Source organism: Borostomias antarcticus (genome assembly GCF_949987555.1).
Source record: "Borostomias antarcticus genome assembly, chromosome: 1".
Taxonomy (NCBI): Eukaryota; Metazoa; Chordata; class Actinopteri; order Stomiiformes; family Stomiidae; genus Borostomias; species Borostomias antarcticus.
In genome coordinates, this window is record NC_140234.1 from 17,306,530 (window position 1) to 17,373,132 (window position 66,603).

At 47.3% G+C, this 66,603-nt stretch overlaps 2 protein-coding genes across 2 annotated transcripts; both read right to left on the reverse strand.

The window, feature by feature from the left end:
- Positions 1-32,568: 32,568 nt before the first annotated feature.
- On the reverse strand, positions 32,569-42,876 carry ano7 (anoctamin 7; the record flags this gene model as incomplete). The annotated part of the gene is made up of 23 exons (XM_084443295.1): positions 32,569-32,730; positions 33,015-33,134; positions 33,290-33,380; positions 33,470-33,609; positions 33,814-34,019; positions 36,010-36,164; positions 36,314-36,411; positions 36,505-36,559; positions 36,690-36,801; positions 36,899-37,001; positions 37,102-37,200; positions 37,287-37,424; positions 37,557-37,700; positions 37,814-37,907; positions 37,986-38,076; positions 38,721-38,886; positions 39,144-39,254; positions 39,482-39,539; positions 40,106-40,242; positions 40,672-40,779; positions 41,084-41,232; positions 42,402-42,459; positions 42,784-42,876. The coding sequence occupies 23 exons, from the start codon at positions 42,874-42,876 to the stop codon at positions 32,569-32,571; spliced, it is 2,688 nt and encodes an 895-aa protein (XP_084299421.1).
- A 5,046-nt stretch (positions 42,877-47,922) lies between these two features.
- ece2b (endothelin converting enzyme 2b) lies at positions 47,923-60,218 on the reverse strand (the record flags this gene model as incomplete). Its single annotated transcript, XM_084446311.1, has 18 exons — positions 47,923-48,497; positions 48,641-48,736; positions 48,825-49,015; positions 49,145-49,212; positions 49,331-49,441; positions 49,614-49,717; positions 50,024-50,101; positions 50,233-50,331; positions 50,572-50,682; positions 50,980-51,094; positions 51,539-51,681; positions 53,299-53,487; positions 53,658-53,723; positions 53,814-53,960; positions 54,856-54,980; positions 58,992-59,207; positions 59,290-59,434; positions 60,132-60,218. 18 exons carry the CDS (start codon positions 60,216-60,218, stop codon positions 48,321-48,323), a joined length of 2,268 nt encoding a protein of 755 aa, XP_084302437.1. The 3' UTR covers positions 47,923-48,320.
- Between the last annotated feature and the right edge of the window lie 6,385 nt (positions 60,219-66,603).

Here is a 66,603-nt window from a genome sequence, read left to right on the forward strand (position 1 = left end):
CAAAAGCCAGGACCAAGAAACAAGGAGAGGCAGCTTTTAGTTTCTATGCCCCCAACCTCTGGAACACCCTACCGGAGTGCCTAAGAAGGGCCGAAACAACGGAGGTCTTCAAGCGAGACCTCAAGACGTACCTTTTTGACCTAGCCTACAATCACTAGCTAGGACCTTGAGACACAGAAAGGCAGCCTCAAACCAAGCCCCCAGGATTCAAAATCTAAAGTGAAGGCCTATTGAACCGCGCCATCTTGGCTAGATTTGTAGTCACTTGGCTATTTCCGGTTACTTTTGACTTGCGCAGTTGAGCTTCTCTGGCCGACGCGCGTCCACGCGCGTTCCCGGCTCTCCCCGCTTTGATTTAGCAATGAAAACCGGCTTGCATATTAACCTGTTTTTGTCAAATATATCAATTGGAGAAATTATTTTTTGATCCTGGCATCTTAGTTTTAACAGGTTAAATATAATTGAACATGTTTTGTTTGCTAGTAGATGGTATTCATTCCGTTCGCGATAACGTTATTGCAGCCAGGCTAAATTCCTCCAGGGAGCCAGTGACCGGCGAGTTGAAGAGCTTCACTCCCCGCCAGCAGGAGCTCTGGCCGCGGCTACCGCATCTCGGAAAACCCGCTGAGTTCATGGCTGCTATTTCACACTCGCCCTTGATCAATCCCAATACCGATCCATGGTAATAATGAATCAATCGTTCAGATCAGATCGGCAGTGCTGCATGCATGTTACAACATCATTGTTAGCTTTATTAACATAACCATAGCCTACATTTATCTCTCTAACGTTAGGCTATCCATCTTACACCAGTCGGCCATTCGATAGCTGGAAGCGGTCAACGCCAACGTTGACTGAAAACACCCAAACTCAGTGTATCGTTTCATCTTCATGCTACACATCAACTCCTTTACATTGTATGTGAATAAATTCCTGTTATTCTAAAAATATCCCATTTCTGTCCATTCCTGGAAAAGGCTAATAATTGCTGTCAAATGATCACTCCAGTTTATCACCGTATCCCACTACCATTTCAACTATGCACAGGAGGTTGTCTTGTGGTCATTTTCATTAAAAAATGATTAGCCTGATCAGTTTGTTGTATGTATTAAGCCCTTTTTGAGCGGTATGCTTGTATTAATAGCTTATAGCTTGCCATACTCACCAACCTTGGGACCTCAGAAATAGGGAGCATTTCCAAACCAAATTGCCAAATAACCAAATTTATTCACATACAATGTAAAGGAGTTGATGTGTAGCATGAAGATGAAACGATACACTGAGTTTGGGTGTTTTCAGTCAACGTTGGCGTTCACCGCTTCCATTTATCGAATGGCCGACTGGTGTAAGATGGATAGCCTAACGTTAGAGAGATAAATGTAGGCTATGGTTATGTTAATAAAGCTAACAATGATGTTGTAACATGCATGCAGCACTTCCGATCTGATCTGAACGATTGATTCATTGTTACCATGGATCGGTATTGGGATTGATCAAGGGCGAATGTGAAATAGCAGCCAGGAACTCAGCGGGTTATCCAAGATGCGGTAGCCGCGGCCAATGCTCCTGCTGGCGGGGAGTGAAGCTCTTCAACTCGCCTGTCACTGACTCCCTGGAGGAATTTAGCCTGGCTGCAATAACGTTATCGCGAACGGAATGAATACCATCTACTAGCAAACAAAACATGTTCAATTATATTTAACCTGTTAAAACTAAGATGCCAGGATCAAAAAATAATTTCTCCAATTGATATATTTGACAAAAACAGGTTAATATGCAAGCCGGTTTTCATTGCTAAATCAAAGCGGGGAGAGCCGGGAACGCGCGTCTACATTTCAGAGAAATGTGAACTTTTTCGTGGACGCGCGTCGGCCAGAGAAGCTCAACTGCGCAAGTCAAAAGTAACCGGAAGGCCAGAAAAGCACAACTGCGCAAGTCAAAAGTAACCGGAAATAGTCAAATGACTACAAATTTTGCCAAGATGGCGCGGTTCAATAGGGCTTCATTGTTGATAGCGGCCAGTGAATGGAGTGGCTGTATCCAGTTTATATAATACATCCATGCCTCAAACCTACCTGTGTATCCTCTGTATACATTGGTATTTATCCTGCTATGCAATGTATGTATATCAAATAGTGTACAGAAGCTGGTTATCCTGAAACAGGCTTGTTCTGTTCTGACAGCTGTGTTGCTTCAACGACTCAATGTGCTACTAACCGTTTTCTGCCTCCCCTAGTGCCTCTCTCTCTCCCTCCTATCCTCTAACCAGGTCCAGTGTCAGCTGTGGAGCTGTGGATATCGTAGTATTTAGTACACACACACACACGTACACACAGACACACATCAGTCCACATCCGGCTTAGGCCTGGACCTGATGCTCTTAGCCTTTCCTGCTCTGAAAATTAAATTTAATGTATTGTTCTTTAAATGTTCTTAGCCATTAGACAAATATATTCCAGGAGCTTGCCCCAGGTTGCCTATTTCAATATCTGTGTGGTCTGTATGGCTCTATGTGCTACTAACCTTGTTCTGCCTTCCCTCTCCCTAGTGCCTCTCTCTTTCCCTCCTATCTTCTAACCAGGTCCAGTGGATGCCCCACTGTCACCAGCAGACCTCCCGGAGTCCAATAGATACCCCCGTGTCTGCTGTGGATGTCGTAGCATGTCCGTAGAATGTTCTCTCTCCTATGATTAGCCTCTCTTACTCTGAAATGTAATTTAATGTAATGTATTGCTTTATAAATGTTCTTAGCCGGTAGACAAACATACTCCTGGAGCTTGCTCGATCGCCTTGTTGAGAGGGGTCAGGGAAGAATTTTTACAGCTCACTTATCTGGCCCCCGGGTGATTACTGTTTTTTTGCTTCCCTCTGGAATATGTAGAGAGTGGGTTGTATGCCCACCTCCCTTGTTCTCTGTAAAGCGCATTGTGTTGCCTCTGGGTATGAAATGCGCTTTACAAATAAAGCTTTGATTGATTGATTGATTCATGACCATAGGTGAGGATGGGGACGAAGATAGATCGGTAGATCGAGAGCTTTGCCTTTTGGCTCAGCTCTCTTTTCGTCACAACAGTGTGGTAAAGCGACTGCAGAACTGCACAAGCTTCTCCGATTCTCCGGCCAAACTCCCTCTCCATGGTTCCCTCACTCGTGAACAAGACCCCCAGATACTTGAACTCCTTCACTTGGGGTAAGGACTCATTTCCTACACGGAGCGGACAGACCACCGGTTTCCTGCTGAGAGCCATGGCCTCAGACTTAGAAGTGCTGATTCTCATCCCAGCCGCTTCACACTCAGTTGCGAACCTATTCAGAGAGTGCTGGAGGTAGCAGGCAGATGATGCCATCAGGACCACATCATCTGCAAATATCAGCGACGCGATCCCCAGCTCACCGAACTGCAAACCCACCTCCGCATGACTACGCCTCGATATCCTGTCCATGAAAATCACAAACAGGATTGGTGACAAAGTGTAGCCCTGGCTAGGACAACCCCCATCGGAAAGGAAGACGACTTACTGCCGAGGACACGGACACAGCTCTCTCTCTGGGTGTACAGGGATTGGATGGCCCTAAGTAATCCCGCATAACCCTCCACAAGACCTCTTGAGGGACCCTGTTGTAAGCCTTCTACAAGTCCACAAAACACATGTAGACAGGTTGGGCAAACTCCCAAGCCCCCTCCAAGATTCTTGCGAGAGTGAAGAGCTGGTCGGTGGTTCCACGTCGGTCGGTGGTTCGACTATCGGCCGGACCCTGCTTTCCAGCACCTTGGAGTACACTTTACCTGGGAGGTTGAGTAATGTGATGCCTCTATAATTGGCACACACCCTCTGGTCCCCTTTTTTGAATATTGGGACCACCACCCCAGTCTGCCACTCCTTTGGCACTGACCCGGACTTCCACGCAATTTTATAGAGGCGTGTCAACCAAGACAGCCCCATTAACACCCAGCGCCTTCAGCATTTCTAGACGGATCTCATCAGTTACAGTACAGTTACAGTATTATAGTGCAGCAAACATTACTTTCAACAGTTAGATGGTCAAACGTAACTATTGTTGTAAATACATTTAAGTTTGTTGAATTAAAACAACTATTTCCGAGACAGATTCATTCAGTGTACAGGTCACTCCAAAACATTATTTACATGTTATAAAAATCCAGTAGAAATTTGAGAATTTCCCTGGACAGTGTCAACTATCACTATGTTTTGAAGATGTACAGTAGACCTACTATACAACACCAGCAGCAGTGTTTATAAATTGCTTTCCTTCATTCAAAGTAAATCCGGTGAGAGCCAGCTACAAACCATGGCTGGTCATTAGCTGGTCTTGCTGGATTTACCAGGTCTGTCTCGTCAGTCTCACCCTGTCAGTCTTAAAGCTACATGAGATAACTTGGCACTTTGGCAGCCCCTCTGGTCGTGATAAAATCGGCACTGCGTTTTAAGAACCACACTTCCCACAATCCCCCACTCACTCACTAATGATGGGGGGAAAAATGATAAACATGCGTGCGCAGACTGGATTGGAAGATTGTAGCTACTTTCTGGAAGGATGGCTTCAATGCAGATAAATACCAGTCTTCTTTCTTGTATGTATATTTTGTCTACATATGTAGATACCTACCCATCTACCTACCTACCCATCTACCTACCCATCTACCTACCTACAATACCCATCTACCTACCTACCTACCTATCTACCTACCTACACATCTACCTACCTACCTATCTACCTACCTACCTACCGCTCTACCTACCTACTTACCAACCTACCCTCCTACCTACGCACCTACCTAACCACCTACCTACCTACCTCTCTACCTAACTATCTATCTACTTACCCACCTACCCACCTAACTACCTACCTACCCACCCACCTAGCTACTCACCTACATACCTACCCACCGACCTACCTACCTACCTACCTACCTATCTACCTACCTACCTACCTGTAGCTACCTACCTAACTATTACCTACCCACCTAACCTAGTCTACACCTACCTCCGTACGGCCGAGGACATATTGTGGATGGAACACATGAACATTGTTGACCTCTACATTGGTCTACCACTGATGAACACAAAGATACATCGGTGGAGACTAAGCATAGCTGACCATATCGAACGCCCTGACCTCACCACTTCAAACCTTGTCCTCTGGGAACCCAAGCATGGTAAAGCCACACGTGGTGCTCTGAAGACAACATACGTGGATATGATGAAGAAGGTCATGGAGAGTGGTGGTTTGTCAGATGGAGCTGTGTGAGGATGTTAGGGCTAGCGGAGGAGGACCCAAAAGCAGACTCAAAAGGCTTGGAGGTGAAGCCCGGAGGCGTGTTTATTTTATACGGGTCAGGCAGGATCAGGTCGGAGAGGCAATCGGGGGTCAGGCAGGGACATGGTAGTCAGACAGGCGTGGGTCGGGCAGGAGCGTGGTAGTCAGACAGACGTGGGTCAGGCAGGTTAACTAGGATAAATGAAAACAAAGAACTGTGAGACAGGCTCGAGTAAGGAGTAGGGATTTAGCTGGAGTCGTGTTACCCACTGGGTGGGTCAACACAGCAGACTGCTGTGTGGAGCGGCTTCTTAACCTTGTGCTGATTGGCTGATAAGCTGCAGGTGTGGGGCCGCTCGGTGGCAGATTCGGAAGAGGCGCAATCACCGGGATGAACTGCAGGTGCTGGTCGGGGGTGTGCCGTTGCTGATGGGCACGCAGTTCCCACTGCGCCCTCTGGGAGGTGCTAGGGGTCTCATCTTCTGCGCCAAGGTCAGGCTCACACGCAGGGGCAGGGTCAGAGGCAGACACTGGTCCAGAAGCAGGTTCAGAGACAGAGACAGAGACAGAGTCGGGGGAAACGGACCGGCGAGGCAGGCGCGGTGGAGCCGTGACAGAGGAAGTGGCCATTCCTACAAACACTCCTTCCCAGTGATTGCAAAATTCCCTCCGACGGAGAACCTGCTCCCAGCCGGCTTTAGGTGACTGTGGTGGTTTGACAGATGGAGGAACGTCCGGCTCAGATTGTCCCTTTAGCGCCACCCCACTAGACACCATGGGGGTGGATAAGGCGCTAGCGGGGCTGTCTCCTCTACTGGTCCTGGTGATCGCGAGTGTTGGACTGACAGATGGAGCGTTGATAGAAGGGACTGGGTCAGATGGACCTGTGACAGACAGGGCTGTGTCAGGTGTCCTCTTCATAAGAGAGTCCAAGGTGGAAGTGGTTGCCCCTTGACAGACTCCCTCCCACTTCTTACGAATGAGCCTCTGACGCTGAGAGAGCTCCGGATCTCGTCTCCAGTGGGGCTCGGGTGATCGTGGAACTTTTGACTCAGATTGTCCCTTTACCAGCACACCAGTAGACGCCATGGGGTTGGATAAGGCGCTAGCGGTGCTGTCTCCTCTACTGGTCCTGGTCATGGAGAGTGGTGGGATGACAGAGGGAACTGTGACAGAAGGGACTGGGTCAGATAGAGCCGTGACAGAGGAAGTGGCCGTTCCTACAAACACTCCTTCCCAGTGATTGCAAAATTCCCTCCGACGGAGAACCTGCTCCCAGCCGGCTTTAGGTGACTGTGGTGGTTTGACAGATGGAGGAACGTCCGGCTCAGATTGTCCCTTTAGCGCCACCCCACTAGACCCCATGGGGGTGGATAAGGCGCTAGCGGGGCTGTCTCCTCTACTGGTCCTGGTCATGGAGAGTGGTGGGGTGACAGAGGGAACTGTGACAGAAGGGACTGGATCAGATGGGGCTTTGTCAGGTACCCTATTCATTAGAGAGTCGGAGGTGGAAGTAGGCGCTCTTTGATAGGCTCCTTCCAACTTCTCGCGAAAGAGCTTATGATGCAGAGCGAGCTCAGGACCTCGTCTCCAGTGGACCTTGGGCGATCGTGGAGTGTCTGGCTCAGATTGTCCCTTTGCCAGCACACCACTAGACGCCATGGGGGTGGATAAGGCATGAGCGGGGCTGTCTCCTCTACTGGTCCTGGTCATGGAGAATGGAGGTCTGACCGATGGACCGCTGACAGGCGGAACTGTGTCAAATGGACCGGTGACAGATGGGGCTGTGTCAAATGAACCGGTGACAGACGGGGCTGTGTCAGATGGAGCTGTGACAGACGGGGCTGTGTTAAATGAACCGGTGACAGACAGTGCCCAGGGCACAGATGGAGCTGTGACAGACGGGGCTGTGTTAAATGAACCGGTGACAGACGGGGCTGTGTCAAATGGACCGGAGCACTTGCAACAGAGCCTCTGACAGCGAGGCAGCACCAGACGCTTCCAGTCAGCCTTGGCTGAGAGAGGAACGTTCAGCTCAGATTTGCCCTTTGAACTTTTGCCCTTGTGTTTCGGGAAGGGCTCGGCGACGACGGCAGGTGGCACGGGGGCGGAGCCTCTACTCATCTCAGACACCGGGTCTTGTCCACAGCCCCCCGGATCATAGGAGTCAGAACATGAATCTTCTTGTCCTGGACAACCCGAATGGCTCTCAAGCTTCTCCACTAGCGCTTCCAAAGGGGCAGGGAAGCTGTCACCCCGGACTGTCACACCGTCCAGCTTGGCCCTTTTGAGATACAATAAAATAAAATAAAATGACTTTTGATGATTTCAGTACACTTGTACAATCAAAATGCATCATACCACACATTTTACACATAAACACACATCTCACATATGCATGCACACGTGCACGCACAAACAAACACATACACACACACACATACACACACACACACACACACATGGTTGAATACACTGAAAAAAACATTATGAACTTACCTATAAATGACTTCAAGGTCTTCATCCTAATTTATAAAGGAAATACAAGATGGATGTTGAGGTCATTAAGGCTTCACAAAGACAGAGCAGCTTCTGTATTTGTTTGAATTGTATGATTAAAGTACAATGAAACTTTGATTACCAACCTTAATGATTCGTTGGCGATTTCTCCATTGATATAATAGCCAAAACACATTCAGGATCACAGCGAGAGCAATCAAAACTCCCGAGTCTGTCACCTCAAGTTCCAGGATCGGGGTCTGAAAGGGCGTCGCCGCAGGACCTTGTCCATACGGCGCCCTCTCTCGGGTTCTAAAAATATGATTTATTGCACTAGCGAACATATTGGCAAAGTAGCATCTTTAGCAACATGTTCTTTCCATGGCAAACACCACACTGAAGCTTGTCCACTTGTTACAGCAGGATATATACCTTGCCGCTGTGACGTGTACATGTTACGCCGTAGTGCCCGTGATGTCACAGACCGGATAGAACACTGTGATTGGACGGCTAGTCCAGATATGTACCTTGCCGCTGTGACGTGTACATGTTACGCCGTAGTGCCCGTGATGTCACAGACCGGATAGGACACCGTGACTTGACGGCTAGTCCAGGCGGCCAACTAATTGAAATAAATGTATGGCTAGATTTAAATAGATTTAAGCTATTTTCTTTTTGCTTAAGACCCAACGATACCCCTTATTTAATACACTCCGACATTTAGAATTAAATAGGAGCGCTAAAAGGCTGGTCGGATAACAACCGATAGTGTCACTCAGCGCTGCAGTCGTTAATTGTCCACGTTTTCGATAGAGATGGATAGGCATTATTGGCGATATGAAATAAGGGTAATCGCTCTCTATGAATCATTCATATTCAAGGGCGTGTTGTTATTTTGAAGACTACTCGTATTAGGATTTGAAAGGAGCCCACGACAGAGGCGCGCTGCGCTCCTGACCCCGAGTGCACAGCCCATGATCCGATGAGAGAGAGCGGTGTCGTGTGGCCGATTAAAGCCCCCCGGGTCTTGTTATTCTATTCATAAAGTAGCCTACTTTGAGACACAACCTCAAAGTGCTGACGAAACGGCTACTTGTCTTGCTCCGTTAACATTAGGCCTACCTCAGTCCCTGAATAGCCGCGAACCCAACCAAAACATAGTTTTGATGAAGACCGTTTGGAGACCAGTGCTATGGATGTAGGAGCAACCTACTGTATACTATTGGAAATTACCCATTTCTCATTCATGTGATCATCGTTGACAATGTATGAATTCATTGTTCAGTCATGACAGCCAACAGCTGCAGGAGCAGCCTAGTCTGACCATATCATTCATCATAACACAGATGGGCGCACTTATAACAGAATTACTACATTTATTCAACATCACGAAGTTGCATTTGAATCAAACTTAGTTTATTTCTCTCTCCCCACCCATCTCCCCCTCCAGTAGTACGAGTAGTAGTATGTTTACTACAGTACCTATCTACATTAAATGCAATTATTGTAATAAGTCACTTTGGATAAAAGTGTCTGCTAAATGACTGTAATGCAATGCAACACATACTGAATATACTGTAACACACAACACATACTGTATCACACAACTATACCTATACCACACAACACACTGTATAGAACACACAACTATACCACACAACACACACTGTATATAACACACTATACCTATACCACACATAACACACTGTATATAACACACAACTATACTTATATCACACATAACACACACTGTATATAACACACAACTATACCTATATCACACACAACACACACTGTATATAACACACAACTATACCTATATCACATATAACACACACTGTATATAACACACAACTATACCTATATCACACACAACACACACTGTATATAACACTGAACTATACCTATACCACACACAACACACACTGTATATTACACACAACTATACCTATATCACATATAACCCACACTGTATATATCACACAACCATACCTATACCACACACAACCCACACTGTATATAACACATAATTATACCTATACCACACATAACACATACTGTATAAAACACATAATTATACCTATACCACACACAGCACATACTGTATATAACACATAATTATACCTATATCACACATAACACACTGTATATAACACACAACTATACCTATATCACACACAACACATACTGTACTGTATAATAACACACAACCCATGCTGTATCACACTAGCCAGTGGACATTGTATTCAAGCCAGATATTTCAAATGAGTAACCTAGCCTACGTGTTATGTTGTTGTAGTGACCGGATATGCCCACTTGGGGGCAGCTCTGGGCGGGTTCAACTTCACAGCGGTGTACTGCACATCCTCTTCCTGTTTCTTGGGCCCCAGTTATTGGATGATGGAGTAGAGGGGGACATCCTCCTGGGTCTTGGAGCGAGGGAAGTGGGTTCTGGCATGGTGGACGCCTTCCTGCTGGACTGTGTGTGTGTCTGAGTGTGTGTGTCTGTACTGAAGCCAGATATGTACATACATGAGTAAGACAGCTGTCAACGGACCGTAACGTGGACTGTTTTTTCATGAGGACTGTAGGGGGAGACGGAGCACTACCAAAACGCTAAACACGGATGAAAATTAAGCGATATGGCAGAATACAGAATACAAGACGCATTTAAGTCCAAAACAGTCTGAAAGTTGATTTTCGTGCCCTCTTTCACTGAAAGAAGAAGTTTTATTTGGACTTGTATGAGTAAGCCATGCTTACCCTGGCTTATAGGAGCAATCGCCACTGATTTCTGACCACCGTCGGAAGGGCTAGCGCTCTGCTAATTCCCCTCCTGCCCAAGGGATTGTGACACATTCAAACAGGGCAGTACGGCCACAGCGGACGTGGGTGCACACCAAGGCTCCGAACCGGTTCAAGGAACGGAAACGAAAACCGAAAACGAACGGTATTTTACGAGGAACAGAAACAGGAACGAAAACGAAATGGTCTTTAATTGTTCCAGAACAGAAACGTTAATTTGAAATCTTTAAAACCGGTTAATAACGTTATTTTTTCGTTCTTTGTAGTAGGCCTATATAACTTAAAAATAATTGTAAAAAAGAATGAAGCTGATCGAGCCTTTTATGGCCGAATAGGCTAAATTAAATTAATTAAATTTGTAGCCTACATCTTGTCCTGTTTCTGTAATGTAGCCTAGGCCCCTAAATCTGTTATTTCACAGTCAGGATCTTAAATGCTTGCTTAGCGAAATGAAGAGATTTAGATATTACAACAACACACCATAGCCTAGTTCAGACTAGGGATGTGCGCAGCGACTATTTTCACTGATGACTAGACGGTGGTTTTGTAACCGATTACATGACTAGTCTAAAAACAGGATTCCCAAGTGTAGTGTATTTTTATACGGTATTACATCAATACATCTGTATTACTCTCATGTAGTAATCATTTTATTAAGAATAATGAATAAACTCCAATTCAGTAGGAACTTGGTTAACTTAATTAGTTTAACATGTAGATGACAACACATGTCCTTTCCTGAGTCAACATTCCTTTGCCCCTGATGAACAATAGAGATGGCACCTCTGAAGAAGAAGTCAGGAAGCCTACAGGTGATCAAAGCAGGACCGGAAAAACCCCAAGACTGCCCCCATGTCCGGAGGGGGGGGCAGAGCTCAGTGACACCTATTGACCAATTGCAAGACTAGTTGTAAATGTACCTCCCTCGTATGCAAAATTGTTTTGTCATGTGATTCCTGGCTTGAAGCCAGTTTAAAAACTGAAGACACGAGACTGAGAATTCAGTACCGCTGAAATTTGACCGAATGGCGTGCTCAATAAATTTGGTTTAAACTGCATTTTTCTCCAGAAGATTCTTTCCAAGTCAAGACAAAAAGATACGACATATTGGCGATGGTGATTGGGATGGCGATTCTAAGCCCGATTTCCAAGACCCTTGAAAGACAGCGAGATCAACTAAACTTTTTGTGAACCTAACGGCCAAGGAGGACAAGAGGGAACGACCTCGCGAGTCTTGATCGAGGTAAACCGTCTTGCAAATCATTTTATGCTTACGCCATAAAGAACTTCCAATAAATAAGGAGAAATAGATTAAATTGTGTACGCATTGTTGTGCTGACTCGGTATGGGCATTGTCTTAGAAAGACGCATACGAGTGCGCAGAGGTTAGAGAAAGACGGGAGCTCCAGAGTGGGGTTCCAGGTCTCTAAAAAAACCGGTTAAATTAAATGCATAGGATTGCATATTTTTGTTAAATGTGTGAGGTACCAGTATGTAAAAGCAGGCTAAACCGGAGTCCTGTATTGTCTCGTTTTAAAGTACGTTTTTAGCAGTCTGCTATTTGGTCCTGTTTCTTGTAATTGTGTAATGTAGATATTCTTACTTTCTTGAATGAATGATTGAGGAAGGAACTTTCTTTGTTCTCTCCTCCACGTGGGACTGGATATTGTAGGCCTGTGTGTGTGTGTGTGTGCCTGCGTCCACAGCCTTTGTGTGAGGAGACGGGCTGTGTGAGGTGTGAAAGTTGAGGTGTGAACGAGAGAGTGAAAGGAGAGCGTGCGTTGTGGGTTTTGTGCTTTAAAGTTTAAAAGTTGAGATTGTGTGTTTGTTGGTTTTATACATTGTAAGGTTTGAAAGTTGAGTTAATGTAAATATTGGCTGATATTTCTTGTTTAATTGTCTTTTGTGGGTGAGGCTGCTCCCCGTACTCTTGAGTTGTAAAAATTCCTAGCCCTCATTAAAACCACAGCTGGCTGTGGGGGGAGGGGGGTCAGTGATACGCGGTCACTAGACAATAGGTTTTTTTCAGTCTTAAGGTGATGCGGGCAGAGACAACACTTTCTCTATTTCTTTCTTGGTCTATCTTTCTTTCACTCTTATTTCTCTCTCTTTCCTGTCTTTAGAAATTAGGGACAGATAATTCATCCAGTGGGTCGTGCGGTGTATGGGACGACTGGATTAGATAAGAATAAGTTCATTTTTAAATCCACTAGTCAATTATAACTTTTATTAATGAAACCTTTCTTCAATCTTCATAAATTGAGAATGGCGTAGCTTTAGCCAGATTTTAGGGATATTAAGAAATCTTTCATCCTTCTCACCTCTGTTGTCCTATGCCTCCATCTAGTGGTCATTTATAGGTTGCAGTGCACGCTGGGTTTGGTTGTGTTGATTCTTTAATTTTGCTGTCCTATGCTGCCATCGCGTGGCCATTGTTAGATATGACCGCTTTCTATATTTGTTTGATTATTCGTGTGTTTTATGACAGTTTGACTTTAGAATAATGGATTGTTAATAACACATTTATTTTTAATTATCAGTGCTTGGTGATTAATTGGTTTTTCCCCTTTTGAGTCAATCTGTTTACAGTTATATCCGGAAAAGCTTTTGTCCAAACCAGCCATCCATCCATCCACCCATCCATCACCTGCTTGAAAAGTAAGCCTGAATTGCTGATTAATGCTCATTAATTGAACTAGACTGATCACCTGATTTAATTGTTTTGAGTGGTTGACCTGCATTTAGGGCTTGGTATTTTATGATAAGGTGATTGATTGGTTTGGTTACTTGATTTGATAATAAGGATACATGGTTAGTTCATTAATTGATTAATTCTTCAATATTTTATTGATTACTTGATTAATTATTTATAGTTATTCAACGTTTTGTTATTATAAATATTATATATATAATAATTCTACTTGATACTGGATATAAGTGGTTTTGAGGGTGTTTAATTGTTAAATGGATGTAGATGGTTTGGTGATGAGCTTTGGTTCTTGAGTGATTGGTGGTCTGTTGGATATCTGGTTTAAAGGTGTCTTGGTTTTTGATAGAATAAACATCAGTTTAAGCGTTGCTTTAGTAGAGTGATATAGACATACATACATATATTACGCTTTGCATATTGTGTGTATGGAGTGAAAGGACTGAGTGAACGGACAGTAGGACTCAACTTGCTGACAGGCAAAGTGGTGTGTACATTTCGATGTATACGTCAAAACCTTTTTTATTTTAATTTATTATTTTCTGGCATACAGCGATTAATGAGGGGATTGTCCTCTGGTGCACAATACCCTAAGCTTGCGTCAAACCAGGCTTTGTGGTTTTTAATTTGTAGCAATTAAAAGTGCTTAAATGGGACCGATCGCTCCCTGTGCTGAAGACTAGGGTTGAGATTGAGCAAGATTATATCTGGTTAGGCAGTTTTAGTCAGAGCAAGAGGTGTCCTATGTCCGTGAGTGATTGAGTGTTCATTTCTTTATTAATTACATAATTGATAAAGCTTCATTTTATAGTGTTAGATTCTTAAGAGGCTTATAATAGTCTCGAGTCTTTATCGGTCTATCGATCTTCGTGGACTTCAACATGTCTTCCGACTTAGACGTTTATGTGTCCATGCTTACACCGGTGGAACAACTCAAACGCGATTATCCAATACTGAAGGGCATCGATGATATATCTAAAAGCTGGGCACGGAGATGGTCTGACGTGCCACAGCCTTGGCCGTCTTCAGGAAGCTTTGACGAAGGACTCATTCAAAACATGCGCGTTCTGGTTGAGGCACACAAAGCTCACCAGAAGACGGGGAGACGAGGTAAGGCTCGAAAAGAAAAAAGAGATACCGAACTCGCAGTCTTGACACTGTTCGGTAAAGCAGGGCGGAGAAGGAAAGCAGCTGTGGAGGCGGCAGCTACCGCAGCTCGAACTGAAATGGAGGAGGCCAGTGACAAGACGGACATACTGCTGAGTGACATTGATGCGCCGTTCTCCCATACGGCCCCAGTCTTGACCCCGCCTCCTTATGAAGCTCAGACGGAAGCTACTAAGGCTTATCCACAGCTATCCGTGCTAAATTCTGAGGGAAGATATGTAATCAGAGATGATAATAATGATATTATGCAGAAGGGAAATGCCAGGACGACCGTTGTAACTCATCTTGATGTGAAGCGCAAAACCAAGAAATTAGATAAGCATCCGACACCAGCTGAAAAGAAGAAGAAGAAGAAAAGCAAAAAGGGCAGACATAACAGTGATAGTGGCTCTTCTGAAGAGGAAGGAGCGGATATTGGAGGATATAGTGAGCGCGTTAGACAGATTATGGCACGCGCTGAGAGGAGAGGGAGAAAGGGCCTAGAAACAGACTCTAGTAGCAGTAGTGAAGAAGAGAGCGAGGAGTCTGACTCAGATGATGGTGCGAAGGCCAAGGAACAGGTGAATAAGGAGCTGAGAGATATGGAAAAGGAGTTGGATTCCATTAATGCATCAAAGACTGAACTTGAATCTGAACTGTATGCAGCTAAAAAGGGTGATGATGTGACTCACTTGGAAGATGCATTGAAGGATCTTGCTGTAGTTCAGTCAGAGATGCAGACACAAACACGTCAGATGCAAAAGGAGTTGGAAAAACATGACCTTCGTCCAAGACCGAGTAAACCTGAGGAGAAAAGTGAATCAGAAGGAAAACGTAAATCAAGAAAGAAGAACAGGAAGAAGACTAAAGGTGACGGGAAGATGTTTCCGGTGGTGGTTAGTGGTGCTCATATGAACTACAAGCCCTGGCAGGCTAGTGACATGTCTGCAATCTTGGATAAACTGCCAATTCTCCAAGATGGCGCTTATCCCTGGACGACAAAGATTGATCAGCTATCACAAGGCATCTCACTCGCCATGGGTGACATTAAGAGGATCTTGTCATCAGTACTAGGAGTACCGCCAATGGAAGAAATTCTAGAAAAGGCTGGAATAGGAAGATGTGCTCATACAGCGATTTATGATGCTGAACTTTTCGCTGCCAATAGAGGGCGTTTGTGGAGAACCCTGAAGGAGATGTTCCCTACCAATGTACACCCAGACGATATCATTTTCAACGCCTTAGGTGACACAGAGAATCCCAGAGCATATGCGGCACGAGTTTACCAACAGTGGAGAGAGCTCATGGGAAACGACCCTGAGGAGCACAAGTTGGAACGCGCTATGCTGCGACTGAGGCTCCAAGAAGGCTTGCCTCAGTCCGTGAGGAGTAAAGTGGGGGAAGTGGTTGGTCTTGGGTCTATGGTAAAGAACATCTACATTGATCATATTGCTCATCTAGTGGAGCATCACAGGAAGAAGGAACGGGCCCTGAAGGAACAAGATGCTGAGCTGAAGAGGAAACAGCTCTTGAATGGGAAATGGATAGAAGAGGAGTAGAAACAAGCTGTTGTTTTGCAGAACAACAACGACACCAATCCAATGATGTAATCTTCACTCCCGTTCCCTGTTTTCCAACAGCCTCAGACAGGGGGAGATTATTAATTCTGAAGTATTCAAAAAAAAAAAAAAAAAAAAGGGGGGGTGAATAGGAAGTTGAACATGTCATTGGCTAGATGTCATCAGCAATTTACAATACAATAAGTATTTCTTACATTTTTAGAATCAATTTTTTAGGAGAATGATAGCGGTGATAACCTACGTTGTCACCTCTGAGCCTGAGTTCATTATTAAAGTTGAAGTGATGAGGAATATTTTTATTACATCTGTGACATTTTGGAGAAACACTTGTCTCCAGAAGATTATTATAGAAGCAAACTAGTTGAATATGGACTCCAGAGTATGAACCATCTTTTTGTTCAGAAAAACAAAAACCAAAAGTCATGTGTGTTGAATGGTTATCAATGATTTGATGCTAAGTTCAGTTTATTACAGGAATTTCATAATAGTAGGAGTATTCAGTTATGGTTTCATATAACATCAGTTTAGATAATTGGTTTACAAAGCTGTTTAGTCAATTCAAATAGGTTATGTTTCTCACTTTGATTTAGGAGTTTGTGTTTCAATAGTCAATGAATGGCCATAAGCTGTTCGTTTATGCATTCTATTGAGGAGTTGGCTTTAGGCCTCCCCCTCTGTCATTAACCTCGGTTTGTGTTAAGTGTTGTTTTACAGGTACCGCGGATCCTGGGGGCCGGGCCCTAGCCATGCCTAATGTATGCCATCCTGGGGGCTGACGGTCATCTGTTGTTTGTATATTGTTTGTCTTTTCTATCTTTTTCTGATATGTATTGGAACATGAGGTTACTTGATGTTTAGCATTATATGTCATTTCTGTTTAGGGTTTCTTGTTTAATCAGACAGCAGGGGGTCGTCTACATTTCACCTGTGTTTTTGATTCAGGTGTGTGTACACGTCTCCTTGGTTAGATTGTTCTGTTTTGAAGTAATTTAGGTTTGGTCTATGTCTATAGGATGTTCTGTGTTTTGTGTAGTTCTGTGTTGATGTTTTCAGACTATCCTGGAGTGCATTTAGTGGGCTACCAAGGCGTGGTTGCCCCTCACCAGCATGAAGCTCTGAACTGTGTGGAGTCACGGATGACTTGAGGGTCATTGAGGGATGACTTGAGGGTCATTCTTGGACACTTCTGGAGCGTTCTCCCTGTTTCGGACGGGGTGAGCTTGCCATCTTGCTACGGACGTTGTTCTCTGGGTGTCAGAGAGGATTGCGACACCTGGGGGTTTGGTGTCTGAAGATTGCTCCAGCGTGGGACGTGGAGATGAGACAGCGCTGAGGGCTGTTCTCCTTCGGAGGGGCTAAGTGCTAGTAACCTCTGGCCCCCGATTTGCTTTGTTGTTGTGTGATGATTTGGTTATTTGTATGTGTTTTGGGGTATTGTTTGTTTATGTTTAATGTTGTTTTGTGTCGAGGCGTTAGGACGCCTCGAAGGGGGGATATGTAGTGTATTTTTATACGGTATTACATCAATACATCTGTATTACTCTCATGTAGTAATCATTTTATTAAGAATAATGAATAAACTCCAATTCAGTAGGAACTTGGTTAACTTAATTAGTTTAACATGTAGATGACAACACATGTCCTTTCCTGAGTCAACATTCCTTTGCCCCTGATGAACAATAGAGATGGCACCTCTGAAGAAGAAGTCAGGAAGCCTACAGGTGATCAAAGCAGGACCGGAAAAACCCCAAGACTGCCCCCATGTCCGGAGGGGGGGGCAGAGCTCAGTGACACCTATTGACCAATTGCAAGACTAGTTGTAAATGTACCTCCCTCGTATGCAAAATTGTTTTGTCATGTGATTCCTGGCTTGAAGCCAGTTTAAAAACTGAAGACACGAGACTGAGAATTCAGTACCGCTGAAATTTGACCGAATGGCGTGCTCAATAAATTTGGTTTAAACTGCATTTTTCTCCAGAAGATTCTTTCCAAGTCAAGACAAAAAGATACGACACAAGTTTCTACAACAAGTGCTATTTAGAAAAATTGAGGATGTTTCTCAAACTCTGCAAGTTGAGATGCATGACTATTCTTGATGTTTCCCAACCACTCAGCGGCAGCCAATTTGCACGCGTTGCGCAGGGCTGTCACACACTCGCCTTTGTTTGCCAGTGCAAAACAGTAGTTGAGCCTGTCCTTACAGCTTAGTACTTAGCAAAGATATCAATGTGATTTATTTTAATGTTTAATTGAAGAAGAGTAGGCTAGCCTATAGCCTGTAATGTTTCAGTAGGCTAAAACTAGATTTCACATAAAGACCGCGGATGTCAGAGAGGGCAATAAAGTTCGAAGGCAAATTTATTCCAACATTGGTCCACAAAGAATGATGCAAATAATAAAGTGAAAGAAATAATAGCCTACTGTGCAAATATAATGTTTTATATGGAGCTGCGTGTCTGCAATAAAGTTCCTCTATCTTTATAACCAACATTCAGCGGAAGCCAATTTTCACTCGTTGCGCATCTCGCTCCAAGTATGGTTTGGCTATTTAAAACACGGAGTACAGTTGCTTGGATGTATACTAGTATGCATAAACCTGTTTTGCGAATTTAATGGTCTGCCTCCTTCAGAGTTCAACTCGGCAATTAGGCTGTGAAAGCGAGCGCGCCTCTTGGAATCTAGTCATAGCGTATTGTTGCACAGATTTCTGTCACGTCTTGACTTTCACAAACCAAATGATTAGGCTACATTAATTAATATGAGCACACTTTAGTGACAATTTGCCGTGCAACCCTGATTATTGAATAGCATAAGTTAAATTACTATAATATTAAAGACCGCGGATGTCAGACGATAGGCTACGTATTACGCGTATAGGCGCCAAATCCGGAGCTGCCATACAAAAGGAACGCAGCATAAACAATAGGGATTGTGCAGATGAATGAATGAGGTGACTTATTATTTATAAATAACATAAAACATTACAAAACGAAATAAAAACAAACAATAGGCCTACAGGCGCAGAATTAAATAGCTTGCAGCAACAGTACAAGAAAATATTTGTACAAGAAATACTGTAGGCCTATAGAGTCTTAATAGGCTAACACCCCCGGAACGGTGAACGGAACGTTATTTTTCGTTCTTAACCGGTTCAGGAACGCTATGATGGTGGCGGAACACGAGAACGGAAACGTTAAATATTCTGGTTCTGCTCGGAGCGAACCGATTGAAAAATAATTTCGTTTTTAAGCCCTGGTGCACACATCCCTTTATCAACCTCAGAAGAGAGACCGACTGGTGTCACGTCTGCAAAAAGGCAGGGGAAGACACCGCGGCTCGAAATTGCAGGTGCGTTAGAACATCACTGGCGAGACTATGGTCCTCACGGCTGCTGTTACAGCAGGGGAAGACTCTGTGTTTCGAACCGGACACATCAAAGTTTTCCGATGGGACCGGAACCCTGGCCAGTTCGGTCCTGTGACTCCCGTCGTATTCACTAACGGACGCGCTAGTACATTACCGGCGAGACCTGCAGTCGTCACGTCTGTTGTTTCCACAGGGGAAGACTCTGCGGCTCAACCTGGACCCATCACAGTTTTCCAATGGGACCGGAGCCCTGGCTGGCTTGGTCACGTCGTACTAGTCTGGGGCCTTTCTCGTTCGGTGTTGTTTCCCCGGTCTAGAGCAGAATCACGATGACGCATCGCATATTCAGCCGGTCTGGACCGGAAGACGAACAGTTGTTGTAATGTTTTTACTGTAGGCTGCACATGGTGAAGTTTCGAGTAGATAACATTTGCGATGGCATCACCAGGCATAACACCGACGAAAATTGAAAAAGAAGATGCGAGGAGAACTACCGGTTAAGGAAAAATAAAGCAAGCGGATGTTGGAGGCGGGCTCTACAGGCTCGAGCCGGATGATGGGGCGGGCTTAAGGCGGTGAAGTAAATAGATACCAGGCTCTTCTCCCCGAGGAGAGACTGGTGACGTGATGCTACGTCGTACTCACTAATGGACAAGTTAGTATCACAACATCCTCCCCCCTCCTCCGTGCAAAGGAGCTACAACACGGCTCTGCCGCTGGTAGCTCGACTAGGCACCCATGAGATACAGACTGTACAATCAAAAATTAATTATCGCCTTAATGGAAACGTCCCCCCCGCGCTCTTTTAAGAGCGGCAAAGACAGTCACACATCTCGACGGGATCTCCTGCAGCAATGCAGAGATCTTGACATCAGCGAGGCAGGATTGGCGGACTACACCTGGCGTGCGGAGTGGGAGGCAAACACCTCCAGACTCCGTGATTTCATCCTGGCCACCATAAATCCAAATACTTAAACAAAAAAACTATTTTTAATGCCGCTCCCAGGCCAGTGCGGAGATGTAGTCCCGCCACCTAGTCCTGGGTCTACCCCGCGGCCTCCTCCCAGCCGGACACGCCTGGAACACCTCCCTAGGGAGGCGCCCAGGAGGCATCCTCACTAGATGCCCAAACCACGTCAACTGGCTCCTTTCGACACAAAGGAGCAGCGGCTCTACTCCGAGTCTCCCGGATGACTGAACTTCTCACCCGATCTCTCAGGGAGACCCCAGCCACCCTCCGGAGAAAACTCATTTCGGCCGCTTGTATCCGTGATCTCATTCTTTCGGTCATGACCCATCCTTCATACCCATCCTGACTTACCAGTCAACTCTAGAATAGACTTTAAATTACTATTACTAGTCTATAAATCTCTCCATAGTCACTCACCAGAATATATTTCAGACATGCTTGTTAAGTACATGCCCAACAGACCACTCAGATCCTCAGGTACTGAACTTTTAACAGTTCCAAAAGCCAGGACCAAGAAACAAGGAGAGGCAGCTTTTAGTTTCTATGCCCCCAAACTCTGGAACACCCTACCGGAGTGCCTAAGAAGGGCCAAAACAACGGAGGTCTTCAAGCGAGACCTCAAGACGTACCTTTTCGACCTAGCCTACAATCACTAGCTAGGACCTTGAGACACAGAAAGGCAGCCTCAAACCTACCTGTGTATCCTCTGTATACATTGGTATTTATCCTGCTATGCAATGTATGTATATCAAATAGTGTACAGAAGCTGGTTATCCTGAAACAGGCTTGTTCTGTTCTGACAGCTGTGTTGCTTCAACGACTCAATGTGCTACTAACCGTTTTCTGCCTCCCCTAGTGCCTCTCTCTCTCCCTCCTATCCTCTAACCAGGTCCAGTGTCAGCTGTGGAGCTGTGGATATCGTAGTATTTAGTACACACACACACACGTACACACAGACACACATCAGTCCACATCCGGCTTAGGCCTGGACCTGATGCTCTTAGCCTTTCCTGCTCTGAAAATTAAATTTAATGTATTGTTCTTTAAATGTTCTTAGCCATTAGACAAATATATTCCAGGAGCTTGCCCCAGGTTGCCTATTTCAATATCTGTGTGGTCTGTATGGCTCTATGTGCTACTAACCTTGTTCTGCCTTCCCTCTCCCTAGTGCCTCTCTCTTTCCCTCCTATCTTCTAACCAGGTCCAGTGGATGCCCCACTGTCACCAGCAGACCTCCCGGAGTCCAATAGATACCCCCGTGTCTGCTGTGGATGTCGTAGCATGTCCGTAGAATGTTCTCTCTCCTATGATTAGCCTCTCTTACTCTGAAATGTAATTTAATGTAATGTATTGCTTTATAAATGTTCTTAGCCGGTAGACAAACATACTCCTGGAGCTTGCTCGATCGCCTTGTTGAGAGGGGTCAGGGAAGAATTTTTACAGCTCACTTATCTGGCCCCCGGGTGATTACTGTTTTTTTGCTTCCCTCTGGAATATGTAGAGAGTGGGTTGTATGCCCACCTCCCTTGTTCTCTGTAAAGCGCATTGTGTTGCCTCTGGGTATGAAATGCGCTTTACAAATAAAGCTTTGATTGATTGATTGATTCATGACCATAGGTGAGGATGGGGACGAAGATAGATCGGTAGATCGAGAGCTTTGCCTTTTGGCTCAGCTCTCTTTTCGTCACAACAGTGTGGTAAAGCGACTGCAGAACTGCACAAGCTTCTCCGATTCTCCGGCCAAACTCCCTCTCCATGGTTCCCTCACTCGTGAACAAGACCCCCAGATACTTGAACTCCTTCACTTGGGGTAAGGACTCATTTCCTACACGGAGCGGACAGACCACCGGTTTCCTGCTGAGAGCCATGGCCTCAGACTTAGAAGTGCTGATTCTCATCCCAGCCGCTTCACACTCAGTTGCGAACCTATTCAGAGAGTGCTGGAGGTAGCAGGCAGATGATGCCATCAGGACCACATCATCTGCAAATATCAGCGACGCGATCCCCAGCTCACCGAACTGCAAACCCACCTCCGCATGACTATGCCTCGATATCCTGTCCATGAAAATCACAAACAGGATTGGTGACAAAGTGTAGCCCTGGCTAGGACAACCCCCATCGGAAAGGAAGACGACTTACTGCCGAGGACACGGACACAGCTCTCTCTCTGGGTGTACAGGGATTGGATGGCCCTAAGTAATCCCGCATAACCCTCCACAAGACCTCTTGAGGGACCCTGTTGTAAGCCTTCTACAAGTCCACAAAACACATGTAGACAGGTTGGGCAAACTCCCAAGCCCCCTCCAAGATTCTTGCGAGAGTGAAGAGCTGGTCGGTGGTTCCACGTCGGTCGGTGGTTCGACTATCGGCCGGACCCTGCTTTCCAGCACCTTGGAGTACACTTTACCTGGGAGGTTGAGTAATGTGATGCCTCTATAATTGGCACACACCCTCTGGTCCCCTTTTTTGAATATTGGGACCACCACCCCAGTCTGCCACTCCTTTGGCACTGACCCGGACTTCCACGCAATTTTATAGAGGCGTGTCAACCAAGACAGCCCCATTAACACCCAGCGCCTTCAGCATTTCTAGACGGATCTCATCAGTTACAGTACAGTTACAGTATTATAGTGCAGCAAACATTACTTTCAACAGTTAGATGGTCAAACGTAACTATTGTTGTAAATACATTTAAGTTTGTTGAATTAAAACAACTATTTCCGAGACAGATTCATTCAGTGTACAGGTCACTCCAAAACATTATTTACATGTTATAAAAATCCAGTAGAAATTTGAGAATTTCCCTGGACAGTGTCAACTATCACTATGTTTTGAAGATGTACAGTAGACCTACTATACAACACCAGCAGCAGTGTTTATAAATTGCTTTCCTTCATTCAAAGTAAATCCGGTGAGAGCCAGCTACAAACCATGGCTGGTCATTAGCTGGTCTTGCTGGATTTACCAGGTCTGTCTCGTCAGTCTCACCCTGTCAGTCTTAAAGCTACATGAGATAACTCGGCACTTTGGCAGCCCCTCTGGTCGTGATAAAATCGGCACTGCGTTTTAAGAACCACACTTCCCACAATCCCCCACTCACTCACTAATGATGGGGGGAAAAATGATAAACATGCGTGTGCAGACTGGATTGGAAGATTGTAGCTACTTTCTGGAAGGATGGCTTCAATGCAGATAAATACCAGTCTTCTTTCTTGTATGTAGATTTTGTTTCACTGGGTGAAGTGTTTGTTGTCTTCCTGATGTTGTGACACGCAAAACGTGTCACTTCCGTTTCCACCACAAGATTTCCCGCCAGTGTACTAACCAGTATACTGAAATAATAAAATAATAAATTCACAGGGTCTCATGCAGTCTCATGTCACGAAAATGATTTTTGGGGTCTTGCTAAGGCCAATTCATAAACTAATAGCAAGTAAAAGTGAATATTGAACCTTAAAAAAAGTTATCTCATTGAGCTTTAAGGGGGCGTAACCGTAGGACCTCGTCTCATTGTTGCTTGCGGCTTTAATTGTTTTTTTATTACACATTTTATTGCACAGTCTCTTAGTCCACAGGCAGAGAATGTTCAGAGACTTTATTCTCAAATGAAATCAGTACAAGCACAAGACATAATAAGTAACCCCAAACTGAACAAACCTAATTGTGAGGCCAATGGGGTAGATGGTGATGGTCTAGATGACACTCTGGTCCAGCATACCAGAGTTTAGTTCATCAGCACTGTAGCCAGGGTCCTTCCTCAGCATGTCCACGTATGTTATCTTTCGAGCACCACGTGTGTCTTCACCATGCTTGTGTTCCCAGAGGACAAGGTTTGAAGTGATGAGGTCAGGAGAACGTTTCCTATGGCTGGCTATCCTCAGTCTCCGCTGACGTATCTTTGTGGTCAGGAGAGGTAGATCAATGTAGAGGTCAACTTTGTTCATGTGTTGCATCCACCAGACGTCCTTGACCTGAAGAGGTAGGCATAGACCCTACCCACTTACTCACCCACCTACCTACCTACCTACCCATCTACCTACCCATCTACCTACCTACCTATCTACCTACATATCTACCTACCTACCCACCTATCTAGTCAACTACCTACCTACCTAGACACCTACCTACCTAGTCACCTAACTACCTACCCATCTACCTACCCATCTACCTACCTACAGTACCCATCTACCTACCTACCTACCTATCTACCTACCTATCTACCTACCTATCTACCTACCTATCTACCTACCTATCTACTAGGGATGGGCACGAGTACTCGAGTACTCGTTGTTGACGTCAGTACTCGAGTAACCATGGCGAGTAATTGTTTCACTATGAAAAAAAAAAGCTTCGTTATTCATGCACCTGCGCACTGTGCTTTTGGCTACCTGCGTCAGGCTACTCACATCAGTCGCAACATGTCTGCTGCTTGTAAAAGTACATTCTGGAAATACTTATGGAAACTTGCTCATCATAAGCAAACCAGCTCAAAGCAAACCAGCTCAACCACATGCGGTTAAAGCACAACGAAACAATGAATTAGACGACTGGACAACAACCCCGAATCACATCATTTGCTAACCCGGCTAGCTCACGACGATGCGACGCCAAGCGAACAGAAAAGATAAGTTAAAGAACACAGTATGTCCACTGTGACGTTTGTTCTTTAATAAATGCAATTGGATTGAATGGCTTAAATTGTTGGTTGTTTATTCATATGCAAATTCGCTATAATGAAATACGTCGGGATAATTTCGAAACAGTCGGGCACGTTTACTTAATCGGGCACATAGCCTACTGATTTATTTTTACGGTAGGCTACAGAACAGCGAGTACTCGAGTACTCGTTCATTATGAATATAGAGTACTCGAGTATTACAATAATTGAAAATGCCCATCCCTACTACCTACCTACCTACCTACCTACCTACCTACCTACCCATTTAAATACACACCTACCTATCTACCTACCTACCCATCTACCTACCTATCTACCTACTTACCTACCTACCCATCTACCTACCTATCTACCTACTTACCTACCTATCTACCTACCTACCCACCCATCTACCTACCTATCTACCTAATTACCTACCTACCTACCCATCTACCTACCTACTTACCTACCTACCTATCTACCTACCTACCCACCCATCTACCTACCTATCTACCTACCTACCTACCTACATATCTACCTACCTACCCATCTACCTACCCATCTACCTACCTACAATACCCATCTACCTACCTACCTATCTACCTACCTACCTACCTACACATCTACCTACCTACCTATCTACCTACCTACCGCTCTACCTACCTACTTACCAACCTACCCTCCTACCTACGCACCTACCTAACCACCTACCTACCTACCTCTCTACCTAACTATCTACCTACTTACCCACCTAACTACCTACCTACCCACCCACCTAGCTACTCACCTACATACCTACCCACCGACCTACCTATCTACCTACATATCTACCTACCTACCTACCTGTAGCTACCTACCTAACTATTACCTACCCACCTAACCTAGTCTACACCTACCTCCGTACGGCCGAGGACATATTGTGGATGGAACACATGAACATTGTTGACCTCTACATTGGTCTACCACTGATGAACACAAAGATACATCGGTGGAGACTAAGGATAGCTGACCATATCGAACGCCCTGACCTCATCACTTCAAACCTTGTCCTCTGGGAACCCAAGCATGGTAAAGCCACACGTGGTGCTCTGAAGACAACATACGTGGATATGATGAAGAAGGTCATGGAGAGTGGTGGTTTGTCAGATGGAGCTGTGTGAGGATGTTAGGGCTAGCGGAGGAGGACCCAAAAGCAGACTCAAAAGGCTTGGAGGTGAAGCCCGGAGGCGTGTTTATTTTATACGGGTCAGGCAGGATCAGGTCGGAGAGGCAAGCGGGGGTCAGGCAGGGACATGGTAGTCAGACAGGCGTGGGTCGGGCAGGAGCGTGGTAGTCAGACAGACGTGGGTCAGGCAGGTTCGTGGTCCTCAGACAGGCGTGGGTCAGGCAGGAGCATGGTAGTCAGACAGGCATGGGTCAGGCAGGTTAACTAGGATAAATGAAAACAAAGAACTGTGAGACAGGCTCAAGTAAGGAGTAGGGATTTAGCTGGAGTCATGTTACCCACTGGGTGGGTCAACGATCTGGCGCAGACTGCTGTGTGGAGCGGCTTCTTAACCTTGTGCTGATTGGCTGATTAGCTGCAGGTGTGGGGCCGCTCTGTGGCAGATTCGGAAGAGGCGCAATCACCGGGATGAACTGCAGGTGCTGGTCGGGGGTGTGCCGTTGCTGATGGGCACGCAGTTCCCACTGCGCCCTCTGGGAGGTGCTAGGGGTCTCATCTTCTGCGCCAAGGTCAGGCTCACACGCAGGGGCAGGGTCAGAGGCAGACACTGGTCCAGAAGCAGGTTCAGAGACAGAGACAGAGTCGGGGGAAACGGACCGGCGAGGCAGGCGCGGTGGAGCCGTGACAGAGGAAGTGGCCGTTCCTACAAACACTCCTTCCCAGTGATTGCAAAATTCCCTCCGACGGAGAACCTGCTCCCAGCCGGCTTTAGGTGACTGTGGTGGTTTGACAGATGGAGGAACGTCCGGCTCAGATTGTCCCTTTAGCGCCACCCCACTAGACACCATGGGGGTGGATAAGGCGCTAGTGGGGCTGTCTCCTCTACTGGTCCTGGTGATCGCGAATGGTGGTCTGACAGATGGAGCTGTTATAGAAGGGACTGGGTCAGATGGACCTGTGACAGACAGGGCTGTGTCAGGTGTCCTCTTCATCAGAGAGTCCAAGGTGGAAGTGGTTGCCCCTTGACAGACTTCTTCCCACTTCTTACGAATGAGCCTCTGACGCTGAGAGAGCTCCGGATCTTGTCTCCAGTGGGGCTCGGGTGATCGTGGAACTTTTGACTCAGATTGTCCCTTTACCAGCACACCAGTAGATGCCATGGGGGTGGATAAGGCGCTAGCGGGGCTGTCTCCTCTACTGGTCCTGGTCATGGAGAGTGGTGGGGTGACAGAGGGAACTGTGACAGAAGGGACTGGGTCAGATGGAGCCGTGACAGAGGAAGTGGCCGTTCCTACAAACACTCCTTCCCAGTGATTGCAAAATTCCCTCCGACGGAGAACCTGCTCCCAGCCGGCTTTAGGTGACTGTGGTGGTTTGACAGATGGAGGAACGTCCGGCTCAGATTGTCCCTTTAGCGCCACCCCACTAGACACCATGGGGGTGGATAAGGCGCTAGCGGGGCTGTCTCCTCTACTGGTCCTGGTGATCGCGAATGGTGATCTGACAGATGGAGCGTTGATAGAAGGGACTGGGTCAGATGGACCTGTGACAGACAGGGCTGTGTCAGGTGTCCTCTTCATAAGAGAGTCTAAGGTGGAAGTGGTTGCCCCTTGATAGACTCCCTCCCACTTCTTGCGAAAGAGCCTCCGACGCCGAGAGAGCTCCAGATCTCGTCTCCAGTGAGCCTCGGGCAATCGTGGAGTGTCTGGCTCAGATTGTCCCTTTGCCAGCACACCACTAGACGCCATGGGGGTGGATAAGGCATGAGCGGGGGCTGTCTCCTCTACTGGTCCTGGTCATGGAGAATGGAGGTCTGACCGATGGACCGCTGACAGGCGGAACTGTGTCAAATGGACCGGTGACAGATGGGGCTGTGTCAAATGAACCGGTGACAGACGGGGCTGTGTCAGATGGAGCTGTGACAGACGGGGCTGTGTTAAATGAACCGGTGACAGACAGTGCCCAGGGCACAGATGGAGCTGTGACAGACGGGGCTGTGTTAAATGAACCGGTGACAGACGGGGCTGTGTCAAATGGACCGGAGCACTTGCAACAGAGCCTCTGACAGCGAGGCAGCACCAGACGCTTCCAGTCAGCCTTGGCTGAGAGAGGAACGTTCAGCTCAGATTTGCCCTTTGAATTTTTGCCCTTGTGTTTCGGGAAGGGCTCGGCGACGACGGCAGGTGGCACGGGGGCGGAGCCTCTACTCATCTCAGACACCGGGTCTTGTCCACAGCCCCCCGGATCATAGGAGTCAGAACATGAATCTTCTTGTCCTGGACAACCCGAATGGCTCTCAAGCTTCTCCACTAGCGCTTCCAAAAGGGGCAGGGAAGCTGTCACCCCGGACTGTCACACCGTCCAGCTTGGCCCTTTTGAGATACATTAAAATAAAATAAAATGACTTTTGATGATTTCAGTACACTTGTACAATCAAAATGCATCATACCACACATTTTACACATAAACACACATCTCACATATGCATGCACACGTGCACGCACAAACAAACACATACACACACACACATACACACACAAACACACACACATGGTTGAATACACTGAAAAAAACATTATGAACTTACCAATAAATGACTTCAAGGTCTTCATCCTAATTTATAAAGGAAATACAAGATGGATGTTGAGGTCATTAAGGCTTCACAAAGACAGAGCAGCTTCTGTATTTGTTTGAATTGTATGATTAAAGTACAATGAAACTTTGATTACCAACCTTAATGATTCGTTGGCGATTTCTCCATTGATATAATAGCCAAAACACAATCAGGATCACAGAGAGAGCAATCAAAACTCCCGAGTCTGTCACCTCAAGTTCCAGGATCGGGGTCTGAAAGGGCGTCGCCGCAGGACCTTGTCCACACGGCACCCTCTCTCGGGTTCTAAAAATATGATTTATTGCACTAGCGAACATATTGGCAAAGTAGCATCTTTAGCAACATGTTCTTTTCATCGCAAACACCGCACTGAAGCTTGTCCACTTGTTACAGCAGGATATGTACCTTGCCGCTGTGACGTGTACATGTTACGCCGTAGTGCCCGTGATGTCACAGACCGGATAGAACACTGTGATTGGACGGCTAGTCCAGATATGTACCTTGCCGCTGTGACGTGTACATGTTACGCCGTAGTGCCCGTGATGTCACAGACCGGACACCGTGACTTGACGGCTAGTCCAGGCGGCCAACTAATTGAAATAAATGTATGGCTAGATTTAAATAGATTTAAGCTATTTTCTTTTTGCTTAAGACCCAACGATACACCTTATTTAATACACTCCGACATTCAGAATTAAATCGGCGTGCTCTGGAGAGGGTTGACTCTATTAGATTCTTGGGGGTTCAGTTTGATCCGGGATGACATGGAGGAGTCACGTTACTTTTTTGGTAGATAAGTGCAAGAAAGTTTTGAATGTGATGAGGTGCCTTGTAGGTTTGTATTGGGGAGCCGATGTGGCCTCCTTGAAATATATTTATGTTGCTCTGATTAGGTCACGGCTGGATTATGGGAGTGTGGTATATGGCTCTGCGGCGAGAACAGTGTTAGGGAGGTTGGATGTGATCCAGGCCCGGGCTCTCAGATTGTGTATAGGGGCAGCAAGGACTTCTCCTGTGTGTGCCATACAAGTCGAGGCAGGCGAGATGCCGCTGGAGTTACGGAGAAAGCAGCTCAAAGTCAACTACTGGGTGAATCTGAGGGGGCATGGAGACAAGCATCCCACCAAATCGGTGTTACAGGCCTGCTGGGAAAGGGGGGGCACTGGTAAGGCTAGTTTTGGCTGGACGGGAGATGCAGCAGCGAGGGACCTGGGGGTGTATGGGCTGGAGTTCTGCCCGACGGTGGTGTGGCCAGCGACCCCTGTGTGGGTTCTGGAACCAATGGAGGTGGACTTCACATTGTTGCGGGTTAAAGCAAGGCATGCCAATGCAGATTTGGTGTCTTGAGTTTTATAGGTATACTGATATACTGAGTAAATATGCTGAGTGTGTGCAGGTGTTTACGGATGGTTCCAAAGACCCGCTGTCTGGACGCACTGGTTCTGCAGTTGTAGTCCCTAGTCAGGAGGTTTCTATAGGTCAACGGACGTCTATGTTCTTGAGTGTTTTTACGGTTGAGTTGTATGCCATTTGGCTGGCGTTGGAGTGGGTTGAGCGGGCCCGGCCTCCTAGGGCTCTGATCTGCAGTGACTCTGCTGCAGGGTTATGCAGCCTTCAGTTAGGTACGTCCAGTACTCGCCAGGACCTGCTGTCGGAAATTATGGAGGGGCATTCCTGAGTGCGGAAATTGGGTACGGTGGTTTCCTTCCTGTGGGTTCCTGCGCATGTGGGCATTCTGGGGAATGACAGAGTGGACAAGCTGGCCAAACTTGCAGTTCAGAGGGAACACATTGACACAGCTATTGAGCTATCTAAGGCTGAGGGGAAGAGTGTTGTGTGGAGGAAGGTCAATGAGGAGTGGCAGCAGCTGTGGGATCGGGAGACGAGGGGGAGGCACCTCTATGCCATACAACGTAGAGTGGGTGGTGAGAGATGTAGAGGGGGGAACCGGAGAGAGGAAGTGGTGCTGACCAGGCTGCGTATTGGCCACAGTAATTTGAATGGGACTCTGCACGTTATTGGGAAACATCCTACTGGAAACTGTGAGGTGTGTCTGGTTCCAGAAACGGTGGGTCATGTACTCGTGCACTGTGTGAAATATGTATCTGAGAGGACGGTTATGATGGAGGGAATGGGTAGGACTGGGCTGGTGGGCTCAGGGGTACAGGGAATACTGGAGTGTGGTAGTGGTGGGCGAGGCAGGAAGTATTTGGTGGGGTTTCTTAAAGAAACCGGCCTGATGTGGAGAGTCTGAGGGACCGGATTCTGTAGAGGTTTTTAGCTCCAGTAGATTGCGGTAATGCAACTTTTAGGATGCCAACCGCCGTTAAGCCCCACAGAAGAAGAAGAAGTAGAAACCACTATACTATAAGACATGCACCATATTTGATTTAGATGTTTGCATACCAAATCCAGGTGTATACCTATTCCATAATATTGCACATCAACACCATAACACCAATCAAATCTTGTGGTAATCTTGTTTTGTCAAAAGATGACATTCTAACCCATTTTGAATGGAGAAAATACTTATTTTTAAAATGTATTTTAACATTTGTTTATTTGCTTTCTCTCTCTCTCTCTCTCACACACACACACGCACGTACGCACGCACGCACGCACACACACACACACACACACACACACACACACACACACACACACACACACCACTAACACACTAACAATTAAAATATCCACCACTGAATGCAATGTCAATATAGTTAGTACTATGTATAATATATTGACAGTATATATATATATATATATAAAATAACCATACTCATTAAATACAGAAGTTGATTCTGGGTAAAATACAGTGAGTGAATGTGGTGGTTGAAAATGTAGTGTCAACATGAGAACCAGCAGGTGGAGCTCTGAGACCGAGTACTCATACCCCTTCACTTTTTCTATTAATACATCCATGCTTTTTCCACATTTTGTTATGTTACAGCCTTATTCCAAAATTGATTATTTATTTATTTTCCCCCAAATCTACACACAACACCCCATAATGACAAAGTTAAAAAAAGGGAAATATAACATGTAGGCTACATAAGTATTCACTCCCTTTGCTATGACACTCAAAATTGAGCTCAGGTGCATCCTGTTTCCACTCATTAGAGTGGAATGTAGATTTGGAAAAAAAAGAGAATTTAATCAATTTCTGAATAAGGCTGTAACATAACAAAATGTGGGAAAGGTGAAGGGGTAGGAGTACTTTCCAGATGCACTGTGTGCTTCTCTCAGAGGTTTACAGCACAGATCCAACATGTTTCCTCTTTTCGTCCTTCAGAGACACTGCTTTTTCTGATGTTTTTCATCTCATTGTTCCTCACCTGCTCACTTGAGTGCCTTGATCAATGTACTTGTGTATCGTGGGAGTAATCAAAGTATAAAACAAACGTAGGATGTGAGACAAAATGCTTAATAGAAAAGTGATCATTCTTGGAACAAAAGGAGAGTTGAATGACCAGATATTTGCTTCTGTTACAACCAAACACTGGGCCATAAGGGCTTACTTACAAACAAAATGAAGAGTGATTTATCTCTTAACCTCAAGAGTGAGAAACTGCTGTCAATTCTGCTTAGTGCAGTGCCTCTCACAGCCTCAGTGCAGTCAATGTAATGGTACTGAGTGGAGGTTAGTCCTGGTAGTACTAATGTCTTCTCATAGTAGCTCTGTGTCTATGTTGCTGGAAGACATGCAGCTCCTTGAGAAGGGAATCTCATCACACCCCTGTGTGACCTTCAGCCGTGACCCCTGCAGAGGTCAGAGGTCAGACATCTGGCCTGTCCAGATCCTCTGGGATGGGGTTCAGTAAGGGCGGGGGCGAATCGCTCTTCCGGGGTGGAGCTGCAGACGGGGTGGGCGTGGCTCTGCGGCGCAGGTCAGTTTGGGCTCGTTCCTCGTCCTCTTGGACAACGGTCTTAATCAACGACTGCGCAGGACATGACAGATGATGGAAAGAAATCAAGAGACGAGTTGGCTTTATGTTTTCCTCACACCTGATCGTTAGGGTTAGAAAAATGGTCCCTATATGGTTATTAGAGGGCAAATACATTTAGTCTAATCTGTAATGATACCTGAATGAATGACTACATGATTAATGGTTCAAAGCCACAACCCATTCTAGGATGATATTATGAGGATGTCCACAACCAATTGGACGGTCGATACCCCCGGGATCACTCCCTAGAACTGGCCCACTCTAACATGTCTGACCTGGTTCTCGGCCAGGGCCTCCTTGGCCATGTAGTACTCCCTCTTCATCTTGATCTCCACCTCCTCAGGGATGTCTGGAACTGTGATGTCAATCATACGGCCAATGAAGAAGACGACATGCTGAGAGAAGACAGAGGGCATATACAGATAAAGGTCAAGCATCAGAATCCGTTCAACTGTGTGCATTGTTAAATTGTACCACTGCTTTGCGTTGTATATGCAAAAGTTTTGCATATGCAGTAGAGCATAGTCGCTGGCAACCCTGTGACACTTGCCTCAAAAATAATGACAAAGCCCAGACGGATGGCCAGGAGATGGAAGTAGTCTGGTAGCAAGCGGCCATCAGGACCCCTATATCCTCGATACCTAGAACATGGAGAAGACAGCAACACTCAAGGCAGTTGTAAAAACGAGAAGTAATTTACTTTATCTGATGAAAAAGTGTGTTTATATACCTGCATTCCATTTGGCCAGCGGTGGAGTTGCTTGGGAAGGTAGATAGGGTAGAGTTGATGAAGCCTTGTAGGCTTCCATTGTGGGTGTAGAGGTAGTACATGCGTGGGATGAAGTCAGAGGTGAAAGCGAGAAGGAATGCCTGGCAGAAGGAAGGGCAGGGATCTGGGTTGTTACACAAGGCCCACAATGTGTGCATGCATACGCTTTCTGTCTCTGTATCTATCTCTCTCCCACACACATGTAAATGGTACACACACACACACACACACACACCGAGTTCAGAAGGGCTCTTACACACACACACACACACACACACACCCACCAAGTTCAGAAGGGATCTTACGTTAGATATTACAGCTATCTGTGTGATGACCTGTAAGATGTTTAGCCAGATCCCAATGTCCTGCGCTCGCTCGGCAACAGGCCGCCTGTATTCACAGACAAACTTCTGGGCATCCAGACGGATTTCCACCCAGTTATTGATCAGGGCAAAGAGAGGGGCGAGGGGACACGCCGCCACAAAGATGGTGATGAATCCAAACTGAATCACTGCAGGGTGAAGAGAGGACGCAGCAGAAAACATGTCAGGCTAACTCAATTTCAAACCATGTCTCTGTAGTTCCACAATAGAGGTAGGTAGGCCATTCAGATAATTGATCATCTCCGAAGGAAGTGAATGAATGTACAGTGCATCTGGAAAGTACACATACCCCTTCACTTTTTCCACATTTTGTTGTTACAGCTTTATTCCAAAATGGATTAAATTATTTTTTCTCACATCAATCTACACACAATACCGCATAATGAGAAGTGAAAAAGTTTTTTTTGTGATTTGTTTTGCAAATGTATTAAAAATGAAAAAACTGAAACATCACATGTGTATTCATACCCTTTAAATCAGTACTTTGTTGAGGAATCTTTGGCAGCGATTACAGCCTTCTTGGGTATGACACTGCAATCTGTAGCACACCTGTATTTGGGGTATTTCTCCCATTCTTCTCTGCAGATCCTCAAGTTCTGTCAGGTTAGATGGGGAGCGTTGCTGCACAGTTATTTTCAGGTCTTTCCAGAAAATTTCAAACAGGTTTTAGTCTGGGCTCTGGCTGGACCACTCAAGGACATTCACAGACTTGTCCTGAAGCCACTCGTTCGCTGTCTTGGCTGTGTGCTTACGGTCGTTGTCCTGTTGGAAGGTAAACCTTCGCCCCAGGCTGAGGTCCTGAGCGCTCTGGTGCAGGTTTTCATTAAGGATATCTCTGTACTTTGCTATATTCCTCTTTCACTCTATCCTGACTAGTCTCCTAGTACCTGCCCAACATCCCCACAGCATGATACTACCACCACCATACCTCACCGTAAGGATGGTATTAGCCAGGTGAAAAGAGTTCAATCTTTGACATTCAGTGCATGTCAGAGCTGTAACAAAGAGTTCAATCTTGATTTTATCAGACCAGAGAATCTTGTTTCTCATTGTCTGAGAGTCCTTTAGTTTCCTTTTGGCAAACTCCAAGCAGGCTGTCATGTGCCTTCTACTGAGGAAAGACTTCCGTCTGGCCACTCTACCATGAAGGCCTGCAAAGATGGTTGTCCTTCTGGAATGTTCTCCCACCCCCACCTCCCTGACCAAGGCCATTCTCCCCCGATTACTCAGTTTGGCCAAACTTCTTCCATTTACGAATGATGGAGACCACTGTGCTCTTCAGGACTTTCAATGCTGCAGATTTATTTTACCCTTCCCCAGATTTGTGCCTCTATACAATCCTGTCTCGGAGGTCTACAGACAATTCCTTTGACTTTGTTTCCGCTCTGACATGCACTGTCAACTGTGGAACCTTACTGTACATAGACAGGTGTGGGCTTTTTCATATCATGTCCAATCAATTGAATTTACCACAGGTGGACTCCAATCAAGTTGCAGAAACATCTCAACGATGATGAGTGGAAACAGGATGCACTTGAGCTCAATTTTGAGTGTCATAGCAAAGGGAGTCAATATTTATGTAGATATGATATTTTAGTTTTTTATGTTTAACACATTTGAAAAAAATGTCTAAAAAAGCTTTTTTTGTCATTAAGAGGTATTGTGTGTACATTTTTGAGGGGAAACAAATGAATTGAATCCATTTTGGAATAAAGCTGTAACATAACAAAATGCGGAAAAAGTGAAGGGGAATGAGTACTTTCCAGATGCACTGTACATCCTACCAACATGCCAGGGGTACAGTATGATATCACTTGAGTGGGTCTGTTTTGCTGCAAGGTCTGTGACCTACACAGCGTGGGTCTGTGGGATGAGGGAACAGTGACACAGTGCGTCTAATGTACTGTAGCCAGAAGAGCAGTTAGAGAACATGTCTGTATTTCTCCCCAAAGACTTCCTAGACTGAAAACCTTTGGACCTCCTAAGCCATGTTCACTACGCATGGACATACCGTACAGTAGCACTACATAGTAGTGATGGCCAACTTTACCCCAAACATGAGTATATACCCCAAACATAGGACCAATAGAGGCAGTTCCAAGGCAACCACTCACTTACCCATCTCCAGATACTCGTTGAACAGCCCCTCACACAGCAGTAGCTGGTAGTTTGCCTCCCAAGGGGTGTCACCCTGTCCCTCCTCCCGTACCTCACCGTCCTCCAACTTCCCCTTTGGGTGGAGCTTTCTCTTCTGCCACCACACCTTCAGTTTCCTGCGGAGAAACAACAGAGAGGAGAGGTGCTTCCTAAGTAGGTCTGGTAGCGAGTCAGCCACTTCCTCCGGGGTAGAACATCAAAAGCTCATTAGCAGTGAGTACTGATTAACTTAGGACAAGATCTGAGTGAGATGTGTTGGACTCACGGGCAGATACACTCCTGGATGTTATTGATGACCTGCTTGCCCACCATGATGACCAGCAGCTCCTGGGCTAGCTCAATCAGACAACCTCCAGCGCCACACTGCAAATAGTGACGGACGCATAAGAGCCTTGTAGAGTACAGTACAGTGTGGTAATGAGGGTTAATGAGGAGTTAATAAAGCCTGTCACTCACATCCTCATTGCGTATTCCAAGGAGGGTGTCGTAATTCCCAGGATAACCAACAAACCTGCAAAAGATGGGTTTGTCATTGTAGAGAAGTCGCACATTTATAATGCCAGCTTATCAAAACAGGAACACAGAATCATATTTAGTGTTTTCATTCCCTTGTTAACATACTAACCTGGTAACATACTAACCTTCCTTTGAAAAATGCAATGTAGATAGGGGAGGAGTAAAAGTTGACAAACTGGAAGATGAACACCTTGAGAACAAACATGTCCTCGTATCTGGTCTGTGTGCGGTGCATCTCTGTTGACACAATGAGCAAACAGAGTGAGCAAACATTAGTGTGTGACATCACCCAACGTCTTCTTCCCTCTTCGTGCCTCCCAAGGGCCCAACTCACCCCAGCGTGTGAGGATCTGGGCTACAGATATGTAAACACGGGACAGCATTAGGATCACCAGCAGGTTCAACACAGAGCCAGAGATACTAGCTATCCTCCCGGCCTGCAGGGGGAAGCAGAGAGTTTCAGGTGCAGGTCATCAGGCTGTGGATACCTGTTACTGAAGATACATTGCTCTTTGATACCAGTAGAATGTGACTCACAGAGAAAGCAAATAATCTACCACCGGATTTGTAGATGAGGATGCCCAAGATCGTCCGATACAGGATGATGGCTATTAGGAACACCAGAACCACAGCCACCTGAGAGGAATAGAATGAGGAATCAGGAATAGTATAGCTACTAGTAGGTCAAGATAAAAACCTTGCCATCTACAACAGCATCTCACCATCATAATGATGACCATGCAGCTAGTCAGGGTACGGTTGAGACGACGTTTCACTGGGAAATAGGGCTCTTCTGCCCCAGTAACAGGGTTCCTCATGGTCATCGGGGCCATAGCAGTGAACTCTGGCCTCGGGCGCTCCTGCAAAGAGTAGCAAACTATACATTTATTTAGGTATTATAGTGGTTTTCCAATTAAATCGATGGGCGAGAAAGACACTCATTATGTTCTTCACGATGTAAAGTAGGCTGCACTAAAACTGATGTACGATACCTCGGTATCCTCAAACTCAGAGCAGTCCCATCTGTGTGAGAGCACAGCGTTGGTACGCTTCCAATGCTCCAGGAAGGTGACGGCCCACAGGGACATGAAGATACTGAAAAAGACCGTCCCTCCGTTGTCAAACAACAACCCCGCCTGAGAGGACAAGGTGAAAGGGTCATACTGTGAACAGGAAGCTTCTACACCGACTAGGACTCTGAACAGGCACACAGGCGCGCACACGCGTTGTAGGGCGCTAACACACAGACCTTGAAGGTAGTGCAGATGATGGACATGTTCCAGTAGGAGCAAATATTGCACAGAGGACACATGACGTAGTCAACACTCTCACAGATCTCTTTCCTGTGGGAAAAAGATGCACATTCAGCTGTGTTTACAACGATGTAGACAGAGAACTCAGTGGTGCCCTGTTGTACTCACGCTGGCACGTCAGTGACCATGCCCCAGATGCCAAACAGGAAGACCACAGTGCCCACCACAGCCGCAGGGAGCAGCCAACCTGTATAGAATCCTATCGAGAGAGAGAGAGATAGAGAAAGAGGGAGAGAGAGAGAGGGAGAGAGTTCACTTTGTCATCAGGGAGATGTTGTAGAATCTCACCTCATCCTCAAAAACTGTCAACAGTATGTGGAGAGAAAAGTATTAGCTGCAAACTATGTTGACTGTTGTCATACATTAAGGGACACAAGTTCTGTGCCAAACGTCTTTTTTTTTCTTTTCTTTTTTTACATTTGTACAATATACAAAACCATCTAAGAACAACAACATGGGGAACTGGTAATATATACATTAACAATATACATATATATATTATGTAATGGGTGTATATATATATATATATATATATATATATATATATATTGTATATATATAGGCTACCATATATATATATACACACACACATATATAATGTTAATGTATATATTACCAGTTTTGATTGTATAGTTGATATTTATATATTATTGATTGTATGTTAATTTCTTGTTGTTTGTCAACGTGGGTTTTTTTCACCTATCATGTCAATAAAGCTTTGAATTTGAGAGGGACAGAGAGGGAACGAACACTAGCGAATCAAGAGAGCAATGTACAAATTGTAACTGAGAGAGAAGCCTAGTGTTCCTCCTGGCTTTTATTAAAGAGACTGCTATAACGTACCCAGCCAGGCAAAGTAAAGAGCAATCTTTTCGCCAAAGTACTCTCGGATGTGGTCCAGAGGCTGGTAGTTCTTCCAGCAGCCCCACCGGGCCCAGTTATGTTGTAGAATCTGCCTCAGGCTGAGGGACTCGGGGTCCACTTGAGCATCTGGCATCTCAAACGGGCCCTGCTTGGACACATGGGAGAGAGAGAGCGGACCGCTGTGAGTTTGCGGAGGAGAGTGAGGAGTGAGGACTGCAATGACTATGTGGAAAGGTGAATGGACTTCTAGATGAGGTGAAAGAGGAAAGATGTTGGGGATGAAGTCAATAGGGGTTACACTTTTAGCATTTCCCTCTATTCGTACTGGTCCGGTTTTGTATTTCCGACGGCGACCTGTGGGTTGTTCATGTGTAGCCTACCAGGGAGTGGCGGAGCACTGACCTCGTGCAGGGGGTACGCAGCGGAGAAGACATTCTCGGCGAGTAGTCTGTCAATCCCCACTTCACCCCTTTTCACAGTCCCGTACTGCGTCCGCGCTAGAATCTCATACAGCTGGGAGGTCAGAGAAAGGCAGCGCCAGATCATCAGCGATACAGTGCTATATATCATAACACTGATTAATGTTAGGAAAGAAGTTTGGAATAAAACAAAAATCTCCCGCACGCTGTCTTCTTCGCTTGCAGTCAAACACTTTGATTCAAGTTCACCTGAACAAGGTCTGTGTAGGAACGTCCCATTAAAGTGTTGGGCTGCAATTTAGACATTTTTGTTTAACTCACAATTTGATGTCTTTGGGTGGTCTTGAAGAAAGTGTCTTTATTTTCATTGCCTAGAAACCTAGACATGACAAGAATACCAAATATTTGTGGGAAATGTTTGCTCAGAACACATTTGTCCTCCAGGACACATGATACATTATTTACTTTACAGTACATTTTCACTTAGGCTACAGTTATGTTAGTCTGGGGCCTTTCTCGTTCGGTGTTGTTTCGCCGGTCAAGAGCGGAAGCGCGATGACGCATCGCATAATCATCCGGTCTGGACCGGAAGACGAACAGTTGTTGGAATGTTTTTACAGAAGGCTGCACCCATGGGCTGCATATGGTGAAGTTTCGAGTAGATAACATTCGCGATGGCATCACCAGGCATAACACCGACGAAAATTGTAAAAGAAGATGCGAGGAGAACTACAGGTTAAGGAAAAATAAAGCAAGCGGAAGTTGGAGGCGGGCTCTACAGGCTCGAGCCGGATGATGGGGCGGGCTTAAGGCAGTGAAGTAAATAGATACCAGGCTCTTCTCCCCAACAGTTATGTAGCCTAAACAGTTATGTCAACCAGACACATGCAGTAGCCTAGGAGTGATCAGGCGGTCTTTACAACCCAAGTTGAATACATTGGTTACCTCTCCAATTTGTTGGTCCGAAACTGACACGTGTAAAAGTCTGGGGGCGGGTTGGGAACATCTTGGGCCATGAGGTTTGGGATGGACAATTGCTCCAATATCTTCTCAGACCAGTTGTAGTTTGGTGCAGTGACCACCTGGGAGTTTGCAGAGTAATTAATTCACCCACTATCTTAATTACTAAACACACTGTTCCAATCCATTGGAAGCGGATTCAAGTTTATTTGTACCTCTCGTTCTTGAAGTATGTCCCCCTAACCCTTCCTTGGGCATTTTAACAAGTGTGGTTGTAAGATAAGTGTCATGTGTGGGTACAAATCCCAGTGCCCTGTTCAGAGTTCTGGAGGAGGGGGCGTTGGTGTAAACTTGAATCAAATGGAGAATAGATTATGTATATCTAAGTATAATAATGTGTGGAATAATCCTTAAGAGTCTCTATAACATGTCATTTGTGAATTTCTGTGAATATTCTAAAGGAAAAAGACAGCTCCTGCTCCTCTTTCAGCCCAAATCAAGCACTGTCATTTAAAAGAATCCTGCAGTAGGCTACTGTATGTGTGGCTGACCTGCAGAGGGACTCGCAGACTGATCTCCTCGGCATAGTAACACAACACACTCCACGGGGCGCTGAGGAGCATGTAGGAGATCTTCCTCTTCGCCTGCTGAACCTCCACCTGCACAGAGTCAGACAGGGCAGGACAGTAGCCTAAATAAACATGTTCTAGAAGGTATTTCACAATATTTTAAAAACAGCTCTCCATTCCAGGATGAACCAGCGTGTAGAAGGTAGCTTGTTGACTCAGTAGGAAGGTGTTTAGAAGACTGTGTGTGAGCCTGTTAAATATTGACACTGTGTCCCACCTCCTATTTGTATCCTGAAGCGTGTTGTTTCAAAGAGACTATGTGGCTGGGAGCAGCTGAGTGTGTCTGTGTCATGCACCCTGGCCTACCCTGGTTCTCAGACGTAGCCTAGCTCACCATCTCTTGGCGGATCCCTGCTGCCCGGAGCCTGGACAGGAACTCATCCCTCCACTTCCTGTGTGAGTCCTGGGTGGCAGAGCTGGACATTTCTCCATCCACCTCGTCCTTGTGCGCTGGCAATCTCTCTTCCCAAGCCAGCACAAAATCTGTCCATAGACGGGTCCAAAGTCATGGGCATTTTAGATGCATACTGTAACTCATGGCCACAAATTTGGCCCGCAGTGTAATTATATTTGGCCCGCGAGGCAATACCAAATGACTACTAGAGCTGGCCCGCCAGTATTATACAGCGCATTCACCGCTAATACTACAAATGAATGCCATTGATGTGTTTTTTATTTGAAATTCGATTTTGCATGTCTGCACTATTAAGTTATATATTGTATGGTAATAAGCGTTGCTTGTTCCATATTCAATGTTAAAATTTTCATTTGTTCAATGTTGGCCCGCGACTTTGTTCAAGTTTAAAATTTTGGCCCACTGTGTATTTGAGTTTGACACCACTGCTGTAACTGATTCAGAGAGCTTTTACAGTAACTCTGTAGTACTACTGTATTTACTCTAGGTCTACATGTACAGTAGACCTAGAGTAGCCTAAAGCTACAGGGAATACCCCTCCGGGTTAAATACAAGAGAATGATAAACAATTATTATCTCTGTGTGAACTCAAACAAACAGTTCAAGTTATTTTTCATAAATGTGAAAGACAAAAAGGGCGAGCGAGGTGACTCTTTCAATCCAAGAAGACAAGTAAGTAAATGAGGAGAGGAAGAACCACAGGAGAGGTCACATCCATCCATCCAATATCTGCCATTTGAATCAAATCAAGCCAAACTACAGGGAACTTGTGCCATCACGATTGAAGAGGACCACAATGGCCAGCTCAGTGGCCTTATGGTTAGAGTGTCCGCCCTGAGATTGGGAGGTTGGGGGTTCGATCCCTGGCTGAGTCATACTAAAGACTATAAAAAATGGTACCCAATGTCTCCCACTCAGCGTAAAGGTAAGTCCCTGTGACACACTAGCGTCATGTCCAGGGGGTGGACTGTACTAGTACATCAAGCTGCCTCACGCTAAGGAATCAGGAAATAGGTTCCTGCCCTATGGACCACTAGGTTGGAGAACCATTGGTTCTCAAGGCTACTGTACTTACTTACAATGGAATAAACTTGGAATAGACTTTACTGCGTACAGTATATCCTGAATGATTTTAATCATGCACATACTGTTTCCTTATATAGGCTACATGCCTTGTTTAAAAAAAAAAAAATCAAATAAACTAAAAATACAAATTTAACTGTAAAATATTACTCACCAATGCGGGTGACGTCATCGCTGAACACATTTCTGTCAGTGGAGCAGCCCAGAGATCCCTGGAAACACCAACAGGCATCATTGTGATTTACTGTACCTCACATGACGTCCCTGGAAAGTGACCGCTCCAAACCCCATTACCTCCCCTCTTCACTCTCAGGGTGAAAAAGTGCTCATATGGGCTCAGATGTTTTCTGTATCTCTATGTCACTCTGCTCGATGTTAATCTCCCTCTCAACTTCCCGTCTTTGTTGCCTGACTCACTGATAAGCTCCCAGTCATAACAGGAGTCGATGAGGCCTGGGAGAGTGTTGACGCGATTTAGCTACCAGCGTCCATGTAGGCTACAGCACACAGGTACTGTACTGGTGCAGATCTATTACCCCGTTCTCCATGGCCCCATAGCTGGGATCTTCTTGGCTTGTCATGGCGATGAGAGTGCTGCTGTCATCTTTCTCCTCCCGTCTGCTCCGCATGTTCCCAGTAGACCGTCAGGAGTTCTCCACTCCACTAGGAACCTGAAACGTAGTAAGAACCAGGCTGTATCCTCAGAGGACGGCCCACCCCCACGGGGAACACCCTGCTATGTAACGGTCCTCGCCAGAATACACAGGACACAACACACACTATTCTACTGAGAGACGCAAACATAGAATGAATGCCTGACGAGAGACATGGGAGACTATTCATGTGCAGCATGCAAACCATTAGTAAGTATTAGTGTAAGTAAAATTGTGTCCACAGCAAGTAACAAGATCATGCCTGATTAGGTGTATAGTATTTGGCTCCTGTAATATCAGTGCTGGTTCCACATCGTACATACAGTACAGTGCTGCTCAAAAACAGTATGAGTTCACATAACTGTACATGTGTTCACTATTAGGACCGTACAGTAGCATAAATAAAGGCTCTCCTGTACCTTAAACCTTATCAGCGACCTTCCCCTGCAGGTTAACTGATGCTTGAGCTGAATGAATTTGCAGTTATGAAAACTCTGAGGCTTCTAATTGGCCTATTCACAATCTACTCAAATTCCACGTCAGCATGTCTGATATGTGGCACAGGAGTGTGGCCGCATGTTTCTCATCAGGCTGTGGGATTTGAGACTTGCAGGCCGGCGGTAGTTCATTTGGACCAGGCCCGACCACCGCATCTGGAGCAGGGAAGCTGTGGTTTAATATCGAGCTCGGGGCTCCAGACCACCATGCCCTGCATTGCTACACGCCTGGGTCAAATAGTCATATGACGTCCAATCAAATACCCTGAGCATTTGCTGGAGTCTGCCTGGAGTGCCTGGTAGGTGGGGGTTTGAATGTGTGGAACTATTGCCCATGGGTTCCACCAGGCCAGGAAAGATTAAATCAAACACAGAGAAGTATTTGAAATGATTTCAAATAGTATTCTGACCCAAGACTGCGCTGTCTCTGATGCAGCCTCAGTGTTCAGTCCTGGGACTTCCACCTGCCACTGCATGTTTGTTGTAGCTTTCCCCACGCTGTCACACCTAGCTGAATGAATGATTAGATGATGAATTTAATTCAGTGTTTTAAGGATCGTTTACTTTTACAGCAATAAGATGCATGTTGGGGGAGGTACCAGGACTGAAACACAATTATTTTCATTCGTCGGTCATCTAAGCATCCTGACAACATCAGATCATGTGGATTCTAAAAGGAGGAGTAGTTTGAGCCCAGTTATCTCTTAAGTGGTGTGGTTTCTCCTTTCCAGCTCACCTGTGTTAGTAATCCGGTTTCCCTGCTCTGGAACAGACCCTGGCGCCTCCTTCATTCATTCACCGTCCAAACTTTAAAGGTGGAGTCCTCCGGACGGTCCAGACTGAGACAGAGGGAGGGGATGTCTGTCCACCAGGGTGTTCTTCTCAGACCACTGGGCTCAGCCTCTTCCCTCCGGCAACTCCCTCGTCTAACAACTAGCTACTCCTGAACACGGTGCGTTCAGGATACGCCTCTCAGCATAACATTCCCTGGAAGGGCTGATAAGAGGAGGGAGGGAGGAGTCAGACGTTTGTGAGGAAGCGAGGGCAGAGGGAGGGCAAACTCCTGTGCTGAGAAGGCGGAGTGACAACCACACACGCGCACACACACACACACAGACTTACACACACAGACTTACACACACTTAAACACACACACTCTCTCTCAACACCCACTCGGATCCTCTACTCTACTGCACCCTAGTGGCGTTCTCTGCGCAGTTGATGTAGCTTAATGACCATGTCAATCATAGTGAGACAGTACACACGGCCAGGAAGACAAGGAAATATATATATAGAACTTTATTTCAGTTTCATGTTTTCTGTTTACAGTCATGTACTACAGCAGAATGTTGTACTACAGGTGGGGCACGGCTCTCCCCCTGCCAGATAGAGCTGCAGCGCATTTGCTTTTATCAAAAGAACAGAACCAAAACATCCTAACAAAACAACACAAATACTGTGAAAGTGTAAAAAGCACTCCAATGATAGAGAAAAAAAAACAAAAAAACATATCATATACAATCAGAACAATAACTCTAAAAATTAAATAAGGCAAATGTCCACAATATGATTACACAGGTACACCAACTATGGTTTAATTTACAGTGGCAACAGTAATGAGGACTTAATGGGAGTTATACCTCGATAATAACACTGCACTTTGACAATGATGACACACAAACATTATGACACAGGACTGACCAGCAAGATGACAGACTGGTTGGTGGTCACTCGAGAATTAATCTGATTGACTGACTTGTCACAGAGGGATTGGATTGGTGTTGGTACTCCTGTTTCTCCTGGCTGATGTTGCCACTAGACACAGACCAAATATGGACCCAAGACTGGTGTTTTGAGTGCAACTTGAACCAGCTTGGCCATCTCTGTCTGTTATACTACAAGCAGCACTCCATGAGTATCACACTTCAATTATATCTGACAATTGCCTGACAGAAATGTGAATAATAGAGTAGTATGATGAGCTCCCTACATGCAGAAATGTGTGTGTGAGATGTGTGTGTGTGTGTGTGGGGGGGGGGGGGGGGGGGGTGACAGGTACACAGTACTGTACATCAGTCAAAGCTAGAGAACATTTAATGGCATGAGCTGGCTAATTAAAGGCTTTTACACACTTTCAAGTTTCAATTTTCACTTGCACTTTAAATATATATATTTTCTTAGCAAATATTTAAGGCTACAACCCATCGACCCTCCACATATGTAAGCTCTGCCCCCTGACTCCTGTAGTCCTACTGAGATGGATGACACCTCTGTGGGAGGAGTCACAGGGGAAGGGAGACCGCTCATCGGCAGCCGCTAACGAGGAATTTGTTCATCAAAAGATACCGGGCATGTTTAGCCATCGGACCCATTGGGGTGTCCCAATGACGCCCATGCACAGTCACATTCAGTTCTACCGAACCAGGAAGTGGTACGGCCCTAGGGAGGTACTGCCAGCCGACGAAGCCCACGGACGCCAGTGCAGAGAAGGGACAGACGAGAGGTTCATAAGCGAGTGCGTCTTAAAACATCAGAGCAGCCTAGAAAAGAGAACGGCCGGCTGTAAGCGTGGGAGGTGTGATGGGAGACGGTGTGGAAGAGTGCAGCTCCCATCTTTCCCTGGCACATCTCCATGTCTAGCGGTGACTTACATGAAGTAGCTAACGAGAAATCAAGCTGAACTAGACCCCGACAGCACACCAATTAGCTCACGCACGCACGCACACACACACACACACACACACACACACCCCAACACTCATGCTGCCTCAGCACTTTGGAGAAGAGTGTAAAACAAAGGAATTATGTACATATCCCTTCTTCACTCATTTCCTATAGTGTAGTAGCAGAGTAGTGTTTAGGATAACGGCAGCAGAATTGACATGGTTGGTAGTTCAACATCAGAGGGGGCGGAACTAATATCAAAGTAATATCTACACACATTTTATTCTCTACCTCTCTTTGTATCTCATACGCACACACACACACACACACACACACACACACACACACACACACACACACACACACACACACACACACACACACACACACACACACACACACACACACACACCCTTTAAGTAAAGACAGCTTGAATGCGATAAACATCTATCTACTTCTAAGGCTGCTCATAGAGCTTCTCTGTTCAAGCTATGCCCCCTTAGCTCACAGAGAAGCAAAGAAGTAGCTGGACAAAGAGTAGAACTACAACAAAATCTTTGGCCAAGGCAGTTTTAAAATGAGAATCCCTAATTTGAACTTTGTCAACGTCCATAGATACCAATAAGAAGAGCTCAACTATACAGGTCAGCTAGTGGCGAGTGTCCCAGCGAGCAGGATCCCCACCAGCTCACTTCTGTCTGTGGGCCTCAGAGCTCATCCTGTGGCTGGATTGAGGCCGGTCAAGTGACCTCCTCTCCTACGCCTGTCAACTCACCAAACTGTCCCGCGTTCGTCTCCGGCTATAGTCAAACACAAACAGCCAAGGCGGTTTTTAGCAGTTAAAAGAAAGTGTCCTGGCACACATGTGGTCTCTTTAAAAAGCCTTTATTAAGAGTGGCCAGGGCATATTAAGAAATTAATAAAACGCGTTTCAGCCAATTGGCGTTCATCAGGGTGTTCAAACCGGTTTTAAGCAGTGTTTTCGAACGAAGACTTTACTGAATCATAACCAACCGATTGGAGTGTTGGATGTTCTAAAACGTGAGCTTTTGAGATTCAACCTCTCGAATCTTCTGGTAAGACTTGCGCCGCTTCTTGGCCGCTGTATCTGAACTTGGCTGTGCGGAGGTGGAGGTGTGAGAGCTAAACAGCGAGGCCTACCGGCGGAGGGCCAAACTACTTTCCAATGCTGGGTGCACTGAGAGTTGCGACAGAGGACGTAGAAGAAAGAAAGCCATTCTAGAGTAGTGACTTATAGTAATAGTTAAGGATGTTTCACATTATGCTCAGCCTCAGGGCCTCAGGGTTTGTCCAATTTAGTCCAGGGCGAGCACAAAATCGTCAGTTGGACGATCACTTAGACCAAGCTTAACAAATACCAGGTTCTGAGTTATAGGCTGAGTTAAACCCAGGCTATTCTTACTAAGAAGGTTAGCCCAGGGATAAGTAGCGACTAGTGTGAAAAGGCCTTATGATCCCTGCTGTGAGATCACAGTGAAGCTTGTGTGAACTCTCTGTGATGTCACAGAGGGAAGTGAGAATTGTCCGTGAGGAATAAACCTCCAGTGTTGCATGTGTCCAGACTCAGTCTACAAAGTTACATCATGCGAAGTTGATTATGACTCATTGCAAGGTCACAGGGGCAGCTCAGTAGAGCCCAGCCTACGTCACAGTGAAGTTTCTGTTCTTCCTATGAGGTCACAGAGAGAGCAGAAGACTTCATGTGAAGTCACAGTGGTTTCAGCAGGAGCTCGCTGGAAAGACGAAGGGCTCCGGTTTCAATTGTAAACAGAGAACACGGCAGCAACAACAACAACGCAGAAGCATAGAAAAGGGGGTGTGGACAGCCGTCTGTGGCTCCTCCCCTCCCTGCCCCCACCGAGTTCAACAAACAATAAATAAGACTTGACTTTGTGTCCCACTGAGGACCAGGTAGGGGTGGGGTTTTTAGAGGAATAAGTAAAACCATCCCCTGACACTGGGCTACACAAACATAAACAAGTCACCTCAAGTCACATGAACTTCTCTCTCCACTCCCACCTCACGCTCGCTCAATCCATCCTTTTAACCACTTTCCACCACCTGGTAATCCAGAATTGAAAGATCCTTTCAGCTACAGATGAACAAAAACAAAACAACAGATAACCAATGGTCAGTTGGCCGTCCAACGTGGGGATAAGCTCCTCCTCCTGGTCCTCCATGCGGCCGCTGTAGACAGTGGCCCTCTGGTGGCTCCTCCCCCCCCCCCGCCGGGCCACACTACCACACCTCGCAACGGTGGCCTGAGTTCATGGGTGAGCCAGAGGGGCACTGGAAGTGCTGGGCAAAGTCCGGCGAGTTGGAGAGGGTGCCGATGACACGGAATCTGGGGGGGCTGTGGGGGTCCGTCATGAGTCCCTCGTGAGCGCTCTCCGGCGTCCGTACAGAACACCACACCTGGAAGAGAGAGGGCGTCCAGTTACGTCATGAGACACTTTTACACACAGTAACATTTCCCTACAAGTGACACTATCATCTGTACACAGATGGGGTACTATGTTGGGACTCATCATGAGCCCTCCACAGATCCAGCTACCCACCTGAGCAAATCCCACGAAGAACAGCTGGTCGTTGGTCAGGTTCACCGCCGGCAGCCTCTTTTCCTCTCCGTTCTTCTGCGCCCACGCCTTGTAGGCCTGACCGGACCGGACCAGATGTCAGCACAGAGACAAATGTCCACCATCTCAACGCTACAGCCGGTCATGTGTGCCGTTTTCCACTCACGTGATAGGCCGCCTTCAGGCCGCCGTTGTCGGCGATGTTCTCTCCCAGCGTCTGCTTGCCGTTGATGTGCTCCCCGTTGATGGTGTACTGGGTGTACTGTTCCACCATGCACTCCGTTCGGTTCTTAAATGCTTCCACTGAGGAATTTTGCCACCACGGTCGAAGGTTCCCGTCTTTGTCGTATTCCCTTCCTTCGAGCGGGAGAACGGAAAACAGCACTTAGGTAACACCGGGAGAACGTGCGGAATAGACTGTGTATGTCGAGCGTGTCTTTGCATGCAGGTTGGCGCGCTGTCATTCGCCACACGCCGGACACTAACCCTGGTCATCGAAGGCATGCGTGAGCTCATGTCCCATCACCACTCCGATTCCTCCAAAGTTTAGAGCTCTGAGAAGACGCCACATCCAGTTAGTAACACACACACAAACACACAATACACAGTCACACTGACTGTCCAAAGGTGCGACTAGAAAACCAACAAAAACCAACACAGGTAAACACTCACTTGGGGTGGTCCCGGGCATAGAAAGGTGCTTGGAGGATTCCAGCAGGAAAGACGATCCCATTCTTATTGGGCATGTAGTAGGCATTGACCGTAGGAGGGGTCATACTCCACCTAGAGGGGCAGAGGCCAGACCAGGCATGAGGGTGGGCGTGGAACTCTGCGGCTCCTTGGCAGTGACTGTGATGTCACGACCGTGGCGCTGACACATTTCGACAGACGTACACACTGAGGTCTAAACAGTGAAGACGGTGATGAATGAAGGGGGCCGCAGTCGAAGACTCACTGATCTCTGTTGGGCGGCTTGCGCAGCTGGTCGGCCATCACTCTGGCGGAGAAGTTGTAGAAGTTGAGCATGTTCTGGAAGAAGTTGTCCTCCGACACGTCGTACTGAGAGGAAGCGGGTGGGAGAAGAGACGGGCTCGTCACGCGAAACAATCCGGCAGATTTTGTCTAGCGCTGTGAACCGTTAACGCCACTATTTCCCAGTGAAATAAACCCAAAGAACGCGGTTTATCTGCCGTTGTCGTGATAATGTGAATGCATTTTTGTCCGACGCTCCGGCTAAGGGCGCCTGGTAAATGCCTCACTTATCACAATGCCAGCGAGCTCGTTTTAAAGTGCTAATTTATACACAGCGTAAAGAGGTACAACAGGTCTGGCCGTTTGCGGGACATTACAGCAGCGGTCGCTCACCCCGTCATAAACGTCGTCAAGCTCTTTAGGGTCCAGGATGAAGTCGGGGAAACCTATCATGTCGTAGATGGCGTCCGCCTGAAGAAAAACCACCAGAGACACGTCAAACCGGCCCGTCCTCCGGGCCACAGACAGGAACGTCTCTCCTCAGGGAACACTGCAGAGTAACCGCTGATCATTGGGATCCAGTAACAGGATGAAACTCTCACCTTGTCCTTAGCTGCCTGCCGCGTCTGTTTGTCCATCCAGTTGAGGTGATCCAGAGCGTCTTTGAACGCAGTGCGGATCTCGTTGATCATCCCCTCGGCCTGATATCGGAGGATGAGCGACGGAGGAGAGGGGAAGGAGAGAGAGGAGGATATGCTGAGCAAAGGAGGGCATTGGTGAAGCTTGTCTTTCTAATGACATCTCATGATACGGAAAAATATGACATGCCATTGCTCATCATAACCACTAGATGGCAGTCATTCACCATGCAGTACAGTTAGACCAGTTTTAGAATATATACAGTATATTATTGTGAATAAGTTATTTTCAATGCTACTCACAATCTCTTTGCTGTGTTTGTCGAATGTGGCTTTGACAAAGAGAGCTCCGAGCGCGAACCCCAGTGTGTCGTCCGTGTTCCCAATGCAAGTCTGCCATCGCGGAGTACAGGACTGAGCAGAAACACACAGACAAGAGGTGAAGTGAACCACGCTGCACTCCCAGGTCACACTCGTCAGATGACTTTTCAGCAGTTGGGAGAAACTGCTGCTGCCAAGATTTGTATTTCTCTTGGGAGATGCACTCTGAAACTTTCCCTTTTTATTCTTTCTTCCTCACTTGGCAGTGGTGCGGGCAACTGGAAGTGAGCTTGAGAGGCCATAATACTAGTGTCCATGAAGCTAAACAACACGCTTAGACAGAGAAACACAACACCGGGGGTGTTGGTAAGACATGAACAGAGTTGACACCTTCTTGGTGCCGTAGAGGCTCTCCAGCAGCTTGTCTTGGGCGTTCTCAAAACGCTGGTCCAGACTGGACACACCCTTCTGGGCCAGGTTCCACATCATGTAGTTGTTCAGTAGACTGCGGGAACGACAGGGGGGGAAGTGACAGAGGGGTTGGGAATGAATGGTGAATGGCAGTGACAGGTGAGAGGTCACAGTAAGCAAAAGCAACTTTAAAAATTTAAATAAAAATTTAAAAAACTTCACAGGAAATGCACCGTTGGCTGGTTTGTTGTGCTATCAGCTGTTAAGTGTGTGTTCTGCGTCTATGGCTTCCAGAGTAGAGAGCCAGACAGCCAACACTCATCACGCATAAAAGCTACTGTGGAGAGGTAAGGAGCGATAGGACAAGTGGAATTCAGGGGCTGCCTGGCGTCAACAAAAAATAATAACCATGCAAATAAATGACGTCGTGTGTCGTATCAGGTGGCAATCGCTGAGGAGACTGGATCGGACGTCCACCCGTTGTGTAGCGGGAGTGTGTGGCGTGTGGGACCCGGTGTCCGTGTGTCCAGGCCCTCACCTGCGGTCCGTCTTGTCGATGAGCTCCGACACCTGCTGCAGGTACTCCTTCGCGTAGACCACCACGGGCTCCGTGTCGTTCAGGTCGAGGGGGGACAGCGCAGAGATCAAGTAGTCCAGCCAATCCACGGACGGCGCCAGCGCCTGCGAGGGGAGGAGGCGAGAGCTTGGTAACTTCAACTCCCACACAACGACGCGGATAATCAATCACAGCATTCTCCGGTCTCTGGAGAAGATCCGGTTAACTGCTCAGGGACCGAGGCAAACAGATAACATATATAATAGGACGCGTTGAGGGACGAGAAGTCCCTCTTAAGTTAGCTTTTTAGGGCCCGGACCGCAATTCCAGCTGCCCTGCCCTCTGGTTTGGGGGTGGGGGAAGGGGTTTACACCAAAGCCCTGAAATCTGGACCCTCTTCCCTGCACTGTAATGCAGAGCGTGGGAGCAGGCCTCATGGGGTCGGGGGGGGGGAGGGGGGAGGGGGGCAGGTTGATGAAATGAAAACGCAAATAATTCCTTTATGGGCTTTTTGGGAGGTTGCTCTCAGTCTTCATCTTTTATGGGTATCACCCCTCTTTGATCTCTCAGCCTGTTCTCAGGGAACACTTCCATATTTTCTGCTTGCCCTGGGAGTCGTTATGCATTGTGACAAGAAAGAATGTACAGAAACTGTTCTCATTTTGAGTAGGAGTCTAGTGACGAACACATGCGAGAATAGAGTGGCCGGGGTCAGAGCTCACCTCATTGACCTTTACCCCCATTGACCCTATTGATCCCCTTGGCATCTCTTCAGGAAATGGGATTAATTTGCAAATGCAATAATGAGTTTTCTCTTCTCAGACAATGCAAATGCAATAATGAGTTTTCTCTTCTCAGACAATGTCTAAATAGTCATGGATCAGTGTATGGCTGAGCACATTATTAAGCATTTCATTGTACGCGGTACCTGGTACTGTACCTGTATATTGTATCCAATGACAAATAATCATCCTGAATCCCTGACCAACTGACTCCATTGAACCATTTTGAAGAGTCAAATGACTGGCACATTTCAAAAAGGACAAACATAAAATCTGTTCTGCTATCGGCGCAGCCCATATGCAACACGCTCATTCCACACAGCGAACAAAGATGCATCTAGAGGTCGTGTCATCACGAACAGACCTACCTCCGGCCCACTTCTAATCCACCTACCACTAGACTCCTCCTCACCTCAGCCTGCCCGGGAGATAGAAGGGCCTAGCAACCGCTCTTGGTAACAGTAGCCCTGGCAACCACCGGAGCATTCACAAACAGAGAAAAAAAGAGGCTTTGGCCCGCAGTCTTCAGCAGAGAGCAGAACAGCGGAGAGATGGAGTGTGAGATTGAGAAAACAGGCGGAGGTGATTCTGATTCTGAACGATTCTGGCTCTTTCAGCCAACGAGGCAGGGGGAGGGGGGACGGAGAGCAGAAGAAAGCTGCTGTTTTGACACTGTAATGGAAACTGAAGGAAAATCAGGATGAGACTCGTAGGCGTATAAGGAAACAGTGTGCTATACTGGCGGATCTAAAGCCACGTGTGAACAAATAAAATAAAAAACAATTAAATGGAAAAAAGGAAGAAAAAAAATATGATGAAACATGCAAAAAGTAAGGTATATTTGCCCAAATACAGTCAACAGAATCCAGAGCCACATTACCATGTATGTCTATCTCTTGTACACACACACACACACACACACACACACACACACACACACACACACACACACACACACACCTGCAGCTCAGCGATGGTGATCTTGTGGTAGATCTTCTCCTCGTCCCTTCGTTCGTCTTGCGGCACGGTAATGTTGGCCAGCGCCGTCTCAAAGTCCAGGATCTGCTGCATTTGGACCTGGGTGGAGTTCTTGTCCCCCCCCAGTAGCAGGCCCAGCTCCACCATGTAGTCCAGGTAGGCCTTCAACACCTGGGATCGGGTTTAGGGTTAGGGTTAGATCGGGTTCGGGGTTTAAAACCCACACAGAGCGTTAAAAACCCAGGGGGTGACACATCAAAGCAGTTACAGGACGACGTATGAAACGCATGAACAAGTGTTTGGGAAGATCTCCTCACTCCCCGATTCCTGGCCTCTCTCACCTTCTCATTGGCCGTCTTGTTGAGGTAATAGTCACGCGAGGGCAGAAACAGCCCTGATTGGTCCACCTGGCAGAAAGGAATCAACAGGTGAGTATAACGACCCCTCACCCAGACGGTCTCTCTGCGCTGGGTAGCGTCAGGCCGAGAAGAACGCACCTGGATGACATTGCTGTTGGAGTTCTTGGGGTCCACGCTGACTCCGATGGTGAAGAACGGCTGGGCTCGGTACGGGCCGGACACGATCTTCAGAACCTCCATGAAGTTGTCCTTGTCCCAGGGCCCCGTGATGTTCCACCCCCCGCTCTGTTGTCATAGAAACCAGGCAGAGGGACGCCGGGGACAGACACAATGAGATATGATACCCATGGACAGGGACGCGTGGGGTTCTAAACAGTCTTGGGTTGAAATACACTATTTGAAATCATTTTGATTACTTATCTGTGCTGCGCATGACTTGTTTTCTGGTGAAATAGAACTAATTTCCTTTCAAACCTTTATTTATACTCGTAAAGCCAATGGGCTGTTAAGAGCAACACAAACTCCACTCACCTGACATATCCGAGGCCGAATCAAGCAAACACTCAAGTAACTGAAAGGATTTCGACCAAGGTCTGCTTCTCAATCTGCTAGCTTGATTTGCGGCATATGGCATTGGCCTATCCTGACCCTATCCTAGACACCCACAGCCAGAGAAAGTGCGTGGGCTTCTCCCGAGGCAGACGCCAAGCAGAGCAGAGGCAGGCTTATCTAAAGAACAAGGACAGGGTGCATCAGCGCGGAAAATAAATGTCTGTGAGCTTAGCTGCCCCAGCGGATAGGGAGGCTACAGTATTTCTATCGAATATCAAGGCGAAAGCAGATATGGATTTACTGGGACAGAACCCGATCAAACCCTTTCTTGTTGGGATATTTTTCAATCTCTCTTCTTCTGAATCATGCCCTGCCAGCCCCTCGAGCGTCAGTGGACGGTACTAGCAATCACTGTGGTTTTCAACAGAACTTGAGAAGGGATGATAGGAGCACAGCGCACAGCGGTCGAGGCGAACAGCAATACGCCTTTAGAAACGTCCGAAACTTGGATGGGAAGGGGGGGGGGGGGGTCTAGGGTTAGAGGAGGGGACAGTGTGGTGTGGTGTGTGTGTGTGGGGGGGGGGTCTGAAGCGAGGCTCACCATAGGGTTAGGGTTAGCGAGGCTCACCTTAGCAATAAGGTCCATCAGGGGCTGGGACCCCAGCTCCTCGATGCGCTGCTCGTTGAGACAGGACAGGTAGTAGAACTGGGTCTTCCTCTCGGCCTCGCTGCTGGAGTTGAACGTGCCGTTCTCTGGAGGACGGCGCCGCCGGGGAGGGAGCGGAAGAGGGAGGGGGCGGAACAGAGGCTAACGTTATTAGGCGGAGCGGAGAAACGGGCCCCGAGCTGTACATCTTCCTAAGTGAGTTAGGATGACAGGAGAGGGACGGGCCTGAGGTGTGCGGTACGGGGTCACGGAAGGCTCACTCTTCATGGCTCAACTGTTGACTCTTCACTGACAGGCAGGAAAGCTGTGTGTGTGTGTGTGTGTGTGTGTGTGTGTGTGTGTGTGTGTGTGTGTGTGTGTGTGTGTGTGTGTGTGTGTGTGTGTGTGTGTGCACAAGTGTGTGTGTTTGTGTGTGTGTGTCCGAGCCTGTGTCTGTGGTTAGTTGGACGCTGACTGATGTGTAACGGTCTAACAAAAATGGCAAGGCCAAAATAAAGGCAACAGGAGTGAGACCAGAGGCAGGAGGAGAGACAGGAGGAGAGACAGGAGGAGAGACAGGTGAAGAGGCAGGAGGAGAGACAGGTGAAGAGGCAGGAGGAGAGACAGGAGGAGAGACAGGTGAAGAGGCAGGAGGAGAGACAGGTGAAGAGGCAGGAGGAGAGACAGGAGGAGAGACAGGTGAGGAGGCAGGAGGAGAGACAGGTGAAGAGGCAGGTGAAGAGGCAGGAGGAGAGACAGGAAGGAGAGCAAATGCAGGAGAAGAGACAGGAAGAGACAGAACAGGAGCCGGCTCCCTGGCGTCTGGCTGTCGAAGCCCAGACAGGAGCCACCTCTCCTCGTCTGAGAGACGCCAGACCCCCGGGGCCACATTGCTGCTGTCGGTCGGACAGTTCAGGCCTCCCACCGGTCAGCTGCTAGCCTGCTGCTAGACCAGGAGGTCCAGACCAGACCAGGAGGAGAAGATGTATGCCCAAGGCACAAGCCTTGTTGATGAGGCTGGTGGCCGTGGGGAAGAAGCCGCCTCCTGCCTGAGGGGAGGGGCGTGACGAGATTGTGGCCGGGGTTGGAGGGGTCAGCTGCAATCTTCCTGGCCCGCTTCAGCGTCCTGGAGTTGTGCAGGGCCAGGAGTCAAGTTTCTAAATACCGTAAAGTTAGGTCCATAAATATTTTGACATTGACACAGTTGTCATCTCTTCGGCTTTCTACACCACCACAATGGATTTGATGAAACAATGACAATTAAACAATGAAGATGTGCTTTGAGTGCAGACTTTCAGCTTTAATTTGAGGGTACTTACATTCAAATAAGGTGAATGGTGTAGGAATTATAAACAATTGTATATGTGGTCCCCCTCTTTTTAAGGTACCGAAAGTCATTGGATAATTGGCTGCTCAGCTGTTCCATGGCCAAGTGTATGTTATTCCCTCATTTCATTTACAAGGAGCAGATGACAGTTCTGGAACAACATCCTATGGACAGATGGGACAAAGATCAATTTGTACCAGAATGATGGGAAGAGAAGAGTATGATGAAGGTAAGGAACTGCTCATGATCCAGAGCATAACACCTCATCAGTGAAGCATGATGGTGGTAGTGTTATGGCATGGGCATAAATGGCTGCCCACACCATACATGAAATGGTTCCATGAAGCATACTGCGAAAGCAACCAAAGAGTTTTTCAAGGCAAATAAATGGAATGTTCTGCAATGGCCAAGTCAATCACCTGACCTGAATCCAATTGAGCATGCATTTCAGTTGCTGAAGACAAAACTGAAGGGAAACTGCCCAAAGAACAAGCAGGAACTGAAGACAGTTGCAGTAGAGGCCTGGCAGAGTATCACCAGGGACGAAACCCGGCATCTGGTCATTTATATTGGTTTCAGACTTCAGGCTGTCATTGACTGCAAAGGATTTGCAACCAAATATTAAAAATGACAATTTGATATATGATTATGCTAGTTTGTCCAATTTCTTTTGGTCCCTTAAAGAGGGGGGTACCATGACTACGGTTGTAGTCCCTACACCGTTCACCTGGTTTGGATGTTAATACCCTCAAATTAAAACTGAAAGTCTGCATTTAAAGCACATATTGAATGCTTCATTTCAAATCCATTGTAGTGGTGTAGAGCCAAAATGATGAAAATTGTGTCAATGTCCAAATATGTATGGTCCTAACTGTATGTCTCAAACACAGCTTAAAATATACCCCCACAGAATGGACTGCAAGGCTTCCCTCTAGTGCAGTTCATCAGGCTGCTTTCTGATGTTTTCATAATTAATCTATTCAGCTCGTCGGTGCAGGACTTAATGGAATGGCTACATTAGCATGCTACTACAGTGTCTAACAAGCACCAAAAAAAGCTATTTACCGCATGTCTCAGAGAAATTTGGGCCTTCGTAAATTCTCTTCCAAAAGGACAAACAGAATTTTTCAACTGCTGGGGCATTGAATCTATGTCTGTTTCAGTTTGTGTCTGTGCGTGCGTTTGTGTGGGTGTGTGTGTGCATGTGTGTGTGTGTGCATGTGTGTGTGTGTGTGGATGGATGCGCGTGTGTGTGTGTGTGTGTGTGCGTGCGTGCTTGTGTGAGTGTCGCATGACCAGAGCAAAACATGTGGGCTCCCATGTGCAGACTGAACACGTGACAGAGCAATCAACCCCACATCCTCCTCCCACCTGAGCCCCACTGAGGCTCAGACTGCCTTCAACCGCATCGATGAAACAACAAACACAGCGCAGCACCAGGGAGAGAAGGAGCAAGAGAGAGAGACAGAGAGAGAGAGAGAGAGAGAGACAGAGAGAGAGAGAGAAGTTATGTAGGATGTAAATAACGGCTCACAAGAGGCGGAGAAAGGAAATGAGCGAGGAATGAAGGTGTGAGGAATAGCAGGGTGAAGAGAGAGGAAGTGAGGGATGAAAAAGAGCTGCTGCACAAACAGCTACAAATCACCATCTCCCGCTGAGATAGTGCTGTCATGGCAAATCTCATGAAATATGAACCAGACGGCCGGGAACAGATAAACAAATTATCATACTGAATAAGAGCTATAACTCTTTTGTCCTTAGTCAAAAATAAAAAAGGCCGAAATAAATTGGCTTGGTGTCAAGGCTGAGCTTTCAGCTCCGGGCTTGGCTGCTCTCCTCTCACACTGACGCTTGTGGACTTAATTAAACAAAGTGACTGGGGGGGTTGCTGGAATATTCCACTAGTAAATCAGGAGTGGGTAGCAGCTGCAGTGTATGTCAGACCACTGGTTTCTCAGTGTATGTCAGGCACTGGTTTCTTGTCGGTGTCCAGTAGGCCAGCTTTACTGCAGGGACTGGCTTTTGTATACCGTTGACTAGGCACAATTCTACACCGCTGCGCAGTCCATCTATAGTGCTGTTTGTTTTGCCTGCGTTTGCACTGCACTGAGGCAGCACTGACGAGGGAGCATCAAAACAGACTGCGACCAATCTATATCTCAGCTCGTACTCTTCAAGGTGGGCTCTCGTGGATACAAATGTGCAAGCACACCATTACACGCACGCACGCACACACGCACACACACACACACGCACGCACGCACGCACGCACGCACGCACGCACGCACGCACGCACGCACGCACGCACACATGCGCGCGCACACACGCACGCACACACGCACACACACATACACACACACACACACACACACACACACGCACACACACATACACACACACACACACACGCACAGGTCCACAGCCAAACCCACACAGTTCCACACACACACACACACACACACACACACACACACACACACACACACACACACACACACACACAAATAAATGAAAACATTGCCGTTCTGTATCGGTTAACTCAGGTAGGATTGTGCCACTCACAGTGGAGATCAGATGAATACCTTCCTGGCCTCAGAGCCTGCTGTGTTTCATGTTCCATTGCCCATGGAATTAAAACTATTCCCTAATGGCCGCCAGCCCCCACCTTACAGGTCGCCCTGCCACTTCTCCCCTCCAGCTGGCCCGCAAGCAGGAGAGCTACTGAAGCTGAAAATGTGTGTGTGCGTGTGCGCGCGCGCGTGTGTGTGTGGTATGGCCATACTGTACTGACCCAGCAGGTGTTTGAGGACAGCCTGGTTCTGGTCCCAGATGCTGTTGAAGGTGCTCCAGCGAGAGCGTCCGTCGGGCAGGGGGTTCTTGCGGACCCAGCCCCCGCAGGCGTACTGGTAGAAGTCCTGGCACGGGTCAACGCTGCGGTCCAGCGCCTCCACGATCTTGCTAGCCACTGTGATGCACGCCTCGGTCAGGCACAGGCTCCGCGCTGGGTCTGGAGACACAACGGTATAGGTTGTAACAGCGCGGTCTGCGGCGTGCGTGCGGCATGCGTGCGTGTCGCGGGCGCTCCTGACCTCGGTTGTAGTGCACGCCCAGGGTGATGGCGCAGCCGAACAGGGCCAGGAGGGAGGCGAGCAGCAGGCCGGACAGAACCACCTCCAGCTGTGTCCTCCGCCCCAAGGGACCCAGGAGTTGGATGCCGCCCTTCCGGAACCCGATCTGCGGAAAGACGGGAGTCAGATTCCGACGCGAGGAGGAAGAGGAGGAGGAGGAGGAGAGGAGAGGAGGAGGAGGAGGAGGAGGAGAGGAGGAGGAGGAGAGGAGGAGGAGGAGGAGGAGGAAGAGGAGGAGGAGGAGGGGCAGGGCACCGTGAGAACCAGACACAGGCAGCTTCCACTTTCCATGTATCACTTGCACATGCCGTGGGTGTCACTGCAAAGCACAGTATTGATTTATTCTCCTTCGACCGCATGAGGAGAACAGTAAGACAGTATAAAAGTCCCATGTAATGGTGCTGGAATAAATGGTACAAATACTAAGCCTATTTGAGTATACAAGTTTAGGTAACAAAATGTAAATGTGAATCAAATACTCTACTATGATTAAATAATAAACCTTTTTCCCAGCAGCCATTTTGTCATGGTCATAGCAGGAGCCATAATGAATGCTATTAATTACACCTGTGTTTACCCTGCAGTGACGTCAAAATGGCTGCTGGGAAAAGGGTCTATTCCACGGCTGACAAAGTGGTCTACGTCTGACAAATGCGGGTACCACATCCATCTAAAGACGACAACCACCCCCCCCCCCCCCCCCCCCTGCAACTCTGGGTGTGTTAGTGTTGACGTGAACACAAGTAGCCCCTCCTGCGTTTATCCCCCCGGCCCACCATCTCAGCCCTCGCCCTCAGACTGACCTCCACGCTGTCGGGCGACATGCCCCCGTCGGCCGAGTTGTCGGCCGCCTCCTCCTCCTCGAACGTTGCACGCTTGTAGCTTGACATCTGCGGGGAGGAGGGGTGGGAGAGGGTTAACCACGGAGGGGAGGGAGGGGGCGGGGTTGAGACGCACCGGAGGATAGGGAGAACCGGCCGACAGCCATAGAGGGAAGGGAGGGGATCTTAAATGGGCGCCGTCTATCGCCAGGCAGGGTTGGAGAGAACGAGCCCAGCAGCCCGGAGGGGGAGACGGGGGATGATCCAACATGACCTCCTGAGGTTTCTCATCCCTGGCATCCTGTCACAGCGCATTAGCCTTCCCTCACACACACACACACCCTAAGCGCTAATGGAACACAGAGCCGTATGTGTGTATGTGTGTGTGTGGGTCTGTGTGTGGGTCTGTGTGTGAACAGCCTTATGTCTCCCCCAGATGTGTAATAAAATGTCATGGAACCAACCGGCCTGGTCTCTGTGATCTACTTGTGCTACAGAGCATCTGCTCTGAGCGGTAAGATGTCTACTCCCCTCCCAACACACACACACACACGCATCACGCGCATGCACACAAACACACACACACACAAACACGTAGACACACACATAGATACACACACACATACGTATCAAGCGCATTTACACAAACACACACACACAAACACGTAGACACACACATAGATACACACACACACACACACAGACACACACACGTATCAAGCACGTGCACACACACACACACACACACAAAAACGTAGACACACACATACTGTAGATACACACCCACACGCAAACACACCCTGACACACAAACACAGACATACGCACGCACACACCTTCCCTAGGAGGGACGCACCCAAGAGCACTAGACTAATACAGAAGCGCCATCATGTCAGGATGGGTCCAAATCCCTCCGTTTTCTAAAATCAAGTTAAGGCATACACAAACCAAATACCAGTACCTGCACATTCACACACACACACACACACACACACGCACACGCACACGCACACGCACACACACACGCACACACACACACACACACACACACGCACACACACACGCATTAATGCAGTATACACCAACCCTAACAGTATATGTGCACGACTGTCAAAATGTACAGCACCCTTACAGCACGCACAGACCCACACATTATACCTCCACTAACACAAGCAGTGGTCTTTACACACAAAGCTGTTAACAGGCCACATACCAGAGCCAGTTAAAAGCCCTCTCCCTCCCAACTCTAGAACGGGCTGTACGACAGCTAACCCTGGGAATAGCCTACCCACATGGTGCCACCACGAAGAGTGATGACATTCCAAACAGCGGGCTCAACTCATCTAAACAAACCAAATGTCAGGTTCCATTTAAAGGCACGTAGCACTCCGTTCCTTCCCTTTAAGTTCTGGAGCGAAGAATGTGAAGACGCAAGCGCTGTTCCCTAGCTGGGCTTATTTCCCTGATGCAGCTTCAGGAACATTCCCCCTCCCACTGACTCTACTACTAACATACACGCCACTGACCTAAAATGACTCCCGGCGTTTTTTTAATCACAGCGTCTGCTTCCCTCTGACGACTGACTGTATCCTTCTCCGAGAGATCCGTGTTCGCGCCAGCGCCTGTATCGGGCCGCGTCTGGCTCGACGTGACCTATGACCTATCGATGACCGACTGTATCCTCGTCCCAGAAGAAAGTCGACCCGTGTCTACGACCCGTGAGCCCCTGCGTCTGGCTGCGTTGGACGTGCCTGACGGCCGGACTCCCTCTCCGCCTCCCGTCTTCCCACTAGACCCCCTGCGGTCGCTACGGCGCGCGCCATCTTGGCGGAACCCGTCCCATCTGACCGGGCTGCTACAGGAGCTTGGCAGGGACACTCAGTGCACCGTCTGTGCGATCAGCCTGAAACCACAGCCAATTAAATCATCCTATTTCCGGTTTGTGGAATAGTGAATCCCCCAGCTTCGTTTTGCAGTAACGGTGCCAATCACAGAAATAAAATGTCCGCCTAGCTGCCTAATTGAGTTGGGACTCCACAGAGAGAGATGACAGTGGCTTGCGTAGCCTTGATCTCGTCAGTAAGCAGAGCGCAGACGAGCCCTCTTGGTTTTTTAGCCCTCTCGCCCCCCCCGTACAAAAACTCTCTCAAGGTCTATCCTACCTGTTTAGCGAACCGAAGAGGCGAGAGAGAGGGAGAGAGGAAGAAGCGATGAAGCTGTGAATGTTTCTCACCCTGACCGAGCTGTCACACACACACACACACACACACACACACACACACACACACACACACACACACACGCGCGCACGCCGGCTGTCACTACTCTCACAAAGGCCGCCCTACAGGTAATGAGTTACAGCCTCCTGACGTCTGACTAAACCGTCACATCTGGTTCGTGAGAAACACCACAGGAAGTGAGGAGCCATAAAGCAGAAGTGTGTGCGGTGCGTCTCTAAGGGAAGGGCAGGGTTTACACTTTATCTGTGGTGTGGCAGTCAGACTGGTTGGGAACAAACCAGAGAATAAAAATGTTGACTTCCTCTCTATCTGTTGTGTGCTGGGTGAACCTACCTGCAAGCAAACATCGCGCTGTGGGAGCACCATCTGTCTACTGGTAAAAAAAAAAAAATGGGGGGGTGGGTTCAATGTGTCATCATCAAGGCACCTGGGACTTCGGGAGGGAGGGGGAGGGAGAGACCGACAGAGTAGATAACCAGTACAAATATTGACTTCTAAAACTACGAATACGGAGCCAAGCCGAGCTGCGTTGAGTTGCTTCTGCACCCGTCTGGTTCAGCCGAGGTCTGAAACGCGGACCGGATACTAAAACTATGCTGGTGAAGACAACATGAATAGAGATGTTCTGGACCAGTATGGTTCTGTTCAGAACAGTAGTGTGGTAGTAGGGTAGAGTGTTACGGTTAGGCTGATGGTTCAAAGGTCACGCTGCGGACAGACCACGCTGTTGTTCCTCTCTGTTCGGGGGGAGGGGCTACGGTGGAGGTATTGCGACCGGAAATTAATCTTCACAGTGGAAACTGATGGACTGAGGATAAGGCAAAACATACCAAGGACATTGACCTGGGGCCTCATTTATCATTGAGGTACGCCTTCTTTTACACGGTCTTTTTCGCGAGTTCAGGCGTACGCCATTTGCCCCCCCCACATTGCGATTTATCAAGCCGTAAGGGCGAAAATTTAGTCGCCTTTCTCCGCGCTTTTGTAGGACACCTCTCCAGTTGGCGTACCGATTTACACGGTGTTCTACGCCCTTCTTGAACACAGGGGGAACTGGCGACGCAGGTGGTGCGTCGGTGAATTACTATGTTTGACGGAGAGAATAAGAGCGACAGTTCATGAACGCACAATCATGTAGGCTACTAGGCCAATTCAGCACAAACATATATCGCAATGCAAGATTAGACGTGTCCTCTAACCGGCTCATTCATGGTTCGATATGGATTTGTTCCCCAAACTGTACCTATGCGCTGTCCCAAACCCTTCCGCGCTATATGTCACACACTTAATGCAGGCACTCCATCAAACGCAAATCATTGACCAATTAGATTGTCATTAATATGTGATCATGTGGACCTGTTTGCTGTTTGGCAAGCATATAAATGACAGTCCTCCTGTGCGTAATGCGAGCCTAAATGAATCCGGCGCTACTCGGCCTACTGGCCGATAGAACTCCAAAGAGGTGACGGCGATGGCGACTGCACCCACATAAGGGCACCATCAGTGAATGAATACGTCTATGTGAATCGCAAAAATGTGCACACTATAAATACCCAAATCATATGTGACGCCGACATGCTCATCACAAGTGTAGTGGCACGGTGGCCTGGCTCCACGCATGACTCATTCATCCTGGCGCACAGCAGGGTAGGGCTAGACTGGAGGCAGGCGCTGCGCGTGACGGCTGGCTTGGTGTGTGCATAGCCAAGATACATATTCTTTGTCTTTTTTACTTTAATCTTTATTAGCATTTTCCATCCATACAACGACAATACCATAAAACATAAAAACTTACAATAACAGCTTATGGGTACTTCCATCCATGCAGCTTTTTTTTCTTACTCAAATATGACAATTTTAATACTAGTGGTATCATCACACTTCCTTCTATAATCCATCCATTTTTCCCATCTCCCTTCAAACTTTCCTTCCTGCATCCTCAATGCATAAATAAATCTCATAAATCTCCTCCACAACACCCACCACTGCTCCTTGGTTGGGGGTTCCACCTTATACCAAGCCCTCATTATTGTCTTTTTACTAGCAACCAATAGTAATTTCACTAGGTATCTGTCCCCTCCTTGTACATCATTCTGTTATGTTTGCCAAGATGTATATTCAAAGCTGATAAGAATGAGAACCAGTCAAGACCCCACCACAAAATGAGGACCCAAGCCCTCAGCCCCCTCCCCGTCATGAGGTTTACCAGCGGGGCCAAAGGGCCCACACTGAGGTCATGCGCCAGCTATGAAGACACAAACAAGTAAGGTTCACATTTCTACCATTTTATTGTCTGTTGGTGGGTGACTGTGTGAGGTGTGTGAGTGCGTTTGTGAGTGAATGTGTGAGGTCCGTGAGTGTGGTAGTGAGTGACTGTGTGAGGTCCTTGAGTGTGGTAGTGAGTGACTGTGTGAGGTCCGTGAGTGTGGTAGTGAGTGACAGTGTGAGGTCCGTGACAGCATGTGTGAGGGAATGAAGTGCAGTGAGGATGTCCTGTTGGCTCTGGTGGTGTAGTGTGGTGACCTCCACCAACTGCTGCACAACTGCCCCACAACTGCCCCAATCCCTTCTGCCATTTCCCTCTGGGCCTCTAGGGTCATGAGCCTCCAGCACAGCGTCTGATAGGAAGCCCAGCCCTCAGGGAACCTTGAGGCAGGGACGCTGGCAGCCGGAGGTGGAGGCGTGGGCGGTGGAGACGGAGACGGAGGCGCTGGAGATGGCACTGGAGGTGGAGGCTGGTGCGCTGGATGTAGAGGCTGCAACCGGCGGGGGCACGACCGTCAGGTCAAGGACCACTGCAGACTCCCCCTCCTCTGAGTCCCACCCCACGTCAGAGTCTGGAGAAACAATTTCAGTCATTTTCTTTGAGTTTGTCTGTTAACTTGATTATGCATTAAACATTTTATTGTGTAGCCATATTCAATTGATATGTTTTTCTGTTGGCAGCCAAATAAATGCTTAAGTGTGATTTACCGGGTGATTTAGATGAGAGTCTTAATAATGTGGTCTAACATTATGAAGTGGTCATCTGTGTTATCGTTCCCTGTTTTTGGTCCTGAATCGATCATAGCCTACCACAGAATGTGTGGAATGTTTGCTTTCCTCACTGCCACATAATACAGCATGTCCGTGTAGCCTACGCCACATACAGGATGCACGAAATACAGTACTAGACTACCTAAACTGTAGGAGCGATCAGACAAATGTAGGCTCGTACAAATAGCTTACCTTCCTAAGATGATTTTCTTTCCTCGCGTGGACCTCACCAACAAGCACATGCACCTCCGTCTCCGAAAACTTTCTCTTCTTTCCGCGTTTTTCCATAAACGTAATTGTCTTGCCTTTGCTCCACGCTATATTATGTCGGTTCCTTCCGGGGTATCCCCGTTGTGCCGTCATAGTTTTGACCATATATGGTTGGATTTGGGCGTGGAGAGGGCGGAACACGGGGCGCGTGCGCGTACGCTCTCTTCCCCGCCCGTCTCGGATTTCTCGTGCAGAAAAGGGCATACGACTTTTTTGATAGATCCGAAAAGCGTGTAAATATTCTCGTCGTACGCTACATTGTGCATTTTCCTCGTTTTCGTCGTACGCCCTCTTTTACACCTGAATTTACACGCTCTTTGATAAATGAGGCCCCTGGTCTCCACAGCATTGACCTTTGACCCCCCCCCCCCCCCCCCCCCCTTGTTAAAACCATCTGAGAACGCCACCCTCTTGCCAATACCACAATAGGCACAGCCACAAAAAAGGAGACTCATTAAGCAAATGCTTTTGGTTGACCAGTAAATGGAGGGGTAGGTCAGTGAGGTTAGTAGCTGACTGTGTGTGTGTGTGTGTGTGTGTGTGTGTGTGTGTGTGTGTGTGTGTGTGCATGTGCCTGCGTGTGTGTTTGATCATCTGTAAACATACTGCCAGAATTGACCTGACCCCCCCTTCCTGACCTGACCTACACAACGCTCCACACTATGTTACTAAAACATGTTCTCTCTTTCCACACATACCACCACCCTACCCCCTCACCGACCCCTCTCATTAGAGAGGACACACTTCCTGTTTAGAAATGGTACTGCTATAAACCATAACCACCGAGACGCACACACATACACACACACACAGACCACACACACACACGTGCGCACACACACACACGCACACACAGTCTTCTCTGAGTGACAGATTACTCTGAACCCCTGACACTCATGCCCCCCCCAC